The sequence below is a fragment of the Oncorhynchus kisutch genome, linkage group LG6 (assembly GCF_002021735.2).
Source record: "Oncorhynchus kisutch isolate 150728-3 linkage group LG6, Okis_V2, whole genome shotgun sequence".
Classification (NCBI taxonomy): Eukaryota; Metazoa; Chordata; class Actinopteri; order Salmoniformes; family Salmonidae; genus Oncorhynchus; species Oncorhynchus kisutch.
In genome coordinates, this window is record NC_034179.2 from 51,426,956 (window position 1) to 51,487,903 (window position 60,948).

At 42.3% G+C, this 60,948-nt stretch overlaps 2 protein-coding genes across 3 annotated transcripts; one reads left to right on the plus strand and one right to left on the minus strand.

Annotated features, from left to right (window-relative positions):
• Positions 1-6,808: 6,808 nt before the first annotated feature.
• On the plus strand, positions 6,809-12,130 carry LOC109892958 (interferon regulatory factor 1). 2 transcript variants are annotated; one of them, XM_020485885.2, is made up of 8 exons: positions 6,809-7,534; positions 8,906-8,997; positions 9,242-9,341; positions 9,513-9,724; positions 10,285-10,519; positions 10,640-10,674; positions 10,832-10,961; positions 11,441-12,130. In XM_020485885.2, the coding sequence occupies exons 2-8, from the start codon at positions 8,911-8,913 to the stop codon at positions 11,578-11,580; spliced, it is 939 nt and encodes a 312-aa protein (XP_020341474.1). In that variant the 5' UTR covers positions 6,809-7,534; positions 8,906-8,910; the 3' UTR covers positions 11,581-12,130. The 2 variants fall into 2 exon arrangements, with proteins under 2 accessions (XP_020341474.1, XP_031682778.1); XM_031826918.1 differs by having other exon boundaries at positions 7,382-7,534; positions 8,906-9,341.
• Positions 12,131-32,479: 20,349 nt separating this feature from the next.
• Positions 32,480-56,761, minus strand: LOC109892168 (solute carrier family 22 member 4-like). Its single transcript, XM_020484603.2, has 10 exons — positions 56,369-56,761; positions 44,439-44,542; positions 44,182-44,336; positions 43,935-44,106; positions 43,636-43,762; positions 33,571-33,671; positions 33,242-33,456; positions 32,973-33,155; positions 32,699-32,834; positions 32,480-32,607 (listed from the first exon to the last, which is right to left on the minus strand). Exons 1-10 carry the CDS (start codon positions 56,759-56,761, stop codon positions 32,538-32,540), a joined length of 1,656 nt encoding a protein of 551 aa, XP_020340192.2. The 3' UTR covers positions 32,480-32,537.
• Positions 56,762-60,948: the final 4,187 nt, after the last annotated feature.

Sequence of the window (60,948 nt, forward strand, 5' to 3'; positions counted from 1 at the left end):
AGCCTCCGCTGTCTATTACTGAATATTTTTTTCTAGCTAGGGCCATGTACTTTAGGTGCTGCCTGTCTTCCCAGTTGCCTACTTGGCGTGTGAACTGCTGACTGCTCATAACATGCAGTTGATTGTTGACACATCAACCAGGATTAAGGGCAGGGCAATTTGTGACCTTGTTTTGGTAGTCAGTGGCTGTATTGGAGGGGGAGTTGTTTCACCTCTTCTGAGTGTACATAACCAGTTTCTCAGGCTCCATCTCTGTGTGCTTCGTTCTATAGATAGAGGACTATAATTTGTATTTATTTGTTGTTGTCTAGCACTGTCTTTTTACAAGCTAGGGCCGTCATCGTCAAGTGCTGCGTCTCTTCGCAGTAGCCAACTTGGTGTGTGAACTTCTGACTGCTCATAACGTGCAGAATGATCAACAAGGATTTGTGAATGTACACTGAACAAAAATAAACGCAACATGTAAAGTGTTGGTTTTATGAGCTGAAATAAAAGATCCCATAAATGTTAAATTTAAAAGCTTAGTTTACACCAATTCTGTGCAGAAATTTGTTTACATTCCTGTTAGAAAACATTTATCCTTTGCCAAGATAATCCATCCATGTGACAGGTGTGGCATATCAAGAAGCTGATTAAACTCCATGATCATTACACAGGTGCACCTTGTGCTGGGGGACAATAAAAACCCACTCTTAAAAAGTGCACTTTTGTCACACACACATAGTGCCACAGATGTCTCGAGTTTAGGGAGCGTGCAATTGGCATGCTGACTGCAGGAATGTACACCAGAGCTGTTGCCAGATAATGTAATGTTAATTTCTCTACCATAAGCCGCCTCCAACATTGTTTTGGAGAATTTGGAAGTACGTCCTGCCGGTCTCACAGACCACGTGTAACCATGCCAGCCTAGGACCTCCACATCCTGTTTATTCACCTGAGGGATCATTTGAGAGCAGCTACATGGACAGCTGATGAAACTGAATTTGCACAACTGAAGAATTTCTGCACAAACTGACAGAAACCATCCCAGGGAGATTCATCTGTAGGATCAGTGTCCTCACGAGGGTCTTGACCTGACTGCAGTTCGGTAACCAACTTCAGTGGGCAAATGCTCACCTTTGATGACCACTGGCATCAAATAAGGATGCTCCTCACGAATCCCAGTTTCAACTGTACCGGGCAGATGGAAGACAGCCTGTATGGCGTTGTGTCGGCGAGCAGTTTGCTGATGTCAACATTGTAAACAGAGTGCCCCATGGTGGCGGTGGGGTTATGGTATGGGCAGGCAGACATACGCTAGAGACAACAAACACAATTGCATTTTATCAATGGCAATTGAATGCACAGAGATACAACTAAGACTAAGTTGTTCTGCGTAGTTGTTCGAGGAATGCTCCACACCACTCTCACTTGAGTATCTTAGTTATTCTCTGCTCTTTTGTAGCTTTGGCAACTGTGTTTTCTATACCTGTTCGCTCCTCTCCCTGTTAGCTTTATAGACGCTCCCGACCCTGAGCTGCAGCCCTTCTAATTTAGTGTACCTGTGCGCATAACCCATGTGGAATTCTGGGTCTCTTGCAATGTTTGGAACTGCCGATCTGTGGTCAAGAACGCAGATTTCAGCCTATGCTGCCCTTCAGTCTCTTTAATTTTTTGGCCCTGATCACTCCAGAGAACACTGCTACTCAAGCTGATCTCTCTTCATCTGACTATGTTTTCTCTCATAGTCCAAGAGGAAATGGTTGTCACGGGGATGTCACAGGGCCACTAATTTCTCCTAACTGGAGATGTTATATTTTCTACCCCTCACCTGTCCATCACTTTCACTTGTCCACTCAAGCTTAACATTGTTGTCATCTATTGCTCACCAGGTGCTCTTGGAGAGTTCCTCAATGAGCTTGACACCTTATTAAGCTAATTTCCTGACGATGGCTCACCGCTCTTCGTATTTGGCGACTTCAACCTCCTGTCTTCTGCCTTCGATTCATTTCTTTCCAACTCTCTCTTTCCCCTCTTTGCCTCTTTTGACCTCACCCCTTCCTAATCCCCTCCAACTCAGAAGACAGGCAATACACCTACTAACAGACTCACTCCAACCCCCCCCCCTCCAGATCTCTGATCACTGTAGTTTCCATTTGTCTCCCTATCCTTCAACCCTAGCCACTCAGCCCCTACCCAGATGGTAAGCTTCTACCTCTAACAATAGGAAACTCTCTTTTCCAACTTCTCCTCCCTCCTTAATCATCCACCCCCTCCCTTCTCCCTCTCTGTGGACGACTTTGTCATCAACATTGAAAACAAGATTGATGACATTCACTCAGCCTATTGAGTCCACTGGTCCCACTCACACAGAATTACCCTACGCCTTGACCTCTTTCTCTCTCTCTCTCTCCCTCTCTCTCCAGATGAAATCCTGTGACTAGTGATGTATGGCCGCCCAACAACCTGCTCGCTCGACCCCATCCCCTCCTCCTTTCTCCAGACCATCTCTGGAGACCTCCCATTCATCAACTCATCCCTGACCACTGGCTACACATCCCCTCTGACTTCAAAATGGCCTGTCACCTCCCTCAAGCTACACTCGACTCATCTGACGTCAAAAACTATAGACCTGTATGCCTTTCCTTTCTTTCCAAGACACTTGAGCATGCTGTCTCTGATCAACTTTCTCGTTATCGCTGTCAGAACGATCTTCTTGACTCTAACCAATCAGGCTTCAAGATGGGTCACTCAACCAAGACTGCTCTTCTCGCTGTCACGGAGGCTCTCCGCGCTGCCAAAGCTGACGCTCTCTCCTCTGGTCTTATCCTCCTAGATCTATCCACTGCCTTTGACACCGTGAACCATCAGATCCTCCTCTCCACCCTCAGGGATGAGAGTGTCAGGCTCTGCACACTCTTGGATTGCATCTTACCTGGCAGGCTGCTCCAACTAGGTGATGTGGAGAGGATCTGTGTCTGCACTACATACTCTCACTACTGGTGTCCCCCAGGGCTTGGTCCTAGGCCCTCATATTCTCTCTATACAGCAAGTCACTCGTCTCCATTATATCCTCACATGGTCTCTCCTACCATTGCTATGCGGATGACACTCAACTACTTTTCTCCTTTTTCCCCTTCTGACACCCAGGTGGCGACACGCATCTCTGCCCACCACCTCAAGCACAACTTCGACAAGACAGAGCTGCTCTTCCTCCCGGGGAAGGCTTGACCGCTCAGAGACCTCTTCATCACTGTTGACAACGCCACAGTGTCGCTCTCCCAGAGTGCAAGACCCTAGCTCACACAGAAAGCGGTGCAGGTCCTAATCCAGGCACTTGTCATCTCCCGTCTGGACTAGTGCCAATCTCTGATGGCTGGCCTCCCTGTTTGTGCCATCAAACCCCTGCAACTTATCCAGAACGCTGCAGCCTGCCTGGTTTTCAACCTTCCCAAGTTCTTTCATGACACCCCGCTCCTCCACATACTTCACTGGCTTCCAGTTGAAGCTCGCATCCACTACAAGACCATGCTGCTCATCCATGGAGCAGCAAGAGGAACTGCCCCTCCCTACCTTCAGCCTATGCTCAAACCCTACACCCCTGCCTGAGCAACCCTACGGGAGGGCAGCTCCTGCTCAGCCCAGTCCAAGCACTTCTCTGTCCTGGTACCCCAATGGTGGAACCACAGCTTCCCTCTGAAGCTAGGACGGTAGAGTCCCTGCCCATCTTCCAAAAACACCTGAAACCCTACCTCTTCAAAGAGTATTTTAAATAGCCCCACACAAAAAATATATACAGCACTTCTAGCTCTGACTTTGTTGATAGCTACTTTATTGAGGAAAAGTGTACTTACTATGCCTGTGATATGTGGTTGTCCCACCAAGCTATCTTAAGATGAATAACTAACTGTATGTCGCTCTGGATAAGAGCGTCTGCTAAATGGCTAAATGTAAATGTAGAAACTCTCGGTGGCAAAACACCCCAAAGGCAGCCTGAAAGTAGCTGAATTTGTTGCTAGACTCTTTTTTTTTTAAAGAGTAAAAGTCGCTGGAGGGTTCAGAGAAACTGGCTAAATATAGAGATAAAGTCGCTAAATTGGCAACACTGACTTTAGGGCCTTTGAGTAGTTACATGATTGGCCACATGGTGACACTATAGGAAAGGGAATGGGTGCACATTATTTTTGGTTTGATCATGCAGTACATGCTTTATTCATAATCAAAGTATGTATGAACCAAACAGAATACCATCAAACTACTCATAATGCTACGCCTTAGTTTGTCATTTTTGGTGAACTAATAATCAATGATACACATATAAAGCCCTATGCCTTACTTCCAATCCCAAACTTGCTTTAGAATAGATATTGCACTTGAGAGACACAATGTTTGCTCCTATGGATTTACGGGATATCCATCGCTGATAAGTCTTCGATTTATCTAGCCAAGGCTCACCATGTTCTGGAATCTGTTGAAGATGGTACTGTCTGATACCACCCACGATTCGCAGGTTGGAGTGACCAGATGGAGACCAGTGCGTCAGCCATAGTAGGGGGACTGCATGGGTGGCAGAGAGAGAGAACTAGTCAAAACAATATTATGGTCACTTCAGGGCTATTTCAACTCTACTGGGAGACAGGCTGCCCCGTGGATGTGGAAGACCATTACTGGCTTGATAATGTTACAAATCAAATCAAATTGTATTTGTTCACATACACGTGGTTAGCAGATGTGGGACTTTGCCAAGGTCCCTGGTCAACCACATGAGAGCAGAGCAGACTGAACACTTTACAGACCTCCCTCAAGTCGCTGGATGCAGTGGCTAGAGCGGGAACTGGGAGAGCAGTGTTGGCAGATTTCAGTCCACCCTGATGAAGCACCTGCCAAATGAATGGAGCTGCTGCAGGGGATCAGAGTGGCTGCCAATGCTTCATTCTGGGTGTGCCCAGGAGGCCTTGGTGTAGCTCTTGTTGCATGGTTGGGTCTGCCATAGTGTGCAGGAGTGTCCCAGGCCTGTCCTGGTGATGGGAGTAGGGAGGCTAACCAAAACTAACCAGCAACATCGTTTAAGGTGGGGACTGCCTCTTTGCACAGGTATACATTGTTTTAAAGACAGTTCAGGCTGAAGATGGGATGGTGGGCCAGGTGTAGATTTGGGCATATCACACCGTCTGAGACAGGCTGGCATTGACCTTCTGGATGGTGTCAGGGTGGACATCTCTGGAGCAGGGTAGATATTACTTATTTTTTTGTTGTCCTCCACTGAAGACAGCCAGACAGGCAGGACAGACAGGGACAATACAGTATATGTACTCACTCTAGTAGTATGACCTCTGTAGGAAGAGCTTAAGATGCCCATTTGAGGGAATTTCTCCTTGCAAACAGACTATTTATTATTCTCAGTTCCTTCATCTCCAAAGCATGGCATGGAGGCTACTTTTTCCTCATCAGTTTAACATTCAGACATTTATTATATTATACATCTGATCTGTTCAGACATGTCATGTGAGTTTTTGGTTTATAAAGACCCAAGGGCGTCAGTGTAGATTTCTGATACATATTCTGTGACTGATTTAAAAGTCAGTCACTTAAAAAAAAAAACATTTTGAAGCATTTAAGTAATCAAAATAAGCACACAAAGAACAAAAAAGCTTCATAATTCATAAAGGTCATGTTAACTGATTGATGTTATTTCATAGAACAAAAAATATAAAATATAAGTCTGTGTTGACCTCGGACCATACATGCGGTGTTTATTACCAAACCCTACTCTTTCCCCATTAATTTCCCCCATTGGAATGGCTGAAGGAACCAGAGGTGTTCATTTCCGGTTTTTCGGACTACAAGCTGGCGAGCTCTATAGACATACTGGACGCTTCGCAAGGCCTTTAAATGAATCAACCAAAAATTGTATTAATGCATTATATGCCCATGCCCTCAAAAGAGTTGCAATTAAAGACGTGAAGAAGTTGGCTGTCTATATTTCCTCTTCAGACAGATTTGTGGTGAGTTGCAATTTGAGAAGTAGTGAAATGAAAGCACTATGCAAATGCAAGGGATGTCTTACAAAGCATCCAGGTTGGGATTTAGCAACCATGTAAAACATATTGAAGTACTAGGCTACCCATTGCATGTGAGAAGCCTCCTGGATAAGATATACCAAATAGTTAATTATACACACATTGAGTTGGTGGTAATCCAAATTATTTGTATAAAGGGCAAATATATTGACCACCATTAAAAGAGAGATATCCTTTTTTTCTATTGGGAAAACCCTGGGCTTTTTGAACGAACGGAGCAAAAACTCCGCAGCAGGAAAATACCCTGCTTTTCCTCATTGGACTGGGACACACCCACACACTGTATTACACAACTCCCCCGCGCTCTCCGAGCTCAAACACAACAGTCATTTTATGGAAAAGACGGGTGACGTGTTCCTGCTTGACGAAGGGTTTCCTGGCGGATTAACCTCTGCACTGTAAATCAGAACACTGTTAAATACGCGTTTCTGTATTTATGCAATATGAGACAATTGAGATTAAAGCAGATCACTCCAAGTCCTTATAATAAAGTGCATGGCAGTTTCATGCTGTTAACATTCGAACATTGGCGATTCTTGAATAGTAATACATAACACGATTGCTTAACTTTGTAGCAGTTGGCAATTGGTATAAGTGCTTTCTTTTGTAAACAAGCAGCTCGTGTCAGCAGTGACTTAACATGAAGTCTGACTGGAGTCTGTGGCACCCTGTGCCAACTGAACAAGTCAACACTTCCCCTGTCGGTGATTTTAATACCTACACCATTTCCCGGAAAAGCGCGACTTCTCAGTTCGATTGCGATTTATTTAAAAGGGCTTGCCTATGCCTGGGCTTTTGATGCTTGGCGGGACATAATTGCACCAATAATAGAATAGAAATACAACCCACTGGTTGTATTTGGCATAGTTATGCAATTAAATCATGGAATCGTTTTCTCTAATATAATTAAATTAAATTATTGGAATACGTGTGGGAGGATTACTTAACTGATAAGATAGCCTGTTTACTATGCATCATTTCTATATATTCTATAAACACAAGTTAAATTAATAAACTATCAATAGTCATGCAGAATTTCACTGAAAACAATAAGAAATAAAAAAGCCTAGATATTGTAAATGATACTTCGTTATACTGCTACGATCAACATGCATAGCTACTTTATTGGGTCTGTTCACGCCTTATAGCGCCTTATCATAGCTTCGCTCACAACGGCATGATTTCTCGGAAATCAGGTTGCCTGTAGTTTGAGCGCGCCGTCCTTGTTGTGACATTCGGCGCAGATGCAGACTGCTGCCAAAACCGTATGCATGCTACTAAGTGGGGAAGTCCCAGCATCTCTGTATAAAAACCACTGTTCCTTCAGCAGAGTGTACACACTGTCAATGAAGACCAGACGGGATATTACAAGGAATAACATAGGAACAACTTCTCGCTCCATCTTTACAAAAGAGAATACCTGCTTTTAGGCTACATTTCTAATCAATCGGATTAAGCGACATCATATTGCAGCTGTAAGTGATTTTATTGTATTTTTGCATGCACTACTAGGCCACATATAAACTGTGCTCATAGCTCTCTTTGTACATATTTATAGACAATATAGTTTGTATTTATAGTAGGCCTGTAGGCATTTAAAAAAAAATAGGGACTCGCATTTGTTTTTACGTGTGTGCAGCAGGGTGCATCTTGTCATTGGGCATAGTCCACATATTTGGACAGATAATATTACACTGACACGAACGCGCCTTGAAGCAAAGGGTTGTGGCGGTACGGTCAACCTGTTGGTGAATTAACCTAAGCCGAAGTAATGCAAGTAGCTAATACAAAATTGCAGTAGTATATTATGACTTTTCAAGAGTTTTAGTTAAAATATAAATAATTGCACGTTTTAGTAGGTCTAGGTGTAACACTGTTTGTAACGTATCTAGGCACTGTAATGCATTGGTTTAAATCCGTTCGCTTGCTCAGTGCACGATCAGAGTGTGCATGTTATTTGTTGAATATGTCCATCGTGTTCTTTTTAAGCACTTCTAAAGAACCTGCTCCATTTAACTTGGGATGCACTAGATATAACCAAACTCTTTATCTGCTTGAATAAGACAACGAAAAAGACTTTTAAAGACGTTCAATGTAGTCCTATTAAATGCACATGACAGAAATACTAGTACTGCTTTCTTTCACTGATTTGGATAGTCCAGTAATTTGACAGTCGTTGACAATGGTCATGGCTACATCACACTTCCTGGTCATGACGAGACTAGGCATCCGATAGTGGGCGCTAGAGCTGCATATAGTCTAGAATTGATGTGCATTCCCGATACTACACTCGTGCTTCTCCTGGACCGGCTCGTACTTAAAGCATCCTCCATTCAGACTGTAAAGGCACAATTCCCCTCCTTAACTATCTTTAATGGCGAACCCCCGAAAAATATGTGTACTGTCTTAATAAAACACAATTTGCCACCACCATTTTCGTATTTTCGGGCAATTTAGGATGTTGTACACCGTTCGCTGAACGCGTTGTTCAACATCCTAAATTGTTCGAAAGCACGAAATGTTAATGGAAAATTGTGTTTTATTAAGACAGTACACATTTTCTGGCAGCTCGCCATTAATGATAGCTACGGAAATAAATGATGCCTTTGCAGCCTGAATGGAGGATGCTTTATGTATGAGCTGGTCCAAGGGGGATAGGAGTGTTTACTGGGAATGCACATTAATCTCAGACTATAGTCTGCCAAGGCTAGGTCATGAGCTTCACTGGACTAAACTTCTGCACTAACTGAGAAGGGCAGTGGGAGGGCCTGAGTAACATGCTTGTACATCTACCTCACATTCCATGTGGCTAAAACTCAGCTAATCTATTCTCCTTGCTCTCCCAGGAACCATGCCTGTGTCTAGGATGAGAATGAGACCTTGGTTGGAGGAAAAGATTGAGTCCAACACCATCAGTGGATTGGTGTGGGTGGACAAGGTAAGACTCATCAGACTCATCTAATGCATGTTTATGTACAAAGGAAACAAATACTCCCTGAAACATTGCAGTGGCGGACACTCATTGTAAGAAGAGAACTTAGTCCAGACATTGACAGCTCCAAGCATATTAAGCACTATTACCCATGAGAAGGACTACTCAAAACCAAGCATGTAGAGGAGAAGCTGAGGTGAGAGATAGGAGGCGCTCATTTGAAACCCATTGCTTTGTGGTTTTTGTCCAGGACAATAAGATTTTCTCCATCCCATGGAAGCATGCTGCACGTCATGGATGGGACTTGAACAAGGACGCATGTCTGTTCAAGCAATGGGCCATGCACACAGGTGAGCAAATAACACATACCTAGACTACCTACTATAGCCCCTCTCATAATAAAATGTCATTTCACCTAGATGCATCATATGCTCTGCGCAATATGCACTTCAGCACCATAAGGTTTTTCAATATACTTACTGCATCGTAATAACAATGATGTCACTTGTCTGTGGATGCAGGGAAATTCATACAAGGCGAGACTAAACCGGACCCTAAGACATGGAAGGCTAATTTCCGCTGTGCAATGAACTCCCTTCCTGACATAGAGGAAGTGAAAGACAAAAGCATCAACAGAGGGAGTGGAGCGGTGCGTGTCTACAAGATGAAGAACGTCCACTCCAAGCCAAATAACAAGAGGTCAAAAGCAAACATTGTAAAGAAAAATAACAAGGTAAGGTTATATTCCTTTTTTAACTGCAACCCGCTTTAGAATCCCTTCAACCCGCTTTAGAATCCCTTCAACCCACTTTAGAATCCCTTCAACCCACTTTAGAATCCCTTCAACCCGCTTTAGAATCCCTTCAACCCGCTTTAGAATCCCTTCAACCCACTTTAGAATCCCTTCAACCCGCTTTAGAATCCCTTCAACCCGCTTTAGAATCCCTTCAACCCGCTTTAGAATCCCTTCAACCCGCTTTAGAATCCCTTCAACCCACTTTAGAATCCCTTCAACCCACTTTAGAATCCCTTCAACCCACTTTAGAATCCCTTCAACCCACTTTAGAATCCCTTCAACCCACTTTAGAATCCCTTCAACCCACTTTAGAACCCCTTCAACCCACTTTAGAATCCCTTCAACCCACTTTAGAATCCCTATCATCATTGTAGTAATGTATTCCCTCTGCTATATAAAGACCTGTGCATGTCTATTTCGGCTGGCTGTATCCAAGCCAGTGTCAACAGAGATGAACATTATAATCTTACTTCATGTTTTGCTCTTGTCTCTTCTAGGGGTCACAGATCAAGACAGAGGGAATGGCGTACAGCGAAACCATTTGCCCCGAGGACCTCAATACCAACACACACCCGCAGGAGGAATGTATGACACAGGAAAGCATAGTAGACAGCACAGACAACCTAGATGATTTCACATTTGCTCCAGAGTGTTCCACCAGTGTGGAAATAGGCCCAGACAGCACCAACAACTTCTACACATCTTTCCAAGTGTCACCAGACCACCCCACAGGTAAGATTAACCTTGCTAGATGCTTGGGTTTGAATAAACTATTTGTGTTTGAGTGTGGGCTGCGAATGTAATTGAGGTTTGCACAATGCTCATTCCAATTGCCCTTCTTCAACTTTACAGACTATGAAGACAGTCACCAAGAAACCCTTATTGAGGTAAGTTTGTCTCTACCACTACAAGTTCAGTGTGCTTTTTTAATTATCAGGAATAATCCATGTATGCCAGATATTCTGTATTGAATACTAGAAATTCTACACAGTTAAACCTAACAAAAATTCAACCAGGCTCATCACCTGTGTTCTGCTCATTTAGATGACACAGCATTGGGAGCAAGGCAGTGTAAACGACAAGGGGTTCCTGAGCAATGAAGTAGACACCTCAGAGTCCTTCGACACTGCAGAGTCTTACCACAGTCCAGAGAGCCAATGGAGTGATAACTCAGGTAAATAAATGATGCTAGATGGAATCAGGCTGTTAATTATACTGTAGTATTCAACGGCAGGATTTCGTCCTGGCTCCATGCATTGTCTTTGTAAAACATTTGTTAGTCAAAATGAAAGACTACAAACAAGGAAAAGGAATAGGAAAACTCTGGATTCTGTAGGCCATTGTAAACATATTTGTTAAACAAATCTATCACATGTAAAACACTGAGACGATTGAGGACAGTGCTTCAATCAATAATATTTCCTTCTCATGTGCATAAGGTGTGAAACATGATAATGCATATATGGTAAATAGATGGCAGACATAGAAGTGAATGATTTGACCAGAGCCTATAAGCTTCAGTTTTTACCATTGCATCAAAAATCATCTAACAAGGCCGCTGTCAATATTGCAAAACATAAGACGAAGTCTGTACCATCTTTCAGCTGTGATTTTCTTGCATCACTGACCTCCTTTGTTTTGTTCGTCTGACAGGGGCGGAAATAGAGCTGCGGCTGTATACAGAACTCATCTCAGGACTACCGATCATTGACGACATCCACCCTTACACCGACTACTGGTCACTGAACAACAACACATACAGTTATCCCCAACAGATCACATGCCCACTCTGAGGCCCGCTCTCTCAGACCCTGAACAGAACCAAAAGACTTCATTCCCGACTTTTTCTTGAAGTCATGACCTCAAGCTTACACCATCTTTGGCATTTGACGAATGCTGCTCTGTGACAGTTGGAGGATCTCTAAAACCTTTGGTAGCATTTTTGAAAGGAAGTATGTCTGGTACTCCCTACTGTGTTTCCACTCTTTGTTAAATCGTGCTCATAGCTGTATTGTACTCAGTATGAATAGCTCATTTACAAGATCCACAGTTGATATGATGGCACCTAGCCCGTTGCCAAAACATCACATCAACTCTCCGCTTGGATGAGCAACATCAGGTTTTTCTGTTTCACTGTGACAAAATGTTCCGTTATTTACACACTATATGGTATACAGCAGTATATTCCCGGAAGATAATCATTCATAACAAACTATTTTGAGAAAATGTCTGTTCATTTGGTGAAAGGTGTTAAAGATGTCATTTTGTGTATATTTGTATATATCTTTTATATCATAGTTTTTTTTGTTTGTACAAATTAAATTAAATGCCAACCTATTGTGAGTTGTGTGTATACTGTATAGTTCATATATTGTATCCTATACTTAATATCTAAAAATATTTATATCTGACATGACATACTTTTAGAGATGTTTTGATGAGGGGAGAACAGCCTATATAACCGGATGAGTTAGCTATCTAAGACATGGTGAGCTGACAGTGTCCAATGCATCACTGCGCAACAGGCAACAGCCTGATGCAAGTCTATAGTAACATTGTAAATTACAATGTAATAATTGTAGAATAACACTTTATTGGAAACAGATTGGTTTTGAAGGGAGTCTTATTGCCATTCTTCAAAGTGGCAGGACTTTTAACAGAGCATAAAATGTTTTTTTTTAATGGTGAAGGGGATTTAACACAGCATTGTGTGTAAATCACATGATTATTCCCAGCTGTTGTAAACTACACTACTATATAAATTAGAGAGGAATTACTTTCTCAGACTCAAGCATATAAAACACTGTTGAATATGTCAGGTTTGTTAACGTTTCTCGGAAACGGGTCAAACTACTTTTGCAACTGCTTTCCACAGAAGCTATAAGGGCACAGAAGCTATAAGGGCACAGGGCGAGACCCAGATGCAGACACGGGAGGCAGATGGTTAGAGTCTCTGATATTTATTTTAATCCAAGGGGCAGGCAAGAGAATGGTCGTGGACAGGCAAAAGATCATAACAAGGTCAGAGTCCAGGAGGTACAGAGTGGCAGGCAGGTTCGAGGTCAGGGCAGGCAGTGTGTCAGGCAGGTGGGTTCAGAGTCAAGGCAGGCAAGCAGATAAACAGGTGGGTGGAGACAATCCATGTTTTATAATTGTTCTCATTTCCTATTTCGGGTAGTTTGTCAAATCATCGCAGTGTACTTAATACAAGGTATACATTTTATTGTCCATTGTATTATACAGTCGTGGACAAAGGTTTTGTGAATGACACAAATATTAATATCCACAAAGTTTGCTGCTTCAGTGTCTTTAGATATTTTTGTCAGATGTTACTGTGGAATACTGAAGTATAATTATAAGCATATAATTATAAGCATTTCACAAGTGTTTATTGACAATTACATGAAGTTGATGCAAGGAGTCAATATTTGCAGTGTTGACCCTTCTTTTTCAAGACCGTTGCAATCTGCCTTAGCATGCTGTCAATTAACTTCTGGGCCACATCCTGACTGATGGCTGGCCATTCTTGCATAATCAATGCTTGGAGTTTGTCAGAATTTGTGGGTTTTTGTTTGTCCACCCGCCTCTTGAGGATTGACCACAATTTCTCAATGGGATTAAGGTTTGGGGAGATTCCTGGCCATGGACCCAAAATATCAATGTTTTTTTCTTCCCCGAGCCTCTTAGTTATCACTTTTGCCTTATGGCAAGGTGCTCCATCATGCTGGAAAAGGCATTGTTCATCACCAAACTGTTCCTGGATGGTTGGGAGAAATTGATCTCGGAGGATGTGTTGGTACCATTCTTTATTCATGGCTGTGTTCTTAAGTAAAATTGTGAGTGAGCCCTCTCCCTTGGCTGAGAAGCAACCCCACACATGAATGGTCTCAGGATGCTTTACTGTTGGTATGACACAGGACTGATGGTAGCCCTCCCCTTGTCTTCTCCGGACAAGCTTTTTTCCAGATGCCCCAAACAATCGGAAAGGGGATTCATCAGAGAACATGACTTTACCCCAGTCCTCAGCAGTCAAATCACTGTACCTTTTGCAGAATATCAGTCTGTCCCTGATGTTTTTCCTGGAGAGAAGTGGCTTCTTTGCTGCCCTTCTTGACACCAGGCTATCCTCCAAAAGTCTTCGCCTCACTGTGCGTGCAAATGCACTCACACCTGCCTGCTGCCATTCCTGAGCAAGCTCTGTACTGGTGGTGCCCCGATCCCACAGCTGAATCAACTTTAGGAGACGGTCCTGGCGGTTGCTGGACTTTCTTGGGCGCCCTGAAGCCTTCTTCTCAACAATTGAACCGCTCTCCTTGAAGTTCTTGATGATCCGATAAATGGCTGATTTAGGTGCAATCTTACTGGCAGCAATATCCTTGCCTGTGAAGCCCTTTTTGTGCAAAGCAATGATGACGGCATGTGTTTCCTTGCAGGTAACAATGTTGACAGAGGAAGAACAATGATTCCAAGCACCATCCTCCTTTTGAAGCTTCCAGTCTGTTATTCGAACTCAATCAGCATGACAGAGTGATCTCCAGCCTTGTCCTCGTCAACACTCACACCTGTGTTAACGAGAGAATCAGCTGGTACTTTTGTGGCAGTGCTGAAATGCAGTGGAAATGTTTTTGGGGGGATTCAGTTCATTTGCATGGCAAAACGGGACTTTGCAATTAATTGCAATTCATCTGATCACTCTTCATAACATTCTGGAGTATATGCAAATTGCCATCATACAAACTGACGCAGCAGACTTTGTGAAAATTAATATTTGTGTCATTCTCAAAACCTTTGGCCACGACTGTATTGAACCATCTTGTTCTACATTCTAAAACTGGAGCTGAAAGAACTGTGCTGAATTTGAGCTAGTCTAGAAATACAGAATCATAATAATATTTAGATATAGAGTATAGTTGTTTAAACATTTCCTTTTTTATTCAAATAATAATGCTAATGGAGTTTGAGATATTTTCCTCATAAGTAGTGACCTGTCCAGAATACTTGACAAGGATGGAATTGGTACAGAGAAATCACCACACTTTCTCCAGGCAACTGTTAGCACGGCAACAGGAGCCTTATCCGTACATCAAATCAAATCAACTGTTATTTTTCACATGCTTCCTGGACAACAGGTGTAGACTAACAGTGAAATGCTTACTTACCGGTCCTTTTCCAACAATGTAGAGCTAAAGATAAGGTCCCAAAAAATCTAAATAAATGAAATAGTGACACAAGAATAAAACAAGGAGTAGAAAATAACATGGTTATATACAGGGAGTACCAGTACAGTAATTATATACAGTGCATTCGGAAAGTATTCAGATCCCTTGACTTAATCCACATTTTGTTACGTTATAGCCTTATTCTAAAATGTTAAATTGCTTTTTCCCCTCATCAATCTACACACAATACCCCATAATGTAAAAGAAAAAAATCGTTTTTTAGAATTCTTTGCTAATGTATATAAAATAAAATAAAAATAAAAACTGAAATATTACATTTACATAAGTATTCAGACCCTTTACTCAGTACTTGTTGAAGCACATTTGGCAGCATTTACAGCCTCGAGTCTTCTGGGGTATGAGGCAACAAGCTTGGCACACCTGTATTTGAGGAGTTTCTCCCATTCTTCTCTGCAAATCCTCTCAAGTTCTGTCAGGTTGGATTAGGAGCATTGCCACAGATCTATCTTCAAGTCTCTCTAGAGATGTTCGATCGGGTTCAATTCCAGGTGTCTGGCTGGGCCACAAGGATATTCAAAGACTTTTCCCGAAGCCACTCCTGCGTTGTCTTGGCTGTGTGCTTAGGGTCATTGTCCTGTTGGAAGGTGAACCTTCACCTCAGTCTGGTGTCCTGAGCGCTCTGGAGCAGGTTTTCACAAATCTGTGCCTTGACGCCATCGTGTCGCAGAGCTCTATGGACAAATTCTTCGACCTCATGGATTAGTTTTTGCTCTGACATGCACTGTCAACTGTGGGACCTTATATAGACAGGTGTGTGCCTTTCCAAATAATACCCAACCAATTGAATTTATCACAGTTGGAGTCCAATCAAGTTCTAGAAACATCAATGGATGGATGATCAATGGAAACAGGATGCAGCTGAGCTCAATTTCGAGTCTCATAGCAAAGGGTTTTTCTAAAAACCTGTTTTCACTTTGTCATTATGGGGGATTGTGTGTACAATAATGAGGAACATGTTTAATTGAATCCATTTTAGAATAAGTCTGCAACATAACAAAATGTGGAAAAAGGTCAAGGGATCTGAATACTTTCTGAATGCACTGTATGTTAAAGCAGCTTTACATAGACAGGATCACAGTATTGTTTTCAATAAATAAATTAGCAATTTCAAAAATTGGTTTCTCCATTGAATCCTATGGGAAATATTGATATCAAATTCTATGCATTTTTGTTAAAACGGCTGTCCATACATGCAGTGGAGTTGGTGTTAGAGGTATCAAAACTATACTTTTACAGTTTTTTTTTTACAGTCCATACGGTTTCCCTTCATAACGTCATAATTTGACCTGACTTATACTTATAAATGGGGCCCTGAATTTTTCCTGGTCATTTGAGTTTATTATATGGCTTCAAGCTCCATGTATGTTATGCTGCTTCTCAATAAGTTGGGTCTTAGTTTCTAAATGTTCATGTGGCTTAGCTGATTCATGTTGGAAACATTCTCCCTAACTTGTCATTTTCTCGGGTACTGTACTCTGGGGCGGCAGGTAGCCAAGTGGTTAAAGCATTGGACTAGTCACTGAAAGGTTGCAAGATCGAATCCCTGAGCTGACAAGGTAAACATCTGTTCTGTCCCTGAATAAGGCAGTTAATCCACTGTTCCTAGGCCGTCATTGAAAATAACAATGTGTTCTTAATTGATTTGCCTAGTTAAATAAAGTTTAAAAAAATCACAACTCCACCACTGTCTTTGAGAGGGAGATGCATTCCTATGGTTCAGTTTGCCCTTGAGGACAAGTCTCCCACACATTTTGTTTCAGCTTGTAGACTTTATTCTGCATGGGAAGATATAAAAATAAGGAACCCCTCAGCATTAGTAAATTGGTATGGAAACCAGTGTATGCAGTTTCGATGGGCATCTCCAATATACCCATGGCAAAGCAAGGAGGAAGTATGTATCCCTTTGATGTTACAAGACAACTTTGCATTTTGGATTGTTAGACATTATACAACGGCTGGGTCCAATCCTGAATGCTGATTGGTTAAAACCGCATTCCAGCTGGTGTCTAATCGACAAGTTGCCACTGGCTAAATCTATGACATTATAATGCCTATTTACTCTGTTCTATTTGACTGCGCCATCCACTGTCTCATCAGCCCAGCCAAGCAATTTATAAACTTGATCTCGACTATAAAAAGCATCTGGACATTATCTGACATTTCTTTTAGACTAACATATAGCTGCCAACAGCAGAGATTTGTATAAACCTTGTTGTCTGTCTCTCCGACTCTCGAAGCCTATGTTTGGAGGATAACTTCGTGCCACTATTGTATATTGATAGGTTTGGTTTCTGAGCTTGAACTATTATGAATCATTTGTTTTTAAAGAGACATGAGGGGTGCCATAAGGAAGCTGGGGAGTGGCTGAGTGCAGGGAAAACGGTCACGTGTGGCAGTACTGATAAGGGCCGGCAGGTAGCCTCGTGTTTAGGGCATTGGGCCAGTAACCAAAAGGTAGATAGATCAAATCACCTAGCTGACAAGGTACACATCTGTCGTTCTGCCCCTGAACAAGGCAGTTAACCCACTGTTCCCTGGCTGCCATTGTAAATAAGAATTTGTTCTTAACTGACTGGCCTCGTTAAATAAAGGTTAAATTAAGAAAAAGGGGAGGAACCGTTTAAGTCCCGTATCACTCAGCCCCCTGCCTAGCAATTAAAATGCAATGTTTAGTGATAAGGAGGAGACTCCATCCAAAGTGGGGTATGTATACTACCACAGGTGAAACTTTGTCTGATGCAGCTGTATAGGCCCTCTGGGAATAATAAACTTGGCGTAAGCTTTCATAGAGTCCGTTGAGTTTGTACTCTGAAAATGAAAATGTGAACGATATGCTCCAAACACCGGCTTCTGTGGCATTATCACTTAATTATCATCTGTATACATAACCTTTACACGGCTTAATTTCTTATTTGCAGCATGTGTATTACAATAGACTTAATCCATGATCCATCCTGCCCATGCAAAGAACTAGTAAGCTCTGTCACAGTAGCTCATATGTAACCACAAACACACAAAGAGAGGGAGGGAGGAAAAGGAGGGAGTGTACCAAAACCATGTGACAGATGAAAAACAGAGGTGCTTTCCAATCCACACACACACTGTAGTGTACATATAATGTCTAACTGATACACAGGCTGTCCCATTAGAACAGAATTTCCATGACAAAAAAAGAACCCTCTAACCTATGTGACTGTATTTCTCATTGGCCAAAGGGGCTATTCGTCATGTCTATAATGAGATCATTTTACTGTTATCATTAAGATGCTATTCAGCAAAGTGGTAGTCTGGGTAGCAGGTTTCACCTGCAGTATCAGGTACAGATAAACAGTATCTTAGTTGACAATTACAGTACCCGACCTGAAGACGTATTGTCAGGAATAAAAGTATACACCTTCATATTTTGTTGAAGACATACACTTTACCACTTTAAAGTGGTGATTTATTGCTTCTGAACAAGCAGAAGTTGAACATGAGTTGTTTTGACGGTTGTGAAATGAGACGGGCAACACAACCTCACCACAACACAGCAGCATGGGTAACTTCCCTTATCACGTGGAGAGAAATGTCTGTTTGGTATTTCCCAAAACTTTCAGCCTTAATGACCCAGCATGGCTGTACATACTGACCCTCCACCCAGGGCTGAGTTTACGCTGCAACTCTGGTCTTCTGCAAACATTACCCAGAGAGAATATAAATGATCTAGGACTGTAAGAGCATAATGTGTTGACGTAAATGTTTTAGTAGGTCTAGTACTGTAATATTGACTCCTACTGTCACATATCAAGCACACAAAGCATGTGACAGAAAGGGTGAGCGCTGAAATATTAACCACCCATGCCACTCATTAACAAACAAAACATATAGTCCTTATTTGGGGGGGGGGGATATCAGGATATCAGGGTGAAGACTCTCAATGACACAGGTAAAACAAACATAGCGAGCGACAGAAAAGGTGAGAAGTGTGTTCGTGTGTGTGTGTGTGTGTACGTGTGTATGTGCAGGTTCTGAATTGAATTAGAAAATATCTAATCTCAGAACGGGAACAAAACTGAGGGTGAGGTTGTTATTTGAACAATATCAACAATGGGATTTTGAATTGTATTTCAAAGTGATGAATTATCATTTGTTCTCGCTCAATCAAAGCCAAGGGTTACCAAGGAAACAACAACTCAGATGTTTGATGATAATCAGAGATGATCAGAGATAACCAGATGGTACGTTTTTCTGCTCACCTGGGAAAAGAGTGAGGAGGAGGAGGGGGATATGGCAATGTCCAATGCCTTTCATTTAAATTAAGTCAATTTTACTGGAAAGGCAGACTCGACAAACACACATTGGCTTTATCACCTGTCTTTGCACCAGATAGTGTGAAAAAGCCAACAGGATTGATAATAACCACAGGCTTTTCTGAATGACAGGATGTCAATAGGCAGAGATAAAGTAGAGTAGAGAGCATTAGGACAAATTTAGGGCAGTGATTCTGAATACCAATACTCAGCAATGGGAATGCATTTATGAGTCACAGTCAAGACTCAGCTGATATGCATGCCTTTTGAACATATGTAAATGTGTTCCTATTAAACTCAGTTCTGTCTATGCAAACTCTGCTATTATAGATGAATTATTACACTATGGCCTATAATCAAATTGGATGGACATGTAGCAACGGAAGTGCCATAATCATTGTGGCATGGTGGTGATATTACTGTCGATGAGATGTTGCATGATCTTGTTGAACATAACACCATCACCACCACTTTAAACCCCTCTCTTTAAATCCCTTCCTTTACCACTAAATCCCTCCTCAAACGCACCTGCTCAAACGAATAGTCAAACTAATAACATGTGATGTGTCAAGGCAAAATGATTGAAATGAATGCAAGGAATCACAACAAGTGCCAAACAAAACAACATAATAGAGGCCGGCTGGGGTAGGTTGATTTTCAGGTTTAGTCTCTGTGTTTACTGTGTCTTTAGACTTGACTTTGATGCTTTTGTTTGGCTTCTCTGGAAACCCTTCTCCGGGCAGGCACACACACCTACCTACTGGCAGCTACTCCTCCCAATGATGACTCAGGGTACTAATGCACTACAACACAACACAACAATGCACCCACGACACACAAGTATGAATACTGACTAACAGAATGATCTGACGTGATCTGATGTGGCACGGTTGTATGTGCGTCCCAACTGGCACCCTATTTAGGGCACTACTTTTGACCAGGGCCCTATGGCTGAGGAGGAAGAGATCCCTGAGTGACTCAGGCTCTAAGCCTCCCTATGTCTGTCTGCTGATTTACTAGAAATACCAGAGCTTCTCAGAAACACACAGAGACCAGGAATGCCTGGCATGACATCTACCATGTAGTGGAACGGTGTGGGTTGATAAAAAAAACAACAACAGATAAATCAAGGTACATTGCATCTGTTGGAATATTGTTATTTAGCTAGATAGCTCATGGTTAGCTATACTACACTACACTAAATGACCAAAAGGGGACACCCCTTCAAATTTGTGGATTCGGCTATTTCAGCCACACCCGTTGCTGACAGGTGTATAAAATCGAGCACATAGTCATGCAATCTCCATAGACAAACATTGGCAGTAGAATGGTCTGTACTGAAGAGCTCAGTGACTTTCAACATGCCACCTTTCCAAGAAGTCAGTTTGTCAAATTCCTGCCCTGCTAGAGCTGCCCCGGTGAACTTTAAGTGCTGTTATTGTGATGTGGAAACGTCTAGGAGAAACAACGTCTCTGGCGCGAAATGGTAGGCCACACAAGCTCACAGAATGGGACCGCAGAGTGCTAAAGCGCCTGTCCTCGGTTGCAACACTCACTACCAAGTTCCAAACTGCCTCTGGAAGCAACGTCAGCACAAGAACTGTTTGTCGGGAGCTTAATGAAATTAGTTTCCGTGGCTGAGCAGCCGCACACAAGCCTAAGATCACCATGCGCAATGCCAAGTGTCGGCTTGTGTGGTGTAAAGTTCGCCGCCATTGGACTCCTGAGCAATGGAAACACTTTCTCTGGAGTGATGAATCACGCTTCACCATTTGGCAGTCCGATGGACAAATCTGGTTTTGGTGGATGCCAGGAGAACGCTACCTGCCCGAATGCATAGTGCCAACTGTAATGTTTGGTGGAGGAGGAATAATGGCCTGGCGTGTTTTTCATGGTTCGGGCTAGGCGCCTTAATTCTCCCTCCCTCTCTTCCAGTGAAGGGGTTTGATTCTGTGCTTCCAACTTTGTGGCAACAGGCCCTTTCCTGTTTCAGCATGACAATGCCCCCATGCACAAAGCGAGGTCCATACAGAAATGGTTTGTCGAGATCGGTGGGAAAGAACTTGACTGGACAGAGCCCTGACCTCAACCCATCAAATACCTTTGGGATGAATTGTAATGCAGACTGTGAGCCTGGCCTAATTGCCCAACACCAGTGCCCGACCTCACTACTGTCCTTGCAGCTGAATTGAAACAAGTCTGCGCACTAATGTTCCAACATCTAGTGGAACGCCTTCCCAGAAAATGTTTTACACAAATTTGGTTATATCCATGTTAGTGAGCATTTCTCCTTTGACAAGATAATCCATCCACCTAACAGGTGTTGCATATCAAAAAGTTGATTAAATAGCATAATTACACAGGTGCATCTTGTGCCGGGGACAATAAAAGGCCATTCCGGTTTCAACTGTAGATGGCAGATGGAAGACAGCGTGTATGAATTTGTGTGGGCAAGCGGTATGGTGATGTCAATGTTGTGAACAGAGTGCCCCATGGGGGCGGTGGAGTTAGGGTATATGGGCAGGCATAAGCTATGGACAACGAACACAATAGTATTTTATCGATGGCAATTTGAATGCAAAGAGATAGGGTGACGAGATCATGAGGCCCATTGTCGTGCCATTCATCCGCCGCCATCCCTCATGTTTCAGCATGATAATGCACAGCCCCATGTCGCAAGGATCTGTACACAATTCCTGGAAGCAGAAACATCCCAGTTATTCCATGGCCTGCATACTCACCAGACATGTCACCCATTGAGCATGTTTGTGTGGCTCTGGATTGCCATGTATGACAGCGTTATCCAGTTCCTGCCAATATCCAGGCACTTCTCACTGAAGAGGCCACAATCAACAGCCGTACCAACTCTATGGGAAGGAAGTGGTGGTCACACCAGATACTGATCCATGTCCTTAACTTTTTTTTTTAAAGGTATCAGACTCTGACCAACAGTCATCATGTGAAATCAATAGATTTGGGCTGAATTAATTATTTTCAATTGAGTAATTTCCTCATGAACTGTAACTCAGTAAAATCTTTGAAATTGTTGCATGTTGCTTTTATATTTTTGTTCATGGGCCATAAGCCAACAGGAAAATGCTCATCCAGAGGAAAAACGGAAAAAAAGACAGTCAAAAATAAATAAATAAATAGAGAACACGGTTTTGAAGTGTCTGTCCTATACCGTATCTTGGAGTTAACAAAAGCTCATTTGTCTTTTTTTGGACACATATTTAACCTGTTATTTTTGTTGGCACAAAACTACAGTACATTCGGAAAGTATTCAGACCCCTTGACTTTTTCCAAATTTTGTTACGTTACAGCCTTATTCTACAATGGATCAACAAAAAAATCTCCTCATCAGTCTACACACTGTACCCCATAATGACAAAGCTAAAACAGTTTTTTTAGACATAAAAACAGAAATACCTTATTTACATAAGTATTCACACGGTTTGCTATGTGACTCAAAATTGAGCTCAGGTGCAGCCTGTTTCCAGTGATAATCCTTGAGATGTTTCTACAATTTGGACTGAGGTAAATTCAATTGATTGGACATGATTTGGATAGGAACACACCTGTCTATATAAGGTCCCACAGTTGACAGTGCATGTCAGAGCAAAAACAAAGCCATGAGGTCGAAGGAATTGTAGATCTCCGAGACAGGATTATGTTGAGGCACAAATCTGGTGAAGGGTATCAAAACATGTCTGCAGCATTGAAGGTCCCCAAGTGGCCTCCATCATTCTTAAATGGAAAAGGTTTGGAACCACCAAGACTCTTCCTAGAGCTGGCCGCCTGTCCAAACTGAGCAATCGGGGGAGAAGGGCCTTGGTCAGGCAGTTGACCAAGCACCCGATGGTCACTCTGACAGAGCTCCAGAGATGTGGACATAGGCGAACCTTCCAGAAGGACAACCATCTCTGCAGCACTCCACCAATCAGGCCTTTATGGTAGAGTGGCCAGACGGAAGCCACTCCTCAGTAAAAGGCACATGACAGCCCACTCGGATGATGACAAAGGCACCTTAAGGACTCTCAGACTATGATAAACGAGATTCTCTGGTCTGATTAAACCAAGATTGAACTCTTTGGCCTGAATGCCAAGAGTCATATCTGGAGGAAACCTGGTGCCATCCCTTTGGTAAAGCATGATGGTGGGAGCATCATGCTGTGGGGATGTTTTTCTGCAGCAAGGACAGGGAGACTAGTCAGGATCGTTAAAAAAAAGAACAGAGCAAAGTACAGAGAGATCCTTGATGAAAACCTGCCAGGAAAATAGCTGTGCAGCGACGCTCTCCATCCAACCTGACAGAGCTTGAGAGGATCTGCAGAGAATAATGGCAGAAACTCTCCACATACAGGTGTGCCAAGCTCGTAGTGTCATACCCGAGAAGACTCAAGGCTGTAATCGTTGCCAAAGGTGCTTAAACAAAGTACTGGATAAAGGGTCTGAATACTTATGTAAATGTGATATTTCAGTTTTTTATTTGACACATTTGCTAAAATGTATAAAAACCTTATTTTGCTTTGTCATGATGGGGTATTGTGTGTAGATTGATGAGGGGGGAAAAAACAACCTTGTTCGTGAGAGTCTCCCCTTTCCATAGAGTGGTCATAATAGTTTATAGGCTGTTCGAACGCTGTAGTTTAGGATGTCTCATGGTCTGACACACACTCGCTCGATCATCTTCCACCATAGGGGCGGAAGGGCGACATAGGCGGATGCGATGGATTGAGACCCAGCCTATGCAATAAACGTAATATCTTAAAAAATATATATGTTTCTTAGATTGACGCACATGTGCTTCAAGAGAATTTTAAGAATGAAAAAAAAATGGATGAATAAGATAATTGGCTACAGAAGTGGCTTTTTTTTTTTTACCAATCTTTATAGCTTTTTCCAAAAACAAATCCCAAAACATACAGGAGGAGTTACAGGCTAGCTACAAGTGGCTAGCTTAAACCGTGTTCATGTGCTAGTCGGAACTAGGGAACTCGGCACATGCATAACGGCACATGCATAACTACAACCAGTTAGCATGTCGGAAATCTTTGAGTTAACCAGTTCCGACTAGCACGTGAGTGGGGCATTAGTTAACGAACTGACTACCTTGGTCATGGCATGAATGACCGGAATGACACATTGATAAACCACCAAAGACACACCCCATTCTGTTTTAAAATTGAGAAAGAGGAGGAGTTGTACTGTTTTGCTGCCCAAAGTGGGAAATTTCCCCCATCCTTGTGGCAATTTAGCCAATGTTGCATATACACTTTGCTCAACAACCAAAAGAACTCTAGCTCTGCAGAGGGCAATTTCAAACCAGAAATTCCTACAATTACCTACAGTCTTTGGTCTAACATGCTAAAGTCTTGAAACATCAGAATCACGTGCAGAAACCAGAATGAAGAGTTACAGTAGGAGCAGTGAAAGACAAAACCACAAATAAACTATTTTTGTATAAGCAAGATATCATACAAGGTATCCAAATTACAACCTTGAACTTTTCTTCACTCTCCCTCTGACTTGATAAATCGAAGGTTGAACTGAGAGTAATAAAATACAATCGTCATACAGGATGCTGCTATAAAACAATCTCAGTGGACAAGCTCAGACATCTAAAGTTGTTGTTGTCTGTAGCAGGCTGTGACTGCTGCTCTGAGCTGCAGGTCCGATTTCTTGTAAATCACGTGACTTTTCCTAGGGCTGCAGTGTGGGCCTCTGGCCAGGGAGTGTCGCGACTGAGAAGAGGAGTGTCACCACTGAGAAGAAGAGAGAAGCATTTATAGGAAACTATGGGCCCTCTCATGGGTCCACATCCATTACCTGTGCACACATGTTGAAATTGTCCAGGGCCTGGACAAATTAAGATGCCAAAAGCATCTTAAGGCTAAGTTCATCTTTAGAACCAACCACACCAATTGATATAATAAACCAAAGTCAGATAATTACTGCAATGACTGCGATTTACACTATACACAACATTGACAAATACCAGGTTACATAAGAACTAGGCTACATACCGGTGGCTGACTTGACACACGTACCAGAGAAATGCCCTTATCTCTTCATCAGCAGCATTAAAACTGATTTTTTTTGACAGATTTGATCCTTAATGTGAATCTTAATGGGCATTTAAGCACTGTATGTAGTTTGTTTTCTGTAGGTTAATTGTTTGAGGTGAATACTTGTTGACATCAGGATTACACCAGTACTAGGCATCACATTATTTGGAATTCTGGCTCATAAGCAGTGGTGTAAAGTAGTTAAGTAAAAATACTTTAAAGTACTACATAAGTAGTTTTTGGGGGTATTTGTACTTTACTTTTTACAATTGAGATTTTTGACAACTTTTACTTCACTAGAATTCGTATAGAAAATGATGTACTTTTTAGTCAACATATTTTCCCTGACACCCAAAAGTTCTTGTTAAATTTTGAATGCTTAGCAGGACAGAAAATGGACCAATTCACACACTTATCAAGAGAACATCCCTGGTCATCCTTACTGCCTCTGATCTGGTGGACTCACTAAACACAAATGCTTTGTTTGTAAATGATGAGTGTGACCCTGGCTATCCGCAAATAAAAAAAACTATTAAATTGTGCCATTTTGTTTGCTTAATATAAGGAATTTTAAATCATTCGTACTTTTACTTTTGATTATTAAGTATATTTAAAACACAATACTTGTAGACTTTTACTCAAGTCGTTTTTTTTACAAAATTTTTTTTTTTTATTTGAGTCATTTTCTATTAATGTATCTTTACTTTTACTCAAGTATGACAATTTGATACTTTTTTCACCACTGCTCACAAGTCTGGGTGCATTGTGTTTTCTGACCAAGTTGGTCACAATTTCCTTGATCACTATCACTGTCATACAATTGAGAGAGAAAACATCTTGCTTGGCAGCATTCCACATCCAAAACACTATAAAAAACACATATGTTTTGGCTCTGTCATGAAAATAGCATGAGAGATCATCATCCTAACTTTGATACATTCAATAGGCCTTTATTTAGGATTCAGCATGTTTAATACTAGAGAATGACCTTCATGCACAAAGTCCTACCAGTGCATTGAAGACAAGCGTGTAATTTCTAACTACCTTTAGGCTTAGTGACAAAACTCTTCACAATCATGCAAATACACATTGTTTGACATTGACAGTACTGTCATAGTAAAAACCATATGACACCTGGTTAAAATATGAGTTTTTACCTTTATTGTTATAAACTGTGAGAATAACGAGTTTCCTAGTCCCTGCATTAACCCGTTTTAGGGCAATCAATGTTTTTGCAGTATACTCTTGGCGACATCTTGTGGTCTTTTATCAAACTTTTGAAGTGTGAAGTGATGCATTTTTTTGTGCCAATAAAGCTTGTGTTGTGGTATCAATCACATGTCACAAGGAAAGAAAGAGAAGCAGTGATGTAATCAATTCTTTGGAAATGTATAAAATGGCACCCGACACATTTCACTTAAACCCTACCAGTGACAATTTGCCTAGGGCTCCAATAGACACAAACTCTGACACCAAAGAGACATTAAAGAACAGAAATACAAATGTTCTTTAAAGATATTCGCATTTATCTGCCAATTGTACACACACAGGCACAGAGGCACGTGCACACGTACGCAAGCACAGACACCCCCCCACACACACACACATCTATACATTCTAAAACAGAGGTCCATCAAAATTGATCAGTTATAAACAGCCGGAATGAATCTATGCTGCTTACGTGGTACAGCAATTCAAGGTATGGGTGGACGAGTTTCAAAAAGAGCATAGAAGCCTATGAGTCAAGGGCATTTAATTTTTATTTTCAGTCCCTCACTTCCACTTTCTCACATAACATTGTGGGTAACAGATTATATGAAACCATGGAGCAAGTCAATAAATGCTTTATTACCAATACACACATTTGAGTGTATTTAGTATTACATTCTTACATGAACAACAGAAATACACAACTATGTGTTGACCAATCTTATGTGAAAACATTGCTTTGGCAATCCCTAAGGCCTAAGTAATAGTTGTATCATATCCTTGGACATCTACATGCAAACTCACCTTCAATGCAGTGAGAAGATCATATTCCATAGTAAAACGCATTTCAATGAATACATCCATAAATATACAGAAAAGATCCTTAACATAAATAAAGATTGAGGGACACAAGGATAGCAGGCTTGCGCTGTGTTTTCAGTTTTACTTTCACTTTTTGTTGTGATCAGTTGGGGGGAGGGCCCTGGCATGGAAACTCTTTGCTTCTATAAAACCAGCTGTATATTTGATCTGCACAGGAGATGTAGATGTAAGGATATTAGTGATGATATTGCAAATTCAGTGCCTTCGGAAAGTAGTCAGACTCCTTGACCTTTTCCACATTTTGTAAGGTTACAGCCTTATTCTAAAATCGATTAAATTGTTTTTTTTTTGCCCTCCATCATCAATCTACACACAATACCATTTTAGAATAAGGCTGTAACCTTACAAAATGTGGATCACATGATGAAAAAGCAAAAACAGGTTATTAGAAATTTCAGCAAATGTATAAAAAACTGAAACATCACATTTACATAGGTATTCAGACCATACACTCTGTACTTTGTTTAAGCACATTTGGCAGTGATTACAGCCTCAAGTCTTTTTGGGTATGACACTACATGCTTGACACACCTATATTTGGTGAGGTTCTGACATTCTTCTCTGCAGATCCTCTCAAGTTCAGTCAGGTTAGATTAGGAGCGTCGCTGCACAGCTGTTTTCAGGTCTCTCCTGAGATGTTTGATCGGGTTCAAGTCCCGGCTCGGGCTGGGCCACTCAAGGACATGCAGAGACTTGTCCCGGAGACACTCCTGTGTTGTCTTGGCTGTGTGCTTAGGGTCGTATTCGTGTTGGGAGGTGAACCTTCACCCTAGTCTGAGGTCCTGAGAGCTCTGGAGCAGGTTTTCATCAACGATCTCTCTGTACTCCTTTCATCTTTGCCTCAATCCTGACTAGTCTCCTAGTCCCTGCTGCTGAAAAACATCCCCACAGCATGATGCTGCCACCACCATGCTTCACCATAGGTATGGTGCCAGGTTTCCTCCAGATGTGACACTTGGCATTCAGGCCGAAGAGTTCAATCTTTGTTTAATCAGACCAGACAATCTTGTTTCTATTGGTCTGAGAGGTGCCTTTTAGCAAACTCCACGTGGACTGTCATGTGTCTTTTACTGATGAGTGGATTTCGTCTGGCCACTCTAACATAAAGGCCTGATTGGTGGAGTGCTGCAGAGATGGTTGTCCTTCTGAAAAGTTCTCCCATCTCCACAGAGGAACTCTAAAGCTCTGTCAGAGTGACCATCAGGTTCTTGGTTACCTCCCTGACCAAGGCCTTCTCCCCTGATTGCTCAGTTTGGCCGGGCGGCCAGCTCTAGGAAGGGTCTTGGTCGTTCCAAACTTCCTCCATTTAAGAATGATAGAGGCCACTGTGATCTTGGGGACCTTCAATGATTCAGAAATTTTTTGGTAAATTTTTTGATAAATAAATAAATAAAATAAAATTTTATTTGTCACATGCGCCAAATTCCACAGTGAAATGCTTACTTATGAGCTCCAAACTGACAGTGCAGTTTCAAATAATATGGAAAAGAATAAGAGATAAAAGTAACAAGTAATTAAAGAGCAGCAGTAAAAAAATAATAGTATTTACAGGGCAGTGCTGGTACAGAGTCAATGTGCTGGGGCCCCAGTTAGTTGGGATAGTATGTACATGTAGGTAGAGTTAATTAAAGTGACTATGCATAGATGACAACAGAGAGTGGAAGTGGTGTGGAGAGGGGAGGGGGGGGTGCAATGCGGATTATCTGGATAGCCATTTGACTAGATGGAGGGCAAGGCAGAGCTTTGTATGCATCTCTGTGTGTGGAGTATAGGTGGTCCAGAGTTATTTTCCCTCTGGTTGCACATTTAACATGCTGATAGAAATTTGGCAAAGCTGATTTAAGTTTCTCATTCAATGCTATCTTAGTGCCAGCCTCTGAATGCGGTGGTATGTAAACAGCTACAAAGAATATCGATGAAAACTCTCTCGGTAGGTAACGGGGTCTGTAGCTTATCATGAGGAACTTTACCTCAGACGAGCAATAGCTTGAGACTTCCTTAGATATCGTGCACCAGCTGTTGTTTACAAAAATACATAGACCGCCGCCCCTTGTCTTACCAGACGCCGCTGTTCTATCCTGCCGGTACATCGTAAGATGTTACAGTTTTCAATGTCCTGTTGGTAGTTTAATCTTCCCAATAATTTGTCCATTTTATTGTCCAAAGATTGCATGTTTGCTAGCAGAATTGAGGGGAGTGGAGGTTTATTCAATTGCCCTCCGCCTCCTCTTCACACAGATCACTGGGGTCGGGGCCTGTTCCCGAGGGAGCCGTATATCCTCCACCTCGGGCTCGTTGGAGTCATGAAAGAAGGATTCTACAAGTCCGTGGTGAGTGATCGTAGTTCTGATGTCTAGAAGTTATTTTAGGTCGTAAGAGGCGGTAGCAGCAATATTATGTACAAAAATAGTAAAGAAATAAGTTACAAACAATGCATATAAACAAACAAAAAAACACAATCGGTTGGGGGGTGCGTAAAATGTCTGCCTTCTGCTCCGGTGCCATTTTACAGTGCCCATTCAGAGGGTGAGTGGGGTTTGGTAGTTGTTGCCAGCCACACCAATTTGAGTGTGTCAAGAACTGCAACACTGCTGGGTTTTTCAAGCTCAACAGTTGCCTGTGTGTGTCAAGAATGGTCCACTGCCCAAAGGATATCCAGTCAACCGCAACAGTCAGAAGCAATGGAGTCAACATGGGCCAGCATCTCTGTGGAACGCTTTTGACACATTGTAGTCCATACCCCAACAAACTGAGGCTGCTTTGAGGGCAAAAGGGGGTGCAACTCAATAGTAGGAAGATTTTCCTAGTGTTTTGTACACTCAGTATATATGAACAATGACATATGAGATATACAGTACAGTGTCTTGTGGGAAGTAACAACGTGTGTCAGTTAAAATCTGTTCTTTTTCTACAATGCGAATGTTACTTGTATTTGCAGTTTTCTTCTTACTTCCGAACCTATTGCAAAATGAGAGGCGTAGAAGTGTAGCACATTATACAACATACAGTGGGGAGAACAAGTATTTGATACACTGCCGATTTTGCAGGTTTTCCCACTTACAAAGCATGTAGAGGTCTCTAATTTCTATCACATGTACACTTCAACTGTGAGAGACAGAATCTAAAACAAAAATCCAGAAAATCACATCTCCCCACTGTATACTTGCAACCTACTACTCGTACTACTGCTATTATAATTCTAATGCTATTCCTCATGATAATTGCTGTAATTATGATACTAATAAACATTGTTGTTTTCATTATTGTTGCTATTATCATTATGCCATCATAAGAACAAGCTATGAAACGTTACCATATGCTATTAACTATTATAACACCTATGAAATACATGAATTACCCTCTAAGCTTCTGCATCTGTGGTATTGTCTCAGGGAGAAACTTTCCAAAACTCTCTGGTAGAATGAAACAACGTAGGCTGGATAACACAGCCAGACTCCCAATCAAAACATATGGCAGGTACTTGTAATAATTACCTGGTAAAAGAGGGCAAGATTATATAGATACACTTTATTAACAGTCCAATGTTGACTGTGTATCCCCTAGACTAGAGATGACATTTTAACATTACCTGCTGGGATAATCCGGATGAAGAGATTAACAGAACCGCCAAGAAACAGAGTGGATGACTGGCAGAATCTTCAATAGCAAAATGTCAGCAGTAACATAGCGATTATGTAGGCTGGCACTTCTACAGCTGCAGACAGGAAGAAGTTGATATAGGAATTCCCATGCAGGTTATTGGTATTGAATAGCAGTGCATAGTAGGCCATGATGATGATATCTAGAAAAAGCCTCTGCTCACAAATTATTCATACACTTTACAAAGGACCCAAACAAAATAATGAGCATTAGTCATCTCAATAGGATCTAATTGATATCTAAGTAACCTGCAACAATCTTTATGCATAGAATTCAATACAATCTGCTCTACGGAAAAAATAGGATTATAAAAGTGCATCAGAACCTGATGGTCAATCTGACAGAGCTCCAGTTCCTCTGTGGAGATGGGAGAAACTTCCAGAAGGACAATCATCTCTACAGCATTCCACCAATCAGGCTTTAATGGTAGAGTGACCAGAGGGAAGCCACTCCTCAGAAAAAGGCACATGACAGCCCACTTGGAGTTAGCCAAAAGGCACCTAAAGAACTCTCAGACCAAACAAGATTCTCTGGTCTGATGAAACCAAGATTGAGCTCTTTGGCCTGAATGCCAAAAGTCACGTCTGGAGGATACTTGGCACCATTCCTACTGTGAAGCATAGTGGTGGCACCATCATGTTATGGGGATGTTTTTCAGCAGCAGGGACTGGAAGACTAGTCAGGATTAAAGGGAAAGATGAACAGAGTAAATTACAGACAGATTCTTGATGATAACCTTTGCCAGAGCGCTCAGGACCTCAGACTGGGGCGAAGGTTCACCTTCCAACAGGACAATGACCCTAGGCACACAGCCATGATAACGCAGGAGTGGCTTCTGGACAAGTCTCGGAATGACCTTGAGTGGCCCAGCCAGAGCTCGGATTTGAACCTGATCGAACATCTCTGGAGAGACCTGAAAATAGCCGTGCAGCGACGCTCAACCTGACAGATCTTGAGAGGATCTGCAGAGAAGAATGGGAGAAACTCCCCAAATACAGGTGTGCCAAGATTGTAGTATCATACCCAAGAAGACTCACGGCTGTAATCGCTGCCAAAGGTGCTTCAACATAGTACTGTGTAAAGGTTCTGAATACTTATGTAGATATCATATTTCAGTATATGTTGATATCTTTTTCAACAAAAAAAAACAACTGTTTTTGCTTTGTCATTATGGGGTGTTGTGTGTAGATTGATGAGAGAAAAAAAAACAATTTAATCAATTTTAGAATAAGGCTGTAATGTAGCAAAATGTGGAAAAGTCAATGGGTCTGAATACTTTCCGAATGCACTGTACAATTTCATAAAGTAAAAGATAGCTAATAATTTCAAACCAGAATACTGTTTTGTAGTTTTAATACACATCCAAGAGAAAACAATTGTATTGTAGAACAAGATTCACAATTTAGACTCCTTCCCGAAACTCAGATTTGCTATCAACGTTTTTGGTATCTTGGTCTGTGTTGCATCGACACCTGTAGAACAGACAAAAACACGTATTTGAAACAATTCTTCATTCATATTTTATACGGATGGACATAAAGAAGGACGGACAGTCAAACTCACCCTTTGATTTGTTGCATCTGTGAGATGGTTTCTGGCAACACCCTCCCGTATGTCTCAGGTAAAATGAAGCAGCACAGACCCCCACATATTGCCAGGCTACCAATAACTATGTATGGGAGGTACTTGTAGTAATTTCCTGCAAATAACAAAATCAAGATGTTTTCAGTACCAAGGGAGGGGTCTGAATATCAGCAAAGCAAATTCACAGTGAGAGACATTGTCAATCTTGTTCATCTCCACTGATCAAAGAAAGGGACCATGAGTCAGGTTTTACCGAGGTAGATGATGAAGGGGGAGAGGATGGTGACTATGCGTGCTGCCATGGAGCACGTCCCCATAGCCATGTTCCTACCCACGGTGGGGAAGAGCTCCGACGTGACGGCGTACACCACACAGAATGCTGCGGTGATGGCAAACTTCCCCACCATCTCCAGAAAGATTGCCACTCCTGGGAGATCTGAAACATAGAGAGACAGCCAGGTGTAAACTGGGTGATAAATATCTGTAAATGAGACTCCCTCTGAGACTGTCAATTAATTTTACCTGTTGGGACAATGTTAATGAAGAGAATAACAGTGCCACCTAGGAAGAGAGTGGAGGACTGGCATAAGTGTCTGGAACAGTATTTGAGAAGCACCAGGGCGATGAAATAGGCGGGCACTTCTACAACTCCAGAAAGGAAGCAGTTGATATAGGGATTTCCATTGAGGTTGTTTGTGTTCAAAATCAGGGCAAAGTAACCACAGGAGATTATCATCCTGCAGAGAAGGGAAATCAAACATACAGAGCCTATTGAGCATGATGAACAGGCACAAACAAAGCCGTTTTCAGGGCCATTGATATTGTTTAGGACTTCAGCTGCTAGGACTTACCACAGAAGGGAACACATAACTGTGATTGAGAGCATGTTGCTGCTCCTCATCACATCCAGAATGTTGTGTTTCATGTCCTTCATGGTCAGAGCATCTTCTACCTGGTGATATGTGGGTAAGTCATCATCAGGATACATCATTTTTAAAAGCAAAATGCATAATGGTTGACATTTGTTAAGAGTAAATTCATACCCAGCCATCCCCTGTGTCTCAAGATGTCTTGAGTCATCTTAAAACACATTTCTAAGACTTGTCTTGAGACATGGACCGTGTCTCATTACACACCATGACATTTTGTGCCATGTCGTCATGAAGACATGCAATGCAAAGCGCTTGACAACATTTTAACACACACACACACACACACACACACACACACACAGTTGAAGTCAGAAGTTTACATACACTTTAGCCAAATACATTAAAACTCAGTTTTTCACAATTCCTGACATTTAATCCTAGTAAAAATAATTTGTTTTAGGTCAGTTAGGATCACCACATTATTTTAAGAATGTGAAATGTCAGAATAATAGTAAAGAGAATGATGTATTTATTATTTTACTTTTATTTATTTCATCACATTCCCAGTGTGTCAGAAGTTTACAAACACTCAATTAGTATTTGGTAGCATTGCCTTTAAATGTTTTAATTTGGGTAAAACATTTTGGGTAGCCTTCCACATGCTTCCCACAATATTGGCCCATTCCTCCTGACAGAGTTGGTGTCACTGAGTCAGGTTTGTAGGCCTCCTTGCTCGCACACACTTTTTCAGTTCTGCCCAAAAATGTTCTATAGGATTGAGGTCAGGGCTTTGTGTTGGCCACTCCAATACCTTGACTTTGTTGTCCTTAAGCCATTTTGCCACAACTTTGGAAGCATGCTTGGGGTCATTGTCCATTTGGAAGACCCATTTGCGAACAAGCTTTAACTTCCTGACCGATGTCTTGAGATGTTGCTTCAATATATCCACATAATTTTCCTGCCTCATGATGCCATCTATTTTGTGAAGTGCACCAGTCCCTCCTGCAGCAAAGCACCCCTCAACATGGTGCTGCCACCCCTGTGCTTCAAGGTTGGGATGGTGTTCTTCGGCTTGCAAGCCTTCCCCTTTTTCCTGTAAACATAACGATGGTCATTATGGCCAAACAATAGTCTGGCTTTTTGATGGCGGTTACGGAGCAGTGGCTTCTTCTTTGCTGTGCGGCCTATCAGGTAATGTCGATATAGGACTTGTTTTACTGTGGATATAGATACTTTTGTACCTGTTTCCTCCAGCATCTTCACAGGGTCCTTTGCTGTTGTTCTGGGATTGATTTACACTTTTCGCACCAAAGTATGTTCATCTCTTGGAGACAGAACGCATCCCATGGTGTTTATACTTGCGTACTATTGTTTGTACAGATGAACGTGGTACCTTCAGGCATTTAAAAATAGCTCCCAAGGATGAACCAGACTTGTGCAGGTCTACAATCTTTTTCTGAGGTCTTGGCTGATTTCTTTTGATTTTCCCATGATGTCAAGCAAAGAGGGACTGAGTTTGAAGGTAGGTCTTGAAATGCATCCACAGGTCCACCTCCAATTGACTCAAATTATGTCAATTAGCCTATCAGAAGCTTCTAAAGCCATCGCATAATTTTCTGGAATTTTCCAAGCTGTTTAAAGGCACAGACAACTTAGTGTATGCAAACTTCTGACCCACTGGAATTGTGAGAAATAATCTGTGTGTAAACAATTTTTGGAAAAAATACTTGTGTCATGCACAAAGTAGATGTCTTAACCGACTTGTCAAAACTATAGTTTGTTGACAAGAAATGTGTGGAGTGGTATATATATATATACACTGAATGTAGAAACATTAGATGCTTCTTCCTAATATTGAGTTGCACCCCCTTTTGCCCTCAGAATAGCCTCAATTCGTCAGGGTATGAACCCAGAGTCTCTGGTGGCACAGCTGGCGCTGCAGTACAACGCCCTTAACCACTGCGCCATCCGGGAGGCCATTATTGCAGTTCTTGAAACAAACTGATACCCCTGGCACCTACCACCTTACCCCGTTCAAAGGCACTTAAATCTTTAGAATTTTATATATATATTTTTTTATTTCACCTTTATTTAACCAGGTAGAACAGTTGAGAACAAGTTTTCATTTACAACTGCAACCTGGCCAAGATAAAGCAAAGCAGTGCGACAAAAACACAAGAGAAATCTATGTACGGTGTGTGCAAATGTAGTAAGGTTAGGGAGGTAAGGCAATAAATAGGCCATAGTGGAGAAATAATTACAACTTAGCATTAACACTGGAGTGATAGATGTGCAGATGATGATGTGCAAGTAGAGATACTGGGGTGCAAAAAAAACAAAACAATATGTGGATGAGGTAGTTGGGTGTGCTATTTACAGATGGGCTGTGTACGGGTACAGTGATCGGTAAGCAGCTCTGACAGCTGATGCTTAAAGTTAGTGAGGGAGATGTAAGTCTCCAGCTTCAGTGATTTTTCAATTCGTTCCAGTCATTGGCAGCAGAGAACTGGAAGGAAAGACGGCCAAAGGGGGTGTTGGCTTTGGGGATGACCATTGTAATATACCTGCTGGAGCGCGTGCTACAGGTGGGTGTTGCTATGGTGACCAGTGAGCTGAGATAAGGCGGGGCTTTACCTAGCAAAGACTTACAGATGACCTGGAGCCAGTGGGTTTGGTGACGAATATGTAGCGAGGGCCAACCAACGAGAGCATACAGGTCGCAGTGGTGGGTAGTATATGGGGCTTTGGTGACAAAACGGATGGCACTGTGATAGACTATATCCAATTTGCTGAGTAGAGTGTTGGAGGCTATTTTGTAAATGACATCGCCGAAGTCAAGGATCGGTAGGATAGTCAGTTTTACAAGGGTGTGTTTGGCAGCATGAATGAAGGAGGCTTTGTTGCAAAATAGGAAGCTGATTCTATATTTAATTTTGGATTGGAGATGCTTAATATGAGTCTGGAAGGAGAGTTTACAGTCTAACCAGACACCTAGGTATTTGTAGTTGTCAGAACCGTCCAGAGTAGTGATGCTAGGCAGGCGGGCGGGCAGGTGTGAGCAGCAATCGGTTGAAGAGCATGCATTTAGTTTTACTTTCATTTAAGAGCAGTTGGGGGCCACGGAAGGAGTGTTGTATGGCATTGAAGCTCGTTTGAAGGTTTGTTAACACAGTGTCCAAGGAAGGGCAAGATGTATACAGAATGGTGTCGTCTGCGTAGAGGTGGATCAGAGAATCACCAACAGCAAGAGCGACATCATTGATATATACAGAGAAAAGAGTATGTCCAAGAATTGAACCCTGTGGCACCCCCATAGAGACTGCCAGAGGTCCGGACAACAGGCCCTCCAATTTGCCACATTGAACTCTCTCTGAGAAAGAGTTGGTGAACCAGGCGAGGCAGTCATTTTGGGTTGCCCATTCACCTTCTGAATGGCACGAATACAAAATCCATGTCTCATTTGTCTCAAGGCTTAAAAATCCTTCATAAACCTGTCTCCTCCCCTTCATCTACACTGAATGAAGTGGATTTAACAAGTCTTTAATAAGGGATCATAGCTTTCACGTGGATTCACCTTGTATGTCTATGTCATGGAAAGAGCAGCGGTTCTTAATGTTTTGTACAATCAGTATGTATCTATTATTATAATGATAATAACAAGATAACACATTTTTATTAAAACAAATAAAGTTATGAAAAACCCCTGATTGAGATTTTGTATATTGATATTCAATAGAGCAGTGTTTCCCAAACTAGGTCCTCAGGACCCCAAGGGGTGTACATTTTCAAATCTAGAGTCGGCTTTCTATTCCGCAACAAAGCCTCCTTCACTCATGCCGCCAAACTTACCCTAGTAAAACTGACTATCCTACCGATCCTCGACTTTGGCGATGTCATCTACAAAATAGCTTCCAATACTCTACTCAGCAAACTGGATGCAGTTTATCACAGTGCCATCCATTTTGTTACTAAAGCACCTTATACCACCCACCACTGCGACCTGTATGCTCTAGTCGGCTGGCCCTCGCTACATATTCGTCGCCATACCCACTGGCTCCAGGTCATCTACAAGTCCATGCTAGGTAAAGCTCCGCCTTATCTCAGTTCACTGGTCACGATGGCAACACCCACCCGTAGCACGCGCTCCAGCAGGTGTATCTCACTGATCATCCCTAAAGCCAACACCTCATTTGGCCGCCTTTCGATCCAGTTCTCTGCTGCCTGTGACTGGAACGAATTGCAAAAATCGCTGAATCGCTTTAGCAATTGCTAAACGATTGCTGCAGCTGTACATAGTCTATCGGTAAATAGCCCACCCAATTTTACCTACCTCATCCCCATACTGTTTATATTTATTTACTTTTCTGCTCTTTTGCACACCAATATCTCTACCTGTACATGACCATCTGATCATTTATCACTCCAGTGTTAATCTGCAAAATTTTAATTATTCGCCTACCTCCTCATGCCTTTTGCACACAATGTATATAGACTCTCTTTTTTTCTACTGTGTTATTGACTTGTTAATTGTTTACTCCATGTGTAACTCTGTGTTGTCTGTTCACACTGCTATGCTTTATCTTGGCCAGGTCGCAGTTGCAAATGAGAACTTGTTCTCAACTAGCCTACCTGGTTAAATAAAGGTGAAATAAAAAATAATATTTTTTGGGGGTGTTTGTCCCAGCACTACACAGATGATTCCAATAATCAACTAAGCACTGATGAGAAGCCTATTGTATGACGTTTCCACTGGATCAGAACATGACATTTTTCCCATTCACGCTGAGTGGCTATCAAAAGGGAGAGAGCTGGAAAGATTGTTCTAATACATTGAGGAATTATTGTAATTCTCAATGGATGTAAAAATGGATGTAAAAACATCTCAAGTGATGTAAAAACCAGGGGCACAACATTGGTTTTAGATGTGGGGGGGACATACAATTTTACCTGACCTCTCAGAGGTGTCTGCATGGTCCAAAAGCACTTCCCTTGTTTTGTATCACATTCAAATGATACAACTGTTGGGGACAAAAATGCAATTTCAGAATGTGGGGAGGACATGTCACCCCTGCCCCCAGTGAAAGTTGCGCCCCTGGTAAAAACACACTTTGTTTGCTTGCTGTTTAAGGCGAAGAAAACATTACTTTGAGAAGCTCCACAGGTCATTAAACCAATCAGAAATACTATCAGATCCCCAAATGGATACATGTATATGTCTAAATTTGCCCGCGAGCCAGGTACTGTAGCTTATAGGCCTAGTTCAATGCGTCTGTGTTTCTCAACATTGATAGGAACGCTCCAAACAAAGACAATGACTAAATTGACAGAACTCGTAAATGGAATGAAATAAACCCAAAACCTTCTCACAAGTGTAGCATAGTTTGTGCACTCTGCAAACAATGTGTCCACTCCGACAATGAGAACAGGAAGACTGGAATAATAATATTGAACGCATTAAAACTAAACCGTAACCGTAACCAAGGTAACAAACATTGTAGACTAGAAATTATATGAATTAACTGTGAATGTACTACTGGTGATATATGTAATGGGGAATTGATAGACACTAACAATCAAATGCAAACAATTCACACAATGCAGTGAAACAACGAATGTGTACAGATTGGCGGTAGAGCGCACATTCTGGAGAGAGAAGTGCATTGTGCATCTGGATGTATGGTCAATCTGACGTCTGCATTGGCCATGCTGCATTTAGGGTGATATGGCCTCATTAGAAGTCAGGGCAAGAATTGAAAATCAGAGGCAAGGTTGACTTATTGCTGTCCATCAATGATTCCCAACCAAATGTAATGGGCTTGAGCAATTTTTTACAAAAACAATGGATATACAGTATGATTGTATATTTTTTGACGTGAACTGAAGCGGCAACTATGACAGGAGAAGGCTTGAAGGGCCCAAGCAAGACTATACCTACTGGCCAAGTTTGGTAGGCACATATCCTGAAGTTGAACTCATTCAAATGGAAGAAATGTGAACCTTTTAATCATTACTTGATCTCAACTTGCCCTGATGACAGAAGCTTGTTTTAACACCCTCACAGGAGATTGGCCCCAAGGAGGACCTTGGTCAGCTGACGTTGAGTGCAGAAAATGGTTTGCAAATCCCCTATGTAGGGTATGTGCTGGCAGAGGTAAAGGTGGGGACCTTGGTGTTGAGGAACAGAGAAATTGTGATTTCAAGAAATGAAATTCATAACCCTGGAAATCTACCCATATTAGGAAGGAATGTCATTGGATTATGTTGGGATGCTCTGGTGCCTCTCATTTGTCAAACAGAACCAACCATGGTGAACATTGTCGAAATGGGCCAGGACCCTGAGCACTGGGAGGAGCTACAAGAATGAGATCCCACCCTCAGACATCGACACCCATATGCCCAAGGGGCAAGACCTTCCGATGGAGAAAATAACTGGGAGACTGCAGCTGTGCGCCACCTCCTATTGGAGAGGGCTAGTCTAAAGCTCAAAGATGGGGTACTCACTCGTCGGGTTTTGGACCCAGAAAAGCATCAGTATGCAGCCAAATCCATGGGAGAAATGGCCATGTTGGAATGGCCAAGATGCACACAGAAAAAGAAAGGGCAGTCGAGGTGGGTGTAACATCTTAACCTGTACATGTGTGCAATAAAACTTTTCATAAATCCATAGAGGACCTGGTGAGTCTACCCCCTGAAACATCTACCTCTGCCTGTGGAAAAGTGGGGAAGGATGCCCAGAGGAAGATTAAGCCAGTGTGCTCTGAAGGGAAATATGGTCAAATCCAAACCATGTCTTTTAATTTTTTATTTTTTTTAACCTTTATTTTACTAGGCAAGTCAGTTAAGAACAAATTCTTATTTTCAATGACGGCCTAGTAACAGTGAGTTAACTGCCTGTTCAGGGGCAGAACGACAGATCTGTACCTTGTCGGCTACGGGGATTCGAACTTGCAACCTTTCGGTTACTAGTCCAATGCTCTAACCACTAGGCTACCACTAGGCTACCCTGCCGCCTGAGTCTTATCAATAGCTGATGCTATGGAACAGAGGAAGGTACTCCAGAGCATGCCCTCGACGAGAGACCCCGGTGGAGAACCAGGGGCAGACCGATGTCCAATACCCCAGACGGTCACCAAGGAGGAACATGAGAAGACACCCCTCCCAACTCCAATAGTGAGAAAAATAAATGGGCCTAAAGTAGGTGCAAAGTGCACCCGAGGACAGGCGGCGAAAAGGGGAGGAGAGTCATGATATGACTAAATAAAATGCTTTGAATTCTACCAGGAAATGGCTTGCTCTCACTCTTTTTTTTTGTGTGCGCATTTTGTGTGATTTGTGTTTCTGCTGGGCAGAGGAAGAATGTGCTCGAAGTCAAACCGAATGGGGGCAAGAAAAGGGAACCAATGAAAGATAACTGGGGTAGCAGTAGATATAAACGTTGACCAGCTGACGGCAAAGATTCCCTGTGTATGTGATGCTCGTCGTTTGATGTGACACAGACAGGGTGGCGAGAGTGGGGAAACAGAAGAGTCAATGTCTGTTCTTAAGTTGATTCTTTGCCTGACAAGGTGAAGTTAGGATATAAGTTATCCTATACGAGCGTATGTGCCGAATACATTACGATGTTACAGGTGTCAAGCGTATGGGCATGTGGCAGCAGTGTGTAGGAGGGAGGGTCCTCCAAGGTGTGAGAAATGTGCAGAAGGGCATGAGACAAAGGAATGTGTAGTATTGGGGAAAGTAGTGGAATGTGTTAATTGTAGGGGTGCCCATGGAGCTGGGGATCAAAAATGTCTCTTGCAAGAGAGGCAGGTTGAGGTTTCCAGGGTTAGAGTAGAGCAGAAGTTGTCATATGCTGAGGCAGTGAAGAAAGTAGAGGAAGGTGGGTTAAGGGGGAGGATCTCAGAAACTGGAAAAGGGGCGGAGCTCTGGCCACATCATTGATGGAAAACACAGACTGGAGTAACAGGGACGTTCACAGTTGAACTCTTTTCCATTGGACTGGATTTTAATGAACGGATTTCTCATTTTAATGAGTAGACTCTGGTTTATTCTAACCATATATGCAAAGTTAAATGTGTGGCATTGTACTGCACATAATTTATTTGTGCTACAGGCCTAACCCACAGGGGGTGTTTCTGGAATGGACAGAGCAGAATGAAAACCATGAATGGATTTCCCCACCCCTAAACTGGAGAAAGACCTTTCTCTTTCTGTGGAATAAAATGTCCCTTTCGGCTATTAGTGTGTGGCCTAAATTTGTACCTACCTCGGTTCCCCCCAAAAATCTATACTGTTTGTTGAAGCTCTGCCTCCTTGTGTTTTTGGTCACTGATGTGGTTCCCAACTGGCCACTGATTGAACCTGAATCTTTAGAGTCCTGGTGCGCAAACTTTCCACCAGGTGGCGGTGTCGGTTACTTTATGACACATTCACGGGTCACGACAGAGGAGTTTTGGTTCCTGACTCAAAGGGAATACCCTGCAGTCTCCTTGTGAGCATTAAAAGTCCTGGTACCCTTCGTCAGCTCATACAGTATCTGTGTGAAGCTGGATTCAGTGCTCTCGTCTGCATTAAAACCAAATATCAATCCAGGTTGAATGTGACTGCAGAGATGAGGTGCGTACTGTCGACCACGCCCCCTTACTTTGAGAAGCTCCGACCCGACATGCATCAAACGCACCCATCTCATTAGTAGTGGTGAGATATGAGACATTATGTCAGACTAATTTGAAATTGACTGTCTTAGCCCCACATTAAAAGTATGTGATAGTGAGTTGAGAAGACAGAAATACTGTTTTTTCAATTGACTGCCATAGCCCCAAATAAAAAATGTAACTGAGTTAGTGTCTTAGTTCTAAGATGTCTTATATATTTAAGACATTTTTTACATTTTGATTTATCTAACCTTTACATTGACAGGGAGTCAATGCTGAGACCAAGGTCTCTATTCCAGATGAGCCCTGTATAGCACCGCAATACACATCAAAATACAATGTACAATTTTTATAAACTGAAACTCACCTAACATAACAACCAACCAAACGTGAAGCTATACAAATAGTGCAGACAGGCAACTATACATAGACAAGATCACACAACACAAATGAGGAAAATGGCTACCTAACTATGATCCCCAATCAGAGACAACGATAAACAGCTGTCTCTGATTGGGAACCATATCAGGCCAACATAGACATACAAAAACCCCTAGACATAAAAAATCTAGAGTACCCACCCTGGTCACACCCTGACCTAACCAAAATATATAGAAAACAGAGATATCCAAGGTCAGGGCGTGACAATGATGCATTTTTTTATTACTAAGAGCAGATATACCAAACTCATTGGAAAATGAAGGGGGACCTCCAGAGTTAGTCATCCCTGAGACCGGGTCTGGCATCCTGTACAGAACGTCTTTAAGTTAACAATGAAGAAAGTTAAGCAGGAGGGCTTTATCAACAAAAACAGTTTAATGCATCAGTCTGAGACTTCAAAGAGGGCCAGCCAACATATCGCGCGTAATAAAGCGCAGTGCACTATGATACACTGCGTACAATGTCTTCAATACAGTGGCAGCTGCATTCATACGTCTCAAGACATGTCTTAGAGATGGTGATGAATGGGAAGGTTGCCCCTGCATTCTATTACCTGCATATCCTTATATCTCCATTAGCACAGAGTCCACCATCTATCTCACGTTTGTTATTCTGCAGTGATTCACTGCATTGGTTAAAACACATCAGGAACCTTTAACTAGAGTATTCTGATGAATGACCTGGATTACGCCATAAAACAGGAAGGAATGCATTAGCCTCTCAAGTGATTTACCATTGGTTGATCTACTTCATTCAGGTTATGTACTGCAGCAAAAAGGACTTTGACTTCAACTGGATTGGTACCTAAAATATATATTTTACAGCAGATTCAAAGACATAAACACTTTTGTAATTCTTCTGTGGATGTTTTTTGTTTTACTCCATATCCTTAGGAAGTTTATTTTATGACATGACGTTAGCTAAACTGTAGCTAAGTAAGCTAGCTCACCTCTGAGGGAGTGAAGATGACCTCTGGGGCTTCAACTCTGTTCCTCCTGGCAGCGTCTCTCAGTATGGCCTCAGCCTCCTCAACTCTTCCCTGAGAGAGCAGCCATCTGGGAGACTCTGGGATGACCCTATACCAATTCATACACAGTCATAAAAAAACTAAACTGAAGCCCTTTGTGCAGTCAGGCTAATGAAGTATGCAATAAGTAATGTACCTTGCTGAAAGAAGAGGCCACAGATCATTGACTAAGTAGAAAGTTTTGCGGGAAAAACATTTTTGTGGGGATCAATTGTGCTTACCACCATAGAGGCATGTATATGAGTCCAGAGCCTGCCATGGGCACCAGCAACCACCTCCACTCACGGATGAAGTATGCCACAGGTGACATTAACATGTAGCCAATCGCTGAGCTCAGGAACACTCCAAGAGAGGAGAATACCACTCGAACTCCAGGGCTCAGTATTTCTGTCCCTAGGACCAGATATGCAAGTTCAGTAAATTGACACGAGATACTGTAGTTACAAGGAATGCTTATTTTCAACCTACCAAGAACATACGCTATGACATAGTTGGAGACTGATCCAGCACCAACAAAGAAGATAATAATACTGAATGCCTCCCAGTTTGGGGAGAATATTTGTGCGAATGTGGCCACATTCTGGATTATTACAGTAGTGAAGAGTGCTGGCTTTCTTCCAAACCTATTGATGGAAAAGAATGCAAGGTCACGTCTCACATGATTCTCCATTAGCACTGAGGGTCACATTATGAGAGTATACAGTATGACAGGATACAGTACTGACCTGTCCGACATCTGGCCAGAGATGAATGTTCCCACAAGCGCACCAAAGTAGTGAATTGATGTGGTCAAAGGAACTTTGTACGCGTTATCACACACCACATCCCACTGCAAAATACACATATTTCCTCATTTACACAAGTGTATTTTCTCTACCCTTTTACAAAAAGTGAAACTGCAGTTACTGTGCAGTAACTGTTATTCTGAATTCCAGTAACTGTTGAATGCTGTAACTGCAAAAATAATCACAGTAGAATTGCAAAATGATGACAAGACAACATAGTAACACATCAGTTAGTTTCTGGATGCAGTAATTGCAGTACAACTGCAACATACACTGCCTGTCACGTTGTATAAATGATTGGGAGACAGGCGCAGGAATTCGTAATAGGGGGGTTTAATAATCCACCCAAAATATACAACATGCCACGAAAAGGCACGGGACGAAGCCCAAAACAAACGCGTATACAAAAACACATCGACGAAAAACTCTACTAAATACACGGAACGAGACTCGCAATACACTACACAGGGCGAGACACGTAATAACAAGTGCACAATACATGCAGCACGAAAGCCGAAACAACAAAGCACAGGTACTCACAGACCAACGCACATGGGAACAATAACCGACAAGACAATGGTGAACAGAGGGCACATATATACAATTACTAATCAGGGGGGAATGGGAACCAGGTGTGCGTAATGAGACAGTTCAGTGATGCCTAGAGGCTGGTGACGTAGACCTCCGGAACTGGTGCTTGAAATGAGCAGCAGTACCGGGGGAATCTGTGACAGTACCCCCCCAGACACGCTGACAGGGCAGCGGAACGTCAACGGATTCGGGGACGACAACAGGGATACGGTGCGGGTCGGTCAGGGCGCCGTCGGCACTAGTTCCGGAGGTCTACGTCACCGGCCTCGGGGATGACCACATGGTCGTGGTGCGGGTCGGTCAGGGAGCTGATGGTGAAAATCCCTGGTCACCGAAGTGTCCAGGATGTCCACCGCAGGAACCGAGCACCACTCCTCTGGGCCATACCCTTCCCCTGACGCGCTGCACCAGCAGTGGGACGACACCGGCCTCGAGGACGACCACAGGAACGCGTGGAGGGTTGATCAGGGCCAGTTGCAGCTACTGAAGTTGCGTCGTTGGACGGGCCAGTTCCAGCTGCCGAAGTTGTGTCAGCATCAGAGGGCCAGTTGCAGCTGCCGAAGTTGTGTCAGCATCAGAGGGCCAGTTGCAGCTGCCGAAGTTGCGGCGCCACCGGATGGATCAGTTGCAGCTGCCGAAATTGCGGCAGCGTCGGACGGGCCAGTTGCAGCGGAATGTCACGGATTCCCCCGGTACTGCTGCTCATTCTAAGTACTAGTTCCGGAGGTTTACGTCACCGGCCCTGTGGATGACCACATGGTCGTGGTGCGGGTTGGTCAGTGCGCCGATGGTGAAAATCCCTGGTCAGTGAAGTGTCCAGGATGTCCACTGCCGGAACCCAGCACTGTTCCTCTGGGCCATACCCCACCCCTGACGCGCAGCGGGATGACACCGGTCTCGAGGACGACCACAGGAACGTGGTGTGGGTTGGTCAGGACCAGTTGCAGCTGCCGAAGTTGCGGCAGTGTCGGATGGGCCAGTTGCAGCTGCCGAAGTTGCGGCGGCTTCGGATGTGCTAGTTACAGCTGCCGAAGTTTCGTCAGATGGGCCAGTAACAGCTGTCTCCATTTAGGGTCGGTTATTCTGTCACGTTGTATAAATGATTGGAGACAGGCGCAGGAATTCGTAATAGTTTTTTTGGGGGGGAAACTGACTAATTGACTTGAAAACGTTTTAGTACATTTAATGTTATCAATGTTGCTTTGTAGAAGCTACAGCTTTGTAGAAACATACACTGCCAGCCGTTTGGGGGGGTTGCTGCAGTTGTGGCCGCAACTAGACCTGGTTTCAAAGGTATCAATGAATAATCATATTTGTATACACTCTTAGAAAAAAGGGTTCCATAAGGGTTCTTCGGCTGTCCCCATAGGAGTACCCAGTTGGTTCCAGGTAGAACCCTTTTGCGACATGAACTGACATGTTGTCCACCCAATCAAAGGATCAGAGAATGAATCTAGTACTGAAAGCACAATGTCACGATCGTCTTAATAACAGGTTCCACATCTTTTTATTTGTGAAACGCACAAAAACAATAAAGGGCAAACGACACGTGAAGCTATGTAGTGCTCACAGGCAAATACACATAAACAAGATCCCACAAAAAAACAGTGGGGAAATGGCTGCCTAAATATGATCCCCGATCAGAGACAACGCTAAACAGCTGCCTCTGATTGGGAACCATACCAGGCCAACATAGAAATAAAACAACCTAGATTACCCACCCTAGTCACACCCCGACCTAACCAAAATAGAGAATAAAAAGGCTCTCTATGGTCAGGACGTGACACATAAGCTACAGCTAGCTAGCACTGCAGTGCATAACATGTGGTGAGTAGTTGACTCAAAGAGAAAGAAAACAGTTTTTTTGAACAGTTTTTAACAAATTGATTTCTTCCTAAATTAAAGTAGAAGCAAAGAGAAATAGAGAGAGAGAGATTGTCATTTTTTTTCAATTTCAGTTTCACTAGGCAAATGTACCGAGTTTAGCCTACTGAAACACCCTGCTCAAACAGAGGGATGCTATGTTAGCTAGCTGGCTATGACTATCCAACACAACACTGGAACTCTTCCTAGTCAAGCTAAGCTTTTGGTTTGACTAATGTATTGCCACCGGGGCCCGCCAGTGTAACTGCTTACTGACTGTACACTGCAACATTCTTGCATCATTTTAGCGGGTTTACTAATATGTTACTTATATTAGCTATGCTGACTATGGCGTTACTTTAGCTAATATGGTGACAACGATGTAGACTGTGTGTAGTGGTTGGCTTGGAAAGTTTTTTTTCGCCTGGTGACATACAGCTGATGTGTTGTGCACTGAAGTCCACAAGTGAAGAGAAGAGGTGAAAGGAGGAGAGTGCATAACATAGATGAGAGAAGGAATACAACGTGGCTGCTATGAAACTGTGAACTGTGTTTACGATTGACCCATGTATTCATTCCGCCAATTCTGTTGAAAAATGTTTCTTAAACAGAAGCAAACGGAACAAAACGGGGATTAACATACCTGAATTTGTCCAGTAGAAACTATTGTTTGCAACTGTTGGACTAATGCAGGCAAGATGCAGGCAAGAGTATGCAAGGCGGTATTGAATGTTACTGTCTATCACATCAAATTTGTCTCTCGACCAGTGGGCACCTACATACAAACTTTCATTCATAGGCTAGGTTATAGCAACCTCATGATGGATATAGGGAAAATTTGAGTATCATGTAGTAGCCTAAACCTATCGCTGTTACATTAAACTGGGTGAATGGAATATGAATGACAGTCATCCAATATGCTGTAATAAAAATAAGGCCATGCTCATGGAAAGAAATCGTCCTCCCTCATCTGAAATGGCACTGACCGCTACTGCTGCCATATTAAATCATTTAGCTGCTGTTAGCTTAGCTGACAAGCATATCTTTAATAAACAACATTACATTTCTCCCTTGTGCTCACCAGAGATGTGGTACATTGTAGACAAGACTAGCTGTTAGGTTGATAACTTATGTTTAGTTTTTTTGTCAGCGCAACCTGTTATTTCGACTGGTTCATTGAATGTGTTTGTCTGTGGATGTGTTCTGTGTGATGCTTGGATGATGAAGTTTACCAAAACAAATTACAATAAAAGTTGAAATTTACGAATAAAGTTGTGAAGACCTTTATTTCCCATCAGTACGAAACATTGTTAAGATGCTTTTCAGACAACAATGCTGACTAGACGAGTTTGTTACATGATATGTTCTGTTGCTACTGTTCCAATCACATATTTGTGATGGTACGCTGCAGGGACCACTCAACAATGATCACAAATATGTGATCGTACTCGTCAAAGGGTGAAGACCTAGTCAACCAGGTGAGGGGGGTTAGAGAGAATATGAACTCAGAAAAAAAAAGAAACGTTCTCTCATTGTCAACTGCGTATATTTTCAGCAAACTTAACATGTGTAAATATTTGTATGAACATAACAAGATTCAACAACTGAGACATAAACTGAACAAGTTCCACAGAGATGTGACTAACAGAAATTGAATAATGTGTCCCTGAACAAAGGGGGAGGGGGGTCAAAATCAAAAGTAACAGTCAGTATCTGGTGTGGCCACCAGCTGCATTAGGTACTGCAGTGCATCTCCGCCTCATGGACTACACCAGATTTGCCAGTTCTTGCTGTGAGATGTTACCCCACTCTTCCACCAAGGCACCTGCAAGTTCTCTGACATTTCTGGGGGGAATGGCCTTAGCTCTCACCCTCCGATCCAACAGGTCCCAGACGTGGTCAATGGGATTGAGATCTGGGCTCTTCGCTGGCCATTGCAGAACACTGACATTCCTGTCTTGCAGGAAATCACACAAAGAATGAGCAGGATGTCTGGTGGCATTATCGTGCTGGAGGGTCATGTCAGGATGAGCCTGCAGGAAGTGTACCACATGAGGGAGGAGGATGTCTTCCCTGTAACGCACAGCATTGAGTTTGCCTGCAATGACAACAAGCTCAGTCCCGATGATGCTGTGACACACTGCCACAGACCATGACGGACCCTCCACCTCCAAATAGATCCCACTTCAGAGTACAGGCCTCGGTGTAACGCTCATTCCTTCGACGATAAACGTGAATCCGACCATCATCCCTGGTGAGACAAAACCGCGACTCATCAGGGAAGAGCACTTTTTGCCAGTCCTGTCTGGTCCAGCAACGGTGGGTTTGTGCCCATAGACGACATTGTTGCCGGTGATGTCTGGTGAGGACCTGCCTTACAACAGGCCTACAAGCCCTCAGTCCAGCCTCTCTCAGCCTATTGCTGACAGTCTGTGCACTGATGGAGGGATTGTGTGTTCCTGGTGTAACTCAGGCAGTTGTTGTTGCCATCCTGTACCTGTCCCACAGGTGTGTTGTTCGGATGTACCGATCCTGTGCAGGAGTTGTTACACGTGGTCTGCCACTGCGAGGACGGACAGCTGATTGTCCTGTCTCCCTGTAGCTCTGTCTTAGGCATCTCACAGTACGGATATTGCAATTTATTGCCCTGGCCACATTTGCAGTCCTCATGCCTCCTTCCAGCATGCCTAAGGTATGTTCACGCAGATGAGCAGGGACCCTAGGCATCTTTCTTTTGGTGTTTTTCAGAGTCAGTAGAAAGGTGTCCTCTTTAGAGTCCTAAGTTTTCATAACTGTGACCTTAATTGTCTACCATCTGTAAGCTGTTAGTGTCTTAACGTTCACCCACAGCAAAATGGCATGAAAAGGGGTGCGAGTAAGGGAGAGGAGAAGTTCTCTGTACGGCCCACCAGAGTATTCCCTCCTACCGGTGAGCCTGGTCTTTTAGTGGACAGGTGGAGACAATATTACCAGTAGTCCCGCAATACAGGCAACTCTTAGTGTGAAGCCCGTATAGCCATTCGGCTGGAGACAGCCTAGCTCTACCTAGTTGCATTGGTTCGGGAAGAGATGAATCAGCAGACTTCATAGACTCTCCGGGGAACTCAGGTAGCCTCGGGTTCTCTCGGCAACGGAGCCTTCGGGGACTTCCGGGAGGCCTCGGAGACGAGGTGGTATCCCCTTGGGCGGAATCTCTTCTGCTTCCTTCAATCCCTTAGTTGGCCATCGATCCAAATGGTCAAGGCGATTGGTAGACCCCTGGCTGCAAGCTCGTCCTATACTTCCTCCGATACGCCGTGCATGAACATGTCGAACAGCGCTTCCGGGTTCCAGGCACTCTCAGCTGCCAACATGCTGAAATACACAGCATTGTCTGCCACACTGCGGGAGTCTTGCCAAAGCAACTTAAGGGCAGCCTGTCTCCCAGACAATGGAGCATTGAAAATGTTCTTTACCTACACCACAAGCTCCTCCAGACTGAAGCATAAGGCCGACTGTTGTTCCCATACTGCTGTTGCTCAGGCGAGAGCCCTCCCGCACATCAGCATGATAAAGTATGCTATCTTCGGGCGGTCCGAGGGGAAGGAGGAGGACTGCAGCTCGGGAATGAGGGAACACTGAGCGAGGAATGCCCGACAGGTACCAAACTTTCTATCAAAGCGTTCCGGGGGAGGTAAGCGGGGTACCTGGGAAACCGGGGTGGCCGGGGATGTGGCGCTATTACCAGCCTGGTTACTGAGGGGCTGGGAGGTTACCGTCGTGGTAGGCTGCCTAACAGACAACCCGCGGAATTGCTCCAGCAATGTGTTCAACGCTCTGTAATGCGGTTCGGCCAAAATCTAAAACCCTTCCATGAACCCACGAAGCAACTCCTTGTGCCTTCCAATGGTGGCTCCTTGGGAGGAGATGGCGTTGCGGAGCTGGACCGAGTCTGCTGGGTCAGTCATGGTCAGTCTGTACGATCACGTTTCAGGGAAGACCCAGATGCAGACAGTGTAAAAGTAACAAATGTAGAACAGGGGACAGGCAAAATGACAGGTCAAAAGCAGACAGAGGTCAGTAATCCAGATCAGAGTCCAAAATGTTCAGAACGGCAAGCAGTCTCGGGGTCAGGGCAGGCAGACGTCAATAGTCTCCTGTAGCTTAGCATCTGCTTAATCTGACCACATTTTAATTGACAGAGTCACTTGTGCTTGAAAACAGAAATCAGGAGGATAGAATTATGGTCAGATTTCCCTGCATTAAAGTCCCCAACCACTAGGTGCGCCGCATCTGGATGATAATTTTCCTGCTTGCTTATGGCGGTATACAGTTCATGGAGTGAGGTCTTAGTGCCAGCATCGGTCTGTGGTGGTATGTAAGACAACTACGAAAAATACAGATGGAAACTATCTAGGTAGATACGCTGGTCTACAGCTTATCATTTGATACTCTACCTCAGGCGAGCAAAACCTCGAGACTTCCTTGGGTATTGTGCACCAGCTGTTGACCGCCACCACTTGTCTTACCGGAGGCTGCTGTTCTGTCCTGCCAATGCAGTGTGTAACCTGCCAGCTGTATGTTAATCATGTCGTCGTTTAGCCTCGACTCGGTGAAACATAAGACCTTACAGTTTTTAATGTCCCATTAGTAGGATATACATGTTGGCCAGTAGTATGGGTGGCAAGGGGAGATTAACCACTCGGCGGACGATTCTCACAAGGCACCAAAATCATTTCCATCTCTTTCTCCTGTGAATGACGGGGATGAGGGCCTTTTCGGGTGTCTGGAGTAAATCCCTCTCTTCCGTCTCATTAAAGAGAAATTCTTCGTCCAGTTCAAGGTGAGTAATCGCTGTTCTGATTTCCAGATGCTCTTTTCAGGCATAAGAGACGGTAGCAGCAACATTATGTACAAAATAAGTTACAAAAAATTTGAAAAAACAAATAAATAGCACGGTTGGTTAAGAGCCCATGAAACGGCAGCCATCCTCTCCGGTGCCATTAGTTAGTGGTAATTACTATAGCAAACGTTACAGAACAACCAAAACAAGGACACAGTTCATGCTAAACAACACATGATGTGAGCTGAAATTTAAAGATAGAACGTTTGAAGGATGGACAATTACCATTTACATTTATAACACCTATGATATTGGCCAGCATTATTGCTGATGACACCAGACTCTTGACTGTGCTGGATGGCTCTAACGTTAGCCAAGCGGCAGGCAAGCCTTGCACAATCGTATACTTACCTTTAACATCGTGGATCTATCACTCGATCCAATTGCTGTATCCTTTAGTCTGGACCTTTAGTCTGCTGTATCCTTTAGTCTGGACCTTTAGTCTGCTGTATCCTTAAGTCTGGACCTTTAGTTTGCTGTATCCTTTAGTCTGGACCTTTAGTCTGCTGTATCCTTAAGTCTGGACCTTTAGTCTGCTGTATCCTTTAGTCTGGACCTTTAGTCTGCTGTATCCTTTAGTCTGGACCTTTAGTCTGCTGTATCCTTTAGTCTGGACCTTTAGTCTGCTGTATCCTTTAGTCAGCAGCTCATTTGTTTGTCCATTTGCCTGCCTTGAAGGAGATGCTTCTGTATTTTCTCACACTAGCCTCGTTTTCGTTGCCGACGTCATTCAATATGGCCGCTAGCTGAATGCAATATATTGACATAAGTGTCAACCTTGTGACACTCATCTTTGCAAATGCAAATGTATTCATATACGCGTCAATTGGTTTGAGACTTTTCCCATTCAATGCAATGTATTGACATAAGCATTAATGGGTTGATGCTCATCTTTGACATAAGCATCAATTAGCACCACAAAGCCTTGCTAGAAGCATGCCTAATTGACAGAAGCTTTAATGGGTTGATGCCTTACATTTAGCAAAAAACATGACAGGATAACATTTTCCTACGATATGATGTTGGTTATGAAGAACCATCCGGTTACAGAGTTCTGTCATTTGTTCCTTTGGGCGAACCGTTTAAGGTGCCACGTAGAATCCTTTGATTTGTACCTGTAGGGCAGTGGTAGTCTGTAGTATTTCTGAGGGTGTAAGGGTCCTGTGTGTAGCTGGTGGTCAGGCGCAGGACAGCAAATATGAGTAATCAACGTACTTTTACTCAAAATGACAACTGTACAAAGTAACATCACGAGCACACAAAATGACGGACCGGAAATACAATAAACAATCACTCACAAACAAACATGGGGAACAGAGGGTTAAATAATAAACAGGTAATTTGGTGAGTGAAACCAGGTGTGTAAGACTAAGACAAAACAAATGTAAAATGAAAAGTGGATCAGCGGTGGCTAGAAGACTGGTGACATCGACCACCGAACGCCCCCGAACAAGGAGAGGGACCGACTTCGGCAGAAGTCGTTACAGAGGGAGCCGCTTTTGTAAAACAATATCACTGGGTGAGCCGCTATACCCTTCGGAGAAGGGGGGTTGAGGAGTCACAAAGTCAAATTGATTCATAAATGATATAAAATGGATTCATATTTAAGATACTATTAACATAGACCATCAAGCTATTTGATTATCTAATTTTCTATTTTAGGACACTTGGGTGTATCAGAAACAAATGTGTCAAATAATTTGACGAATCTTTAGAATCTGACTTTATTAGTCACTCTTATTATCTCAATAAAAGTTATAGCACAATATACTGTATGTCAAATCAGGTAATGGCAAATGTGAGCCTGAAAGAAGTATGCTTTGGTATGATTTGCATCAGAAAGGTATTAGAAAGTTCAGGAAAACCTCAGGGATGATCATGATTTTTCAACGCTGATATTGATACCGATTATTGGAGGACCAAAAAAAGCTGATACCGATTTTTTAAATGTATTTGTAATAATGACAATTACAACAATACTGAATGAACACTTATTTTAACTTAACATAATACATCAATAAAATCAATTTAGCCTCAAATAAATAATGAAACATGTTCAATTTGGTTTAAATAATGCAAAAACAAAGTGTTGGAGAAGAAAGTAAAAGTGCAATATGTGCCATGTAAGAAAGCTAACGTTTCAGTTCCTTGCTCAGAACATGAGAACATATGAAAGCTGGTGGTTCCTTTTAACATGAGTCTTCAATATTCCCAGATAATAAGTTTTAGGTTGTAGTTATTATAGGAATTATAGGACTATTTCTCTCTATATCATTTGTATTTCATTAACCTTTGACTATTGGATGTTCTTATAGGCACTTTAGTATTGCCAGTGTAACAGTATAGCTTCCATCCCTCTCCTCGCTCCTACCTGGGCTCGAACCAGGAACACATCGACAACAGTCACCCTCGAAGCAGCGTTACCCATGCAGAGCAAGGGGAACAACCTCTCCATGTCTCAGAGCGAGTGATGTTTGAAACGCTATTAGCGCACATCCCGCTAACTAGCCAGCCATTTCACATCGGTTACACCAGCCTAATCTCGGGAGTTGATAGGCTTGAAGTCATAAACAGCGCAATGCTTGAAGCACAACGAAGAACTGCTGGCAATACGCATGAAAGTGCTGTTTGAATGAATGCTTACGAGCCTGCTGCTGACTACCACCACTCAGTCAGACTGCTCTATCAACTCATATACTTAGTTATAAAATAATAACACACAGAAATACGAGCCTTAGGTCATTAATGTGGTCGAATCCGGAAACTATCATCTCGAAAACAAGAGGTTTATTCTTTCATTGAAATACAGAACCATTCCATATTTTATCTAACGGGTGGCATCCATAAGTCTAAATATTCCTGTTACATTGCACAACCTCCAATGTTATGTCATAATTACGTAAAATTCTGGCAAATTAGGCCGGCCCAAACTGTTGCATATACACTGACTCTGCGTGCAATGAACGCAAGAGAAGTGACACAATTTCACCTGGTTAATATTGCCTGCTAACCTGGATTTCTTTTAGCTAAATATACAGGTTTAGAAATATATACTTCTGTGTATTGATTTTAAGAAAGGCATTGGTGTTTATGGTTAGGTACACGTTGGAGCAACGACAGACCTTTTTCGCAAATGCACACTGCATCGATTATATGCAATGCAGGACACGCTAGATAATTGAGTAATATCATCAACCATGTGTTGTTATAACTAGTGATTATGATTACGTTTAACGCTAGCTAGCAACTTACCTTGGCTTCTTCCTGCATTCACATAACAGGCAGGCTCCTCGTGAGGCAGGTGGATTGGAGCGTTGGACTAGTTAAGTGTATGGTTGCAATATTGAATCCCCCGAGCTGACAAGGTAAAAATCACTGAACGAGGCAGTTAACCCACCTAGAGGCAGTTAACCCACCGAGGCAGTTAACCCACTGTCATTGAAAATAAGAATGTGTTCTTAACTGACTTGCCTAGTTAAATAAAGTTTAAATAAAGTTGTAAAAAAATACAAATAATAATAATTTGGCCAAATCGGTGTGTCAAAAAATACCCATTTCCGATTTATGAAAACTTGAAATCGGCCCTAATTAATCGGCCATTCCGATTAATCGGGCGACCTCTAAACAGTATTTCTGTTACATGTAATTGAAATACATATTTAAAATTACACTTGATCATTTTGTCATTGTATTTCACTGACCTGAACTACAATCCAATGTATTTTGAAACAAGATACTTTCGAGACCTGTCATTTGTATTTTGAAAGTACATAATAATTTTCTATACCACCCTTTTCACCCTGCATTGGTATCAGAAGTCTGATGGCACTAGGATGTGATAAGAGTCAATAATAATACCCAGCGTGCAATTGTACATTTTTACATTTACATTTTGGTCACAGCAGAATGTCACCATGTCATTGGTTTTAGGTTAAAGAGTTGGATGGAAAAAAATACAATTCCCTTATGTTGATGATTTTTGCAAATCCAATCAGTTTTCCACATTGATACAACATCATCACATTGATTTTATTTGTTGAAATGACGTGTACCAGTTTTTAGCCCAGTGGGTCTTATGCAGTGTGACTAACAGACAGTGCATTCAACTAAGGTTGTCATACAAGCACATTTCACAGTCATAGCAAATAAAACGTTAATTTATTTTTATTTTTTTACTGTTGCTGAGAATGTTGCTGTAGTGAATGCGTGGCACTTGCAAATGTATTTTGTGTTTTTCGAAATGACAAAATACCTCAATAGACCTGTATTTTATGTAAATACAATACTTTGCAAAAGTATATTGTATTTTGGTTGAATAAAAATGGAATTTAGAGTATCTTGTATTTGTATCAAGACACATTTTGATGTATAGCACCTTTCTGACTGTAACTGCAATTATTCGTTTATGTAAGCATTGGAAGTTTATCCTGCACATATTTGCTTTTCATTCTCTTTTTATTATCATACACACCATTTTTAGGTGCTTGGTAATAGTCAATCATGTTTGCAGTGATTTGCAATACATTTTTCTCACCTCCGTGACAAATGTTGACTGGTAGACCTCTTTGCTGTATTTCCAACCGTCCAAGCAACTCTCCAGCTCAATTTCACTCACGTTGATATCCACATTTGGAATGATATTCAGGCCAGAGTATTTTTTAACCATCTCCAGTTTGAGTCTCGAGCACGAGCTACGCTGTGACACACCATTCGTTGTCACCATGGGGATGGTCACATTTCTCCACATGTCACTGACATTATAATCCTCAGGAATAAAGCACTCATGTGGCGGGGTATCGCCTACAAACACTATATAAATACCAGTAAATCCATTGGGCAGGATGCTGATGGCCAATGCCAAGAAGATTGTCCGCTGAAAGGGTCCCCATGTTCCCAAGAAAGCTGTGATTCCATCGTAATCTCTCATATTGGTGCTGTGTTCAGTTAACCTTTATTTATAGTCAAGAAACTTATTCGCTTAAAGAAAACTGCCTGAACCATATAGCTGCTCCGGAGGTTGTTGTAGTGTTGTTGGATAGCATCTGTCCCCATCTGACATCGACATCAAACATCAGAGCTCTCTCCTTTTATGGGCCATCCCCTCACTTGGAGGCATTAAGATAACATACAGTATTAACGCATCTTGAATTACCCCACTCCGTGGTGCTAATGTATTGGAAGGCTATTAAAAGGGAAGGTTAATCATTACAATTCCCTCTCTGAACTGTGTTCAAGTGTGGTTCACAGAATCCTGGCCAACAGTGAATCAGAGGACAATACCTGTAACTAGATGGCTGTATGGTTATGCCTTTGAAGAATTGTTTTACACCCTCGGAAATGGACTGAAATGACCAATTAGAATGTACGGACTGGAAAAAAAGGAACTATGTGCTGGAGCTCAAATTGGTTAAACCTATAAAATAAGAAAAACAGCAGGACTAACATATGTCATAAAGTACCGACTACACCCCCTGGTGGAGAGTCAGGGCACCTTGACTCTTAATAACTTCAGGTTAATTTAGCAGTGACCAGTTAGGAACCACTGTAACCATAAAACACAGAGTGGCAAGATTCCAACAAAAAGGAAAAACAAATTTATTTTGGAAATGTATCAAAATTATGGTATATTGGAAATTTAGCTAAATTATGTAGGTCATCCACTAAAGGGTTTAGGGTGGAAATCAATTCCACAAAAAGGGAAAAATTGTGTTTCTCCTGTTTTAGGGGATGGGGGATCTCAGGTAGCCTGCCCATCAGCTCCGCTCCACGTTTTACTCTGGTACTGTCCAATCCTCTGAGTGGGCCTGATAGTGACCAGTCAACCGAGAAAAAGTGCTTGAAAAAAATGTGCTTCTTAAACAATGATGGGGTGGTACACATAGTTAGGCCTGATGTCCCGTGAAATGTTGATTTTTAAGGCCATTTTTAAATGGGTCAAAGGTCAAATATGGTGAAAATTGACATAATGGAAATACTAATAGATTTAGGTTAAATAACCTGAAATTCTAAACAAAAACTGAGTGGATTATCAAACGTCAACGTAGACTATGGAATGGATGCATTAATAGTTACTTTACATACAGTTATTATGCTTTAGAGACAGGCAAATATACAAAAAAATAGGAAAATGCAGATGTGTAAATTAACCTAATATAAAATGTACAGTACTAGTCAAAAGTTGACACACCTAGTCATTCAAGGATTTTTCTTTAGTTTGACTATTTTCTACATTGTATAATAATAATGAATGCATCAAAACAATTAAATAACACATATGTAATCATGTAGTAACCAAAAAAGTCCAAATATATTTAATATTATAGATTCTTCAAAGTAGCCACCCTTTGCCTTGATGACAGCTTTGCACAACCTTGGCATTCTCTCAACCAGCTTCATGAGGTAGTCACCTGGAATGCATTTCAATTAACAGGTGTGCCTTGTTAAAAGTACATTTTTGAGCCAATCAGTTGGGTTGTGACAAGGTAGGGGTGGTATACAGAAGATAGTCCTGTTTGGTAAAACACCAAAACACCATAATGACAACAAGAGCTCAAATAAGCAAAGAGAAATGACAGTCCATCATTGCTTTCAAGTGCAGTCGCAAAAACCACCAAGCACTATGATGAAACTGCCACAGGAAAGGAAGACCCAGAGTTACCACTGCTGCAGAGGATACGTTCATTAGAAAAAACTGCACCTCAGATTGCAGCCCAAATAATTGCAAGTAACAGACACATCTCAACATCAACTGTTCAGAGGAGACTGCGTGAATCAGGCATTCGGGGTCAGATTGCTGCAAACAAACCACTACTAAAAGACACCAATAATAATAAGAGACTTGTTTGGGCCAAGAAAGACGAGCAATGGACATTAGACCGGTGGAATCTGTCCTTTGGTCTGATGAGTCCAAATGTGAGATTTTTGGTTCCAACCGTTGTGTCTTTGTAAGATGCAGAGTAGGTGAATGGATAATCTCAGCATGTGTGGTTCCCACCGTGAAGCATGCAGGAGGAGGTGTGATGGTGTGGGAGTGCTTTGCTGGTAACACTGTCTGTGATTTATTTAGAATTCAAGGCACACTTAACCAGCATGGCTTCCACAGCATTCTGCAGCGATACGCCATCCCATCTGGTTTGCACTTAGTGGGACTATCATTTTTTTTTCAACAGGACAATGACTCAAAACACACCTCTAGGCGGTGTATGGCCTATTTCACCAAGGAGAGTGATGGAGTGCTGCATCAGATGACCTGGCTTCCACAATCAACTAACCTCAACCCAAATGAGATGGTTTGGGATGAGATAGACCGCAGAGTGAAGGAAAAGCAGCCAACAAGTGCTCAGCATATGTGGGAACTCCTTCAAGACTCTGAAAAGCATTCCTCATGAAGGTGGTTGAGAGAATGCGAAGAGTGTGCAAAGCTGTCATCAAGGCAAAGGGTGGCTACTTTGAAGAGTCTAAAATATAACACTTTTCTGGTTACGACATGATTCCCTATGTGTTATTCCAACAGCTGACCTTTCAGCAAACTGATAGTTTGGCTGTTAGAATCTGTAAAGTCCTCTTTACCATTCTTGGGTAGCGGAATGACTTTGTCTTCCCTCCTTTCCCTCCAGGAAAGCATTTTCCTCAAGGCTCAGATTAAATATATGACCGTTAAGAGTGGCTATCTACAGCAGTACCTTTCTGTGTAGCTTTCCATCTAAGTTGTCAATGCCAGGAGGTTTGTCATTTTTGATCGATACCAATCATTTTTCCATCTCTCCCACACTGACTTTGAAAAATTCAAACTTACAATGCTTTTCTTTCATTATAATAAAGTTTGCCTACTTTGCCAATGAAGTAATCATTCAAATAATTGGTAACATCATTTCCATCTGATTCGATGAAATTTCTATAATTAATGTTTTTTTGTTTTTTTTTGTTGAGTTTAGTCACATAATTTCTCCATTTTAAATTTGCCAGGATAAAAACACTTAATCCAAGATAAATATTTTACTAATCTGTTATCCCATAACATATAAAACAACGTGTTGTGATGTCATATTCAATGAGTACATAAAATTACAAAATAGGCCTACTGACAAAAGCTGGATGACAAAAGCTAGATCCTCAGATTCTAGAGGATTCTATTGAACATAATACTGTGAACATTGAACATTTACTTCCTGACAATGTGGTATACATTATATGGATACAGTCAAATTTGACAGACATTTTAACAATTTAGTCAGAGATTTTAGAAGGAAGACCAGTAGACGACAAGTACGTTGCAATACACTTTAGTGAACTATTAACAGAGTATATGTACAAAATAATAAATACAGTGCATTTAGAAAGTATTCAGGCCCCTTGACTTTATCCACATTTTGTTATGTTACAGCCTTATTCTAAAATGTATTAAATTAGTTTTCTTACATCTTCTTGATGTAGGCCATCAATCTACACACACTACCCTGCAATGACAAAGCAAAAACAGGTTTTTAGAAATGTTTGAAAATGTATATAAAAAATAAACAGAAATACCTTATTCAGATCCTTCGCTATGAGACTCAAAATTGAGGTCAGGTGCATTCTGTTTCCTATGATCATCCTTGAGATGTTTCTACAACTTGAGTGGAGTCCACATGTGGTACATTCAATTGATTGGACATGATTTGGAAAGGCACACCTGTCTATATAAGGTCCCACTTTTGAAGGTGCATGTCAGAGCGAAAACCAAGCCTTGAGGTCGAAGGAATTGTCCGTAGAGCTCTGAGACAGGATTGTGACAAGGCACAGATCTGGGGAAGGGTACCAAAATATTTTAGCAGGCTTGAAGGCCCCCAAGAACACAGTGGCCTCCATCATTCTTAAATGGAAGACGTTTGGAACCACCAAGATTCCTCCTAGAGCTGGCCGCCCGGCCAAACTGAGCAATCGGTAGAGAAGGGCCTTGGTCAGGGAGGTGACCAAGAACTTGAAGGTCACTTTGACAGAGCTACATAGTTCCTCTGTGGAGATGGGAGAACCTTCCAGAAGGACGACCATCTATGCAGCACTCTACCAATTAGGCCTTTATAGTTGAGTGGCTACTCCTCAGTAAAAGACACATGACAGCCTGCTTGGAGTTTG

Coding starts and splice junctions, on each gene's coding strand:
- LOC109892958 (XM_031826918.1), top strand. CDS start 9,143: ATGAGAAGGACTACTCAAAACCAAGCATGTAGAGGAGAAGCTGAGGTG. Junction 10,520..10,639: donor GTCACCAGACCACCCCACAG/GTAAGATTAACC, acceptor TCAACTTTACAG/ACTATGAAGACAGTCACCAA. Junction 10,675..10,831: donor ACCAAGAAACCCTTATTGAG/GTAAGTTTGTCT, acceptor CTGCTCATTTAG/ATGACACAGCATTGGGAGCA.
- LOC109892168 (XM_020484603.2), bottom strand. CDS start 56,761: ATGAGAGATTACGATGGAATCACAGCTTTCTTGGGAACATGGGGACCC. Junction 44,337..44,438: donor TCTGGCCAGATGTCGGACAG/GTCAGTACTGTA, acceptor TTCCATCAATAG/GTTTGGAAGAAAGCCAGCAC. Junction 44,107..44,181: donor TGTCATAGCGTATGTTCTTG/GTAGGTTGAAAA, acceptor ATCTGGTCCTAG/GGACAGAAATACTGAGCCCT.